This window comes from Salvelinus namaycush, chromosome 20, assembly GCF_016432855.1.
Source record: "Salvelinus namaycush isolate Seneca chromosome 20, SaNama_1.0, whole genome shotgun sequence".
In the NCBI taxonomy this organism is placed as follows: domain Eukaryota; kingdom Metazoa; phylum Chordata; class Actinopteri; order Salmoniformes; family Salmonidae; genus Salvelinus; species Salvelinus namaycush.
Genome location: NC_052326.1, coordinates 2,993,406 through 3,065,494, shown reverse-complemented (window position 1 = coordinate 3,065,494; position 72,089 = coordinate 2,993,406). Strand labels below are relative to the sequence as shown.

At 42.7% G+C, this 72,089-nt stretch overlaps 2 protein-coding genes across 3 annotated transcripts; one reads left to right on the top strand and one right to left on the bottom strand.

Moving 5' to 3' along the window:
* Positions 1-23,268: 23,268 nt before the first annotated feature.
* LOC120065641 (mitochondrial import receptor subunit TOM34-like) lies at positions 23,269-33,107 on the top strand. Of its 2 annotated transcripts, none has more exons than XM_039016705.1 (8): positions 23,269-23,352; positions 23,765-23,904; positions 30,457-30,556; positions 31,076-31,228; positions 31,366-31,520; positions 31,670-31,817; positions 31,994-32,120; positions 32,208-33,107. In XM_039016705.1, exons 2-8 carry the CDS (start codon positions 23,775-23,777, stop codon positions 32,307-32,309), a joined length of 915 nt encoding a protein of 304 aa, XP_038872633.1. In that variant the 5' UTR covers positions 23,269-23,352; positions 23,765-23,774; the 3' UTR covers positions 32,310-33,107. The 2 variants fall into 2 exon arrangements, with proteins under 2 accessions (XP_038872633.1, XP_038872634.1); XM_039016706.1 differs by lacking the exon at positions 23,269-23,352 and adding an exon at positions 23,383-23,509.
* A 6,780-nt stretch (positions 33,108-39,887) lies between these two features.
* LOC120064964 (14-3-3 protein beta/alpha-1-like) lies at positions 39,888-56,165 on the bottom strand. Its single transcript, XM_039015576.1, has 6 exons — positions 56,037-56,165; positions 43,378-43,678; positions 42,920-43,043; positions 42,425-42,588; positions 42,026-42,121; positions 39,888-41,895 (listed from the first exon to the last, which is right to left on the bottom strand). The coding sequence occupies exons 2-6, from the start codon at positions 43,669-43,671 to the stop codon at positions 41,839-41,841; spliced, it is 735 nt and encodes a 244-aa protein (XP_038871504.1). The 5' UTR covers positions 43,672-43,678; positions 56,037-56,165; the 3' UTR covers positions 39,888-41,838.
* Between the last annotated feature and the right edge of the window lie 15,924 nt (positions 56,166-72,089).

Below are 72,089 nucleotides of genomic sequence, written 5' to 3'. Positions count from 1 at the left end.
GACTGTCTTTCGGTTTGATTCGCTTGTGTTATTTTGTTTCGTGTAGTGTTCAGTTTATTGTTAATAAATCATGGACACTTTCCACTCTGCGTCTTGGTCCGATCCCTACACCTCCTCTTCAGACGAAGAGGAGGAAATCTGCCGTTACAGTCATTTAGGATCATAACCATTCATCATAATCATGAGAAGGATAATGCATATAAAAATCGATCAGTTATTCAATCTATAATCTCCCTTAGTCTGATATCAGAATTTCAGTTCAGCAAACAATAATTACATTTCATATTTGATCCTTTCAGTTTTGTCTTCATATGTACATGTCATTTCATTACATATTAAGGAGCGCCTTTAGCACCTCGGATTCAGTGACCGCCTGCAGGGAGAAACTTTGTACTGGGCAGGGGAAAAAGAGGGAGGAGCACCGGGGCTAGTCGCATTAGAAGGGGTGGGAGATGAGAACATGTTGGACGGGCAAGGAGGCATGGCTGAGTCAAATAGGAATCCTGACTTAATGAAGTGGTGGTTAAAGAGCTCAGCCATGTGCTTCTTGTTAGTAACAACAACATCATCAACATTAAGGGACACGGGCAGCTGTGAGGAGGAGGGTTTATTCTGTAGGTCTTTAACTGTTTTCGAGAACTTCTTGGGGTTAGACCCACAGAAAGTGAACTGCTCCTTAAAGTAACTAACTTTGGCCTTCCAGATAGCCTGAGTGCACTTATTCCTCATTTGCCTGAACGAGAGCCAGTCGGCCTGAGTATGCGAGTGCTGAGCCTTTCGCCAAATGCAATTCTTGATTTGGAGTAACTCTGCAAGATCATGGTCGAACCAGGGGCTGAACCTGTTTTTAATTCTCATTTCTTTATCGGGGCGTGTTTGTTTACAATACAACTGAAAATATCAAAAAAGAAGGTCCAAGCGTATTTAACAGAGGGGATCAAGCTGATTCTATACCAATTTACAGAGACCAGGTCATGAAGGAAGGGTTGCTCATGAAAGTTTTTTAGCAAGCACTATGACAAATCAGGACAGGTCGTTTCACTGAGCAGCCATTACGAACACAGGCTGTAAAACAGTGATCAATAAGGTCATTACGAAAACCCTGATACCTATCAGGATTTATTTGTGAGGATAACATCGAGGAGAGAAGCCTTTTCTGGGTGTTTGTGGGATTGGTAATTATCTGAGAAAGATTTAGGGAGTCCCATTGCTTTAGGACTTGATCAGGTGATTTAAGCATGTCCCAGTTTAGGTTACCTAGCAGGACAAATTCAGACATAGTGTAAGTGGCCAGGAGAGAGAGAGCTTAGGGTAGGGTACAGGTCGGTGCTGATGGAGGACGATAACACCCAGCAACAGTCAACAAAGAGCTATTTGAAAGTTTAATGCTTAAAAACAACAAATTAAATTGTTTGGGGACAGACAACCGAGCACTGAAGGTGATCCTTGGTTAAAGATTGCCGCTCCACCACCTTTGGAAAATCTGTCTTGCCCAAAAATGTTATAACCAGAAAGGTTACCATCAGTATTCAACACTCTTCCCGAAACACATCTCAGTAATGACCAACACATCTGGATTGGTGCTCTGAAACCACATTTTAGGTAATAAGCTTCTAGTGTTAATGTTTAGAAAACCCAGGCTTTTACGAGAGCAGAAATCAGTGAAGCAGATATCAGAGCACAAGTCAGAATTGGGGCTAGCAACAGTAGATGGGCCAGGGTGTACATGCACATTTCCAGATATCATCAGCAGTAATACAATCTGGAGGGAAGTTTATCCTGTGGAGGGTAGCATCCTGTAAATGTCCCTGTCAAAAGATCCAAGTTTATCTACCTTTTTATTTTTTTTAATTTAAAAATGTGAGAGCTCGCATGCAGCTGTGTGTCTCTCCCTCTAGTACTAATTATGGCAAATAATATATAGCAAATAGAAATCAAACTTGATGGACATCAGAAATAGATGGGAGGGTAGAGGAAGGACAGGACTAAAAACAAACAAAATAGTACTATTGCAAAATAGATTGTGTCTGTAAAATGTATATAGTGTGTATAAGCTGGATGTAGAAGCCTATGTGTTCTTGATCATTCGTTTACTCTAATTAGGGTAGGGGTGGTAAATGTTCCTCTAAATGGAGGAACATTTAAGGAAAATATATTATTTGTTTAACACAAATAAGTGTTAAACAAATCCAAATATATTTTATATTTGAGATTGTTCAAATAGCCACCCTTTGCCTTGATGACAGCGTTGTACATGCTTGGCATTCTCTCAACCAGCTTCATGAGGTAATCACCTGGAATGCATTTCAATTAACAGGTGTGTCTTGTTAAAAGTTAATTTGTGGAATTTCTTTCTTCCTTAATGTGTTTGAGCCAATCACATGTGTTGTGTTGTGACAAGGTAAGGGTGGTATACAGAAGATAGCCCTATTTGGTAAAAGACCAAGTCCATATTATGGCAAGAACAGCTCAAATAAGCAAAGACAAATGGCAGTCCATCATTACTTTAAGACATGAACGTCAGTAAATCCAGAAAATGTCTAGAACTTGAAGAAACAAAAAGTTTCTTCAAGTGCAGTCACAATAACCATCAAGTGCTATGATGAAACTGGCTCTCATGAGGACCGCCTGTAACGTATACGCTGGGAGTCAGGAAGTACAGGGAGTGCAAATTTGATAATAAATATAACATAGTACAAAACAAGAAACATGAAAAGCTTACAGACATGAAACAGTCAATAACACCTGGGGAAAGAACTAAGGGGAATGATAGATATAGGGGAGGTAATCAGGAAGGTGATGGAGTCCAGGTAAGTGTCATGAGGCGCAGGTGCGCGTAGCGATGGTGGCAGGTGTGCGTAATGATGAGACAACTGGTGACGTCGAGCGCCGGAGAGGGGGAGCTGCAGTAAACGTGACACCGCCACAGGAAAGGAGGACCCAGAGTTACCTTTGCTGCAGAGGATCAGTTAATTACAGTTACCAGCCTCAAAATTTGCAGCCCAAATAAATGCTTCACAGAGTTCAAGTAACAGACATATCTCAACATCAACTGTTCAGAGGAGACTTTGTGAATCAAGCCTTCATGGTCAAATTGCTGCAAATCAACCACTACTAAAGGACACCAATGAAAAGAAGAGTCTTGCTTGGGCCAAGAAACACAAGCAATGGATATTAGACCGGTGGAAATTTGTCCTTTGGTCTGGAGTCCAAATTTTAGATTTTTGGTTCCATCCGCTGTGTCTTTGTGAGACGCAGTGTGGGTGAACGGATGATCTCCGCATGTGTATTTCTCACCTTAAAGCATGGAGGTGTGATGGTGTGGGGGTGCTTTGCTGGTGACACTGTCGGTGCAAACATTTTAAAATAAAGAAAAACCCTTGAATGAGTAGGTGTGTCCAAACTTTTGACTGATACTTATATATATACACTGCTCAAAAAAATAAAGGGAACACTTAAACAACACAATGTAACTCCAAGTCAAACACTTCTGTGAAATCAAACTGTCCACTTAGGAAGCAACACTGATTGACAATAAATTTCACATGCTGTTGTGCAAATGGAATAGACAAAAGGTGGAAATTATAGGCAATTACCAAGACACCCCCAATAAAGGAGTGATTCTGCAGGTGGTGACCACAGACCACTTCTCAGTTCCTATGCTTCCTGGCTGATGTTTTGGTCACTTTTGAATGCTGGCGGTGCTCTCACTCTAGTGGTAGCATGAGACGGAGTCTACAACCCACACAAGTGGCTCAGGTAGTGCAGCTCATCCAGGATGGCACATCAATGCGAGCTGTGGTAAGAAGGTTTGCTGTGTCTGTCAGCGTAGTGTCCAGAGCATGGAGGCGCTACCAGGAGACAGGCCAGTACATCAGGAGACGTGGAGGAGGCCGTAGGAGGGCAACAACCCAGCAGCAGGACCGCTACCTCCGCCTTTGTGCAAGGAGTAGCACTGCCAGAGCCCTGCAAAATGACCTCCAGCAGGCCACAAATGTGCATGTGTCTGCTCAAACGGTCAGAAACAGACTCCATGAGGGTGGTATGAGGGCCCGACGTCCACAGGTGGGGGTTGTGCTTACAGAAAATGGTCACTCTGACGGGGCTCTACAGCTCTACAGATGGGAGAACCTTCCAGAAGTACAACCATCTCTAAAGCACTCCATCAATTAGGCCTTTATGATAGAGTGTCCAGACGGAGCCACTCCTCAGTAAAAAGGCACATGACAGCCCGCTTGGAGTTTGCCAAAGGCACCTAAAGGACTCTCAGACCATGAGAAACAAGATTCTCAGGTCTGATGAAACCAAGATTGAAGTATTTGGCCTGAATGCCAAGTGTCACGTTTGGAGGAAACCTGGCACCATCCTTACGGTGAAGCATGGTGCCAGCAGCATGCTGTGAGGATGTTTTTCAGTGGCAGGGACTGGGAGACGAAAGATGAACAGAGCAAAGTACAGAGCAATCCTTGATGAAAGCCTGCTCCGGAGCCATCAGGACCTCAGACTGGGTTGAAGATTAACCTTCCAACAGGACAATGACCCTAAGCACACAGCCAAGACAACACAGGAGTGGCTTCGGGACAAGTCTCAGCATGTCCTTGACTGGCCCAGCCAGAGCCCGGACTTTAACCTGATCGAACTAAATAGCTGTGCACCGATGGTCCCCATCCCACCTAACAGAGCTTGAGAGGATCTGCAGAGAAGAATGGGAGAAACTCCCAAAATACAGGTGTGCCAACCTTGTAGCGTCATACCCAAGAAGACTCTAGGCTGCAATCGCTTCCAAAGGTGCTTCAACAAAGTACTTAGTAAAGGTTTTCAATACTCATGTAAATGTGATATTTCCATTTAAAATTTTAACAAATTTGCAAAAATGTCTAAAAACCAGTTTCTGCTTTCTTATTATGGGATAATTGTGTGTAGATTGATAAAGGGGGAAAAGTATTTAATACATTTTAGGATAAGGCTGCACAGTATAAAAAATATATATATGGGGGATACATTGATGGAATCCACAATCTATCTGCAATGTTATACCCCCCCTCCAAAGTATTTTTGTTTTTTAAAAACAAATAATAAAAAAGGTTGCTGGAGCATTCTTCAAACCAAAAGGCATGACTTTGAAAGAGAACAAACCATCAGGGGTGACGAAGGCAGGCTTGTCCTGGCTGACGGGATCTATTGCCACCTGTCAATATCCGCTTTTCACATCCCGATTATTTAAGATGGTCGCTCCGACCAGAGATTCCAGTATATTATCGGTGTTTGGTAGAGGGTAGGCATCACTTTCTGTTATGGCATTCAGCTACCTGTAGTCCACACAGAATCGATATCCTCCATCTTTCTTTGGAATCAAGACAACCGGAAAAAGAAGGTTCCACAAAGCCATTAGCCAATATGCTCTCAAGCTTTTCATTGAGAATCGCCAGTTTGGAGGGGGACAGCCTGTAGAGATGTTGCTTAATGGGGACTTCATGCCGGCTGTAGATTTTGTGTTTGAAGACTGTTGTTCAGCCAGTTGTAAGAGTACAGACCTCACCGTTTATCTCCAGCATCTGGGAGCGCTGCCACCTCTCGTGGGTGGGGTATGGCTGTAATCAGTGTGATAGCCGGATTATCTGCCTTCATTGGTGAAACTTGTTTTAGTCTCTGCCTTTTCATTGTATTTTCTCTGTCTTTGTCGTCATCTTCATCTTTGTCTTGACTTTTCCAAGACTCTGGATAGGATAGCAGGCAGTGCATTTCCAGTTTGAAGTTGAGGTGGCCGGAAAGGGTCAGAGCACATCCAATAGGATGTTTCGGACAATGAGATGGTCAGTCTGCTGAAGAACATGATGTCCAAGCCAAGGACTACATCAAATGCAAGGCACAGATCTGCAAGAATAGTTACAGGAAGGGTAATCTCATCATGCAGCTTTATTTCCATATCCGTCCAGCCCAAGGGATTGGTCGGTTCTCTAAATACAATGGTCCTTCCTCCCAAGTTCAAAGCTCCTCATGTGGTAATGCCATCTTTTTCCAGAGGGGCTCCTTCCTCAGGGTGTAAGTTGCTCCTGTGTCCATTATGGCCTTCCATCTACAGTTCCTAACAGTCAGGGGAACCAACAGTGGTTGAGGGATATGAACAAGACAGCTAAGTGAGCTGTCTGAAGGCGTCATCGATGGCATTGAGGCCGACCTAACCAAATGCAAGCCACCACGCCTATCTATACCGCCTGTCTTCTGACCTTTTTCTGAATCCTGATGCTGGTCATAGAGAGGGCAGGAACCTGGAGGACGTTGGCCCTTACACCTCCAGCACATCATTGGACTTTTGTCCTGGTTCTTAGGCACAAACCGCTGAGACAATTTAGCCCCAGGAGAGTTGTTGGGATACCGGGATGAGAGAACAGGGGTTTGAGGTGGTGCTCCCAGTTTTTCTCAAACTGGGTCCCAAGATACACCGGATCCTCCACATTCTGCACACATTCGTGAAGTTGACTGGCAAGGCGGGGAACAATGTTCTTAAGAATGAGTTTGACTATCTCCTGTTCAGTAATATCAGCCTTCCATCTCCTAAATAGATAGGAGAAGGCAAAGTTCCGTATTGGTGCTGCTTCACGCTGGAGTCTGTTACGAACCCATTCCGCCAGTTCACCCTCATAGTCCTCCAAGAGAAATAGTTTCTGAAACTCCTCCCAAGTTGACACCTGTTCACGGGCCATCTCCCACCAGTCTCTTGCTGTACCATGGAGAACACTGCGGAGGGTGGCAAGAATCTCCAAGTCAGTGACAGTGCCGGAGAGAAAGGAAATCATTACACATAAATAGGAAAAGCAGAGGATCAACATCATCTTCTGGGCTGCCAAAAGTGGGAAAAAGGAGATTGATAGGGAGGGAGCTCTCTAGAGGAGGCATGACAGTGGCAGGAGGTCTTGGTGAAACTGGAGTTCATTGTTTAACTGCGTTTTTAGACGTTTTTTCCAGTGCTATCTGTTCCTATTCCTTTAATGGCAGAGGTAAACACTGAGAGAGGTGCAGAGGATTTGTCCAGAAGGGAAAAGCTCTGCATTACCTCCTGGTACAGCTCTTCCAGTTGACAGTCTATGGCCTTCTGTACTCTCATTAGAGAGTTCCCCTGTGAGAGAGTTCTTCATGTCCCCCATAATATGTTTCAGGTGAGCACACATTTCCTTCATAACAGAGGCTGTCTTGCTCAAGACAGGTCATGACTAGATGATGGTTAGTTTCTATGAGTGTTTTGAGACTTTGCATTTTCCCTTGAACATCCTGTTTTAGAGAATCTTGCAAATATTTCTGTGTTTGAACAGTTTGTTGTTTATTTTCCTCCTTTTGATGGGGGAGGTGAGCCAACCTCAGTGGCACATGTTTCTGATGGACCTCCACGCTTTCACTAAGTTTGCGAATGCCATTCACCTGCATTGTCAAACTATTGTTGGTGTGTCCGTTGTTGTTCCATTTGTCGTGTGAGCACAGAGACACCTCTCCTAGTCTGTCTGAGCAGAATAACAGGCAGAGGTTGAGGGGAGGGTAATGGTGGAGAGGTTATAGGCGAGCCAGAATCCTGTGGATAAGGTACAGTGCTCTCCAACTCCATTACACAATCAAGTCTTTCCACAATAAAATTATCCCGTCATAATTTCCTTTGGGCGTGTCTACATTGACACAGTGTAGGATTCCAATAAAATACACGATTCAACAACTGTGTGTGTGCTGTGTTCATGGGTGCTTTTCTCCACAGGTACCTAGGGAACAGCTGTTCGGGCGCCAGTTCGGTATTATTAGAGAGGGGTAAAGATAACAATTTTTGTTTGGGCGCCAGGCAGGTATTAAACCCTGCCAATGTGAGATGAGTAGGAGAGAGAGTACCGCTACCAGAGACACACACACACACACACCAGCAGAAGAGACTGCCGAGAGTGTATCCTGTTTACCAGTTAGCCAGTGGAGAAAAATGATAAGACACACCATATATCCACAAGTCACAGCACAGGGGTAAACCAACCAATAATACCTCATACAATAATAATGATTATTATTTTAATTTTATTTCACCTTTATTTAACAGGTAAGCTAGTTGAGAACAAGTTCTCATTTACAACTGCGACCTGGCCAAGATAAAGCAAAGCAGTGCGACAGAAACAACAACACAGAGTTACATGGAATAAACAAGCATACAGTCAATGGCGTACACAATAGAAAAAAAAGAAAGTCTATATACAGTATGTGCAAATGGCATGAGGAGGTATGGCAATAAATAGGCCATAGTAGCAAAGTAATTACAATTTAGCAGATTAACACTGGAGTGATAGATGAGCAGATGATGATGAGCAGATGATGGTGTGTAAGTAGTGATATTGGTGTGCAAAAGAGCAGCAATGTAACTAAAAACAATATGGCAATGAGGTAGGTAGATTGGGTGGGCTTTTTACAGATGGACTATGTACAGCTGCAGCGATCGGTTAGCTGCTCAGATAGCTGATGTTTAAAGTTAGTGAGGGAAATGTAAGTCTCCAGTTTCAGCAATTTTTGCAATTCGTTCCAGTCACTGGCAGCAGAGAACTGGAAGGAGAGGCGGCCAAAGTAGGTGTTGGCTTTGGGGATGACCAGTGAGATATACCTGCTGGAGCGAGTGCTACGGGTGGGTGTTGTTATTGTGACCAGTGAGCTGAGATAAGGCGGAGCTTTACCTAGCATAGACTTGTAGATGACCTGGAGCCAATGGGTCTGGCGACGAATATGTAGCGAGGGCCAGCCGACTAGAGCATACAAGTCGCAGTGGTGGGTGGTATAAGGTGCTTTGGTAACAAAACGGATGGCACTGTGATAGACTGCATCCAATTTGCTGAGTATTGGAAGCTATTTTGTAGATGACATCGCCGAAGTTGAGGATCGGTGGGATAGTCAGTTTTACTAGGGTAAGTTTGGCGGCGTGAATGAAGGAGGCTTTGTTTCGAAATAGAAAGATGAGTCTGGAAGGAGAGTTTACAGTCTAGCCAGACACCTAGGTACTTGTAATTGTCCACGTATTCTAGGTCAGAACCGTCCAGAGTAGTGATGCTAGTCGGGCGGGTGGGTGCGGGCAGCGAACGGTTGAAAAGCATACATTTGGTTTTGCTAGCGTTTAAGAGCAGTTGGAGGCCACAGAAGGACAGTTGTATGGCATTGAAGCTCATTTGGAGGTTAGTTAACACAGTGTCCAAAGAAGGGCCAGATGTATAGAGAATGGTGTCGTCTGCGTAGAGGTGGATCAGGGAATCACCAGCACCAAGAGCGACATCGTTGATATAAACAGAGAAAAGAGTCGGCCCGAGAATTTAACCCTGTGGTACCCCCATAGAGACTGCCAGAGGTCCGGACAACAGGCCCTCCGATTTTACACACTGAACTCTGTGTTGTTATGTGTTAATATCATTTAGACTAAATTACCCAGCAGGCTATGCGGGAGGCAGATGGTTGAAGAATGCCTTGGATGGCTAAACATGGAGTTTTCTAGCTGAAGTATATGTTCATTAAAAGTAGTTAAACCTACGCCCCCGGTTTGTCATTATATAAGGAACAAACATAACATGGTGTCAGATTGGTAGTCACTATGACGAGACAGAGAAAAGAAAGGAGTAACTCTGCAAATTTCCGCGACGAAAATTGAACATTCTACCACAAGTCAAGTGACGTGAGTAGTCGAAGATGCTAGCTTGCAAGAGCGAGGACAACGAGCCGCAGCAGCGAGAGTGACAGCAGCGAGAGCGAGGCTGCATTGGAATCTGTTGATGAGCAACATACTGAAGTAAGAGAAATTGACACTGTTCCTGTTCTCCGTCATGGATAGGCTTAGTCCTCCTACTCCTATGCAGTTAACAGGCAATTTAGCTGACAATTGGAAACGTTTCAAGCAGAGATTCAATATCTACCTAGCAGCCAGTGGTGCAGGGGGAGATGATGACAAATTGAAAGCTTCCATTTTTCTGCATGTTATTGGAGAGGATGCATTGGACATTTACAATAGCTTTCAGCAAGACGAGGCAAACTTGACATTGACTGTGCTAATGGCTAAATTTGAGGAGTACTTTGTACCAAGCCAGAACGTCACGTTTGAGAGATACAAGTTTTTCTCTCATGATCAGAAACAGGGAGTCAGTTTTGACCAGTATTTGGCTGAGCTGAACACTGAGCAAAACGTGTGAATTTGAAAATCTGAAAGACTCACTAGTGAAAGACAGGATAGTCTGTGGCATACTCGATAATGGACTCAAGGAGAGATTGCTGCGTGAGAAAGATTTAACTTTGGATAAAGCAGTGAATATGTGTCGAGCAGCTGAAACCACCAGAGCACAAGCTAAAGAGCTGTGCAGGGATGAGACGTCAGTGCATGCAATAAAAAAGAGAGGAGCAATACATACAACGCCTTACAAAACAAAAACAAGCAAAAGAGAGAAATCAAAACACTACATGTGGATTTATCCACAAACCCAAAAAATGCCCTGCATATGGAAAATCATGTAACAACTGTGGGAAAAATAATAATTTCTCAAAATGCTGCAAAGCTAAGGCTACAAAGAAAAAGGTTCACATAGGCGAGGAGATTGGAGAATTCTTTGTTGATTCTGTGGAAATATGCAATGCAGTAAAAGCTGAATGGATTGTGCCATTGACTGTGAATGAAACTATAATACCATTCAAGCTTGATACTGGAGCACAGGTAAACCTGTTGTTGCTGGATGACTACAAAACACTGACATTGAAGAGCAAAATACAACCGGTGAAAATTAAGGTTACTGGTTATACTGGGGAGAACGTACCAGTCAAAGGTAGCTGCATAGTAACTTTACAGCACAAAGGAAAACAGTTCAGAGCACAGCTGCTGATTGTGGAAAAGAGTGTACAGCCTATTCTAGGAATCAATGCATGTGAAAAGCTCAATTTGTTGAAAAGAGTGTATGTAGTGACATCACAGACTGAAAATGACCAAGAATCACTACTGGCTGAGTATGAGGATGTGTTTGAGGGTCTTGGATGTTTACCAGGAGAACACAAAATATGTACTGATGACAAACTTACTCCAGTTGTGCATGCATGCAGAAAAGTTCCATTTGCACTGAGGAAAAAGCTCAAAGAGGAACTCGGGCACATGGAAAAGATGGACGTCATCACAAAAATGGATGAACCTACAGACTGGGTAAGCTCACTGGTTATTGTGGTGAAAAAGAACGGCAATCTCAGGATATGTCTAGACCCGAGAGATCTCAACAAAGCAATCAAGATAGAGCACTTCAAGTTGCCAACCAGAGAAGAGATAATGTCGCAGTTTGCTGGAGCAAAGTGGTTCAGTAAGCTTGATGCCTCATCAGGATTCTGGCAAATGAAGCTAGATGATCCAAGCTCAAGGCTATGCACATTCAACACACCTGAGGGCAGGTACAGATTTCTTCGTCTACCATATGGGATTCTCTCAGCGCCAGAGGTCTGCCACAAGACAATCCACATGATCTTTGAGAACATTCCAGAAGTGTAGACCATGATGGATGACATCATCGTCTGGGGGTCCACAAAAGAAGAACACGATGCGAGAGTGAGACAAGTGCTGGACCTGACACGGAAAGTCAACCTAAAACTAAACAAGGACAAATGTGAGTTTGGTGTGAAAACACTTACCTTCGTGGGAGACGTACTTTCAGAGGACGGAGTCAAACCAGACCAGAGGAAAACATCAGCCATCAACAACATGGAGTGCCCGAAGAACAAGCACGATGTGAGACGCTTCATGGGCATGATCACCTACCTTGCAAAGTTCATACCTCAACTGTCAGCACAGTCCGCTCCACTCAGATGTCTTCTGGAACAGAAAAATGAATTAGAATGGTCCCATGAACAGGAAAACTGCTTCAAAAACCTAAAGAAGACCATCACAGAAGAGCCAGTGCTCAGGTTCTATGATCCAGAGAAAAGCACAAGGATTTCTGCAGACGCGTCACAGTTTGGCCTGGGAGCAGTTCTTCTGCAACAGCATGACGACACATGGCAACCCGTCGCTTATGCGTCCAGAGCCTTGATAGGCGCAGAGACAAGGTATGCACAAATAGAGAAAGAACTACTGGCAAGCACATACGCTTGCGAAAGGTTTCACCAATACGTCTACGGACGAGACTTCGAAGTAGAAACCGACCACAAACCATTGGTGTCAATCATGTCTAAGCCACTGAATGATTGTCCAATGAGAATCCAGAGAATGTTGATCAGACTGCAAAAGTATGATGTGAAGATGATCTATACCCCGGGAAAGTTCATGTTCGCCGCCGACACTCTTTCTCGAGCAGTCGACAAGAAGGAGAGCTTCGACACACAGAAAAACACTGAGATTCAGGCCTACGTCGACATGATCGTAGCATCACTTCCTGTGTCTTCTGAGAGAATGGAGCAGATCAAAAGAGAGACCGCAGCTGACCAAACAATGACAGAGTTGAAAGAAACAACACTGATAGGATGGCCTGCACAGAAAAACAACTGTCCAAATTGAATACAGGATTACTGGATGTGCAGAGCAGAGCTCACCGTTGTGGATGACATAGTGTTCAAAGGCAACAAGATTGTCATTCCCATGACACTACGCAAAGAAATGCTACAGAAAATACACAAGGGTGAGGAAAAATGCAAACGACGAGCACGAGAAGTAATGTACTGGCCAAGAATGAACCAGGAAATCAGCCAGACCACTGCTTCATGTGAACTGTGTTTGACCTACAGGCAAAAGCAGCAAGCAGAGCCACTAATGCCTCATCCAGTACCCAACAGACCCTACTACAAAATTGTCAAAGGTCTGATGAAAAAGGCACACGATGGAAAGGAGGATTTCCTAAAAAATCTGATGATCTACCGCAGCGCACCGCTGCAGAACGGACTTTCACCTGCACAAATGTTGATGGGACGTTGCATCAGAACCAACCTACCCATCCATGAGGACTTGCTAACACCCAGAGGTGCTCACAAAGTCAAACTCGCAAAGGAAATACAGAAAGACAAACAAAAACAGCGACACAACAAAAGTGCAAGACACTTACCTGAACTGAAACCTGGAGATCATGTACGACTCTGAGACATCACTACAGGAACCTGGATGCAGCAAGGGTGTGTGCAGAGAGAAGATGCACCGCGATCCTATGAGATCCAAACGGAGCATGGATCACAACTGAGACGAAACAGAGTGGATCTAAGGCTTCATCCATTCACTCAAGGGACTGAGGATCATCAGGAGGATACTGATGAAGCGTCAAATGCCTTTAGAAATGGACAATTCAGTCAGAACACCCTGACTGACAATGAACCCTGTCCAACTGTTTCAGGAAGCACTTCAGCAGAACGACCAAAAAGGACTGTCAGAGCCCCTGAAAGGCTTATTGAGAATTGTTATTAAAAAAAATACAAAAATACAAAAAAGGGGCACCTGGACTGAATGTTTTGTTAATGTGAAAAGAAATAGAGCCACAATAGAGTATTGTTGGACAGACTATATTTAGTTTAAAAAATATATTCTTTTTTTTAAGGAAAAACATTTGGGGAAAGAAATGTGTGTTATTGAAAATTGCATGTTATGCAGGTTGAGTAAACAAATGTGATGTGACGTGTAGTTACATAGAAAAGTAGTTTCCTTTTACAGGAAAGAAGATGTGTTGTTATGTGTTAATAACATTTAGACTACGTTACCCAGCAGGCTATGCGGGAGGCAAATGGTTGAAGAATGCCTTGCATGGCTAAACATGGAGTTTTCTAGCTGAAGTATATGTTCATTAAAAGTAGTTAAACCTACGCCCCGGTTTGTCATTATATAAGGAACAAACATAACAAACTCCATCTGCGAAGTAGTTGGTGAACCAGGCGAGGCAGTCATTTGAGAAACCAAGGCTATTGAGTCTGCCAATAAGAATACGGTGATTGACAGAGTCGAAAGCCTTGGCCAGGTCGATGAAGACGGCTACCCAGTACTGTCTTTTATCGATGGCTGTTATGATATCGTTTAGTAACTTGAGCGTGGCTGAGGTGCACCCATGACCAGCTCGGAAACCGGATTGCACAGCGGAGAAGGTACGGTGGGATTTGAAATGGTCAGTGATCTGTTTATTAACTTGGCTTTTAAAGACTTTAGAAAGGCAGGGCAGGATGGATATAGGTCTGTAAAAGTTTGGGTCTCGAGTGTCACCCCCTTTGAAGAGGGGGATGACCGCGGCAGCTTTCCAATCTTTAGGGATCTCGGACGAAATGAAAGAGAGGTTGAACAGACTGGTAATAGGGGTTGGAACAATGGCGGCGGATAATTTTAGAAAGAAAGGGTCCAGATTGTCTAGCCCAGCTGATGTGTACGGGTCCAGGTTTTGCAGCTCTTTCAGAACATCTGCGATCTGGATTTGGGTGAAGGAGAAGCTAAGGAGGCTCGGGCAAGTAGCTGCAAGGGGTGCGGAGCTGCTGGCCGGGGTTGAGGTAGCCAGGAGGAAAGCATGGCCAACCGTAGAGAAATGCTTATTGAAATTTTCGATTATCATGGATTTATCGGTGGTGACCATGTCGCCTAGCCTCAGTGCAGTGGGCAGCTGGGAGGAGGTGCTCTTGTTTTCCATGAACTTTACAGTGTCCCAAACAGTTTTGGAGTTAGAGCTACAGGATGCAAATTTCTGTTTGAAAAAGCTAGCCTTTGCTTTCCTGACTGACTGTGTGTATTGGTTCCTGACTTCCCTGAACAGTTGCATATCGCGGGGACTATTCGATGCTATTGCAGTCCGCCACAGGATGTTTTTGTGCTGGTCAAGGGCAGTCAGGTCTGGAGTGAACCAAGGGCTATATCTGTTCTTAGTTCTACATTTTTGAAAGGGGCATGCTTATTTAAGATGGTGAGGAAATTACTTTTAAAGAACGACTAGGCATCCTCGACTGACGGGATACCTGGGATACCTGGGCCAGGTCGATTAGAAAGGCCTGCTCGCAGAAGTGTTTTAGGGAGCGTTTGACAGTGATGAGGGGTGGTCGTTTGACCGCGGACCCATAGCGGATGCAGGCAATGAGGCAGGGATCGCTGAGATCCTGATTGAAAACAGAAGATGTGTATTTGGAGGGCAAGTTGGTCAGGATAATATCTATGAGGGTGCCCATGTTTACGGATTTTGGGTTGTACCTGGTGGTTTCCTTGATAATTTGTGTGAGATTGAGGGCATCTAGCTTAGATTGTAGGACTGCTGGGGTGTTAAGCATATCCCAGTTTAGGTCACATAACAGTACAAACTCTGAAGATAGATGGGGGGCAATCAATTCACATATGGTGTCCAGGGCACATCTGGGAGCTGAGGGGGGTCTATAACAGGCGGCAACAGTGAGAGACTTATTTCTGGAGAGATCAATTTTTTAAATTAGAAGCTCGAACTGTTTGGGCATAGACCTGGAAAGTATGACAGAACTTTGCAAGCCATCTCTGCAGTAGATTGCAACTCCTCCCCCTTTGGCAGTTCTATCTTGACGGAAAATGTTGTAGTTGGGTATGGAAATCTCAGAATTTTTGGTGGCGTTCCTAAGCCAGGATTCAGACACGGCAAGGACATCGGGGTTGGCGGAGTGTGCTTAAGCAGTGTGTAAAACAAACTTAGGGAGGAGGCTTCTGATGTTAACATGCATGAAACCAAGGCTTTTTCGATTACAGAAGTCAACAAATGAGAGTGCCTGGGGACACGCAGGGCCTGGGTTAGCCTCCACATCACCCGAGGAACAGAGGAGGAGTAGGATGAGGGTACGGCTAAAGGCTAGCAAAACTGGTCGTCTAGTGCGTTGGGGACAGAGAATAAAAGGAGCAGATTTCTGGGCATGGTAGAATAGATTCAGGGCATAATGTGCAGACAGGGGTATGGTGGGGTGTGGGTACAGTGGAGGTAAGCCCAGGCACTGAGTGATGATAAGAGAGGTTGCATCTATGGACATGCTGGTTATACTTGGTGAGGTCACCGCATGTGTGGGAGGTGGGACAAAGGAGGTATCTAAGGCATGTACAGTGGGACTAGGGGTTCCGCAGTAAACTAAAACAATGATAATTATCCTAAACAACAGTATACAAGGCATATTGACATTTGAGAGAGACATAAAGCGAGGCATAAAGCAATCACAGGTGTTGATTGGGAGAGCTAGCTTAGTCAACAACGGGTAAGACAACAACAGCTAATCAGCTAAGTCAACAACAACAGGTAAAATGGCGATGAATGGGCAGGGAGGGTCGGTTAACCACACACAGGGCCTGAGTTTGGGGCTAGGGCGACAGATAAACAAAGGTAAACAAAGTGGAGTACCGTGCCAAATGAACAGTCCAGCAGGCATCAGCTATGTAGCCAAGTGATCATAGGGTCCAGTGTAAAGCAATAGATGAAACAGGGAAAAAGCTAGGTAGTCATTACTATGCTAGCACGCGGGAGACACGGCGTTTAAAGTTAGCAGTCCGGGGTAAGTAGAAGCGTCTGCTCCGTCGTCCGGCAAAAGCCGGTTGAAGGCACAGCTGATGGAATTACGTCTGTGGACTTGTCGTGGTGGTACGGCGGGGCGCCGTGTCGACGAAGGGACAAGGCCAGATGGCGAAAGAGGTATTGTAGTTGTGGGAATTTCAGTTTGCTAGCCGGGAGATGCGCCTGGCCCAGGGCTAGCTTTGGGGCTGGGTCACTCAGTTGAAGATAGCTAGCTGTGATGATCAATGGTCCAGGGGTTTACGGCAGGAATCTGGCGTTGTAGTGGAGAAAAACAGTCCGAGGCTGGCAGGTATTATCCAGGCTAAAAAAACGGCTGGTGCCTGAGCAGAGGGTAAAGGCCACTAGCAGTGGCTAACAATGACTAAATGGCTAGTAACTTAGCTAATTAGCTGGCTACCTACTGATGAAAGTTTTGGCTATAGGGTCTAAAAAGAATTGCGGATCTGTGTCACATTTAGTGAGGCGGGTTACCGGAAGGTATATTTAATTTAAAAATGGAAAAAAAGATTGAAAAATAAATTGGAATATATACAAAAATTTCGAAAAATACAAAAAGTAAACGAGAGGACAACAAACCACGTCTGCACTGCTACGCCATCTTGGATATGTATGAGAGTAATCAGCTCGAGGATTCGATTAGAGGAACTCAGAGGCAACTTCATAGAGTCAACAGACAATAAAGAACCCAGCAATCAACAAAGGATTTGCAATAATCTGTATTCATTCCCAGATGGAGGAGTGACTGGGTCATGAATGTGTATTAGTGTGTGTGTGTGTATAGACAAAACAAAAAAGGCCTTCAAATGTCTAAGTTTCTTTGGCCAAATAACAAAAGTCCCACAAAAATCTATCCAGTTCAATCAATAATCCATAATAATAAACAATCTCAAATGCACACTCCGTTGAACACCACTGTCAATAATATGTCCTGAAAGAAATAATAGTCCAGCCGCACTGAACACACCAGTGCGTGCAGCTCAAAAAAAAGAAAGTTGAGCGAGAGGGGGCTATGGTCTTAGCTGTTAACTTTAGGCTTGCAGTTGCACTCGTCCGTCCGTCTAATAGGGGAAAGGGGGATACCTAGTCAGTTGTACAACTGAATACATTCAACTGAAATGTGTTTTCCGCATTTAACCCAACCCCTCAGAGAGGTGCGGGGGGCTGCCTTAATCGACATCCACGTCATCGGCGCCCAGGGAACAGTGGGTAAACTGCCTTGCTCAGAGGCAGAACGACAGATTTTTACCTTGTCAGCTCGAGGATTTGATCCAGTAAACGTTTTGCTACTAGCCCAACACTCCTACCCCCGTTGGTTTGGTTTGTTGGTTTGTTTGTCAAATCTACTCAACAATGTTACCAGTAATCTAGGAAATGCAGTTTGAAAGACGTTTTGGACACTACAGTGAAAATGGTTAACTTTGTTAAAGCAAGGCCCCTGAACTCTTGTGTATTTTCTGCATTATGCAATGATATGGGCAGCGACCATGTAACACTTTTACAACATACAGAAGAAGTGTGCTGGTTATCAAGCGGCAAAGTATTGACACGTTTTTAAATTGAGAGACGAGCTTAAAGTGTTCTTTACTGACCATAATTTTCACTTGTCTACCGCTTGCATGATAACGAGTTTCTCACATGACTGGCCTATCTGGGAGATGTTTTTTCTCGCCTGAATGATCTGAATCTAGGATTACAGGGACTCTCCGCGACTATATTCAATGTGCGGAACAAAATTGAGGCTATGATTAAGAAGTTGGGGCTCTTCTCTGTCTGCATTAACAAAGACAACACACTGGTCTTTCCATCATTGTATGATTTTTGGTGTGCAAATGAACTCAAGCTTACAGACAATGTCATCGAATTGCAACAAGCGATTCTGTAAAAAATATATTATTTTTATCTGACAGATTTCTGGATAGGGCTGCGCTCAGAGTATCCTGCCAGCAAATCGTGCTGCTAAAACACTTTAATTTTTTTTCTTTAACCTTTATTTACTAGGCAAGTCAGTTAAGAACAAATTCTTATTTACAATGATGGCCTACTTCGGCCAAACACCGATGCCCTTTGCAACAACGTACCTATGTGAGAGTGGATTCTTGGCATGAAAACTAAATACAGGCACAGACTCTCTTCAATACAACCCAAGATTGCAGAGTTATGTGCATCCTTTCAAGCACACCTTTCTCATTAACCTGTGTTAAGCTATCCACCATTTTTGATGAACAAATAAGGTTTATATGTAAGATGGCTAATTATATTATTATTTGTGCCCTGGCTCTTTGTCACTTCCCACGAGCTGGGTTGTGACAAAAACTCACACTGATTCTTATGTTTAATAAATGTACCGTATAGTGTGTGTGTGTGTGGCAGCATTTGAGAGTGTGCTGACCCTTGTGCTAGAAGGGGGTACGCAGCTGGAGGTTGAATGTATGAAGGGGTACGGGAATATAAAACGTTTGGGAACAACTGCCTTAACGGTTTTGATTGAGCTGTGTTCATTTCTTACCACGCAACTACTTACATTGAGCTACAATACCGCGAGAGTTTGGACTTCTGTTTTTAAGCAAAGAATGAGTCTGAATCCTATTTCAGTGTTAGTTTTACACAAATAATTATTTCTTTTCAGTTATAAAACTGATGATTGTTTATTTTTTTTAAAATTAAAAGTATAGATGATGGGTGTACTGTTGCTTCTAGTGTTGTATGCATGTGCTTTCTGTGACTGTCACCCTGATATTGGCTACTAGGTAGCAACTTCCTATGCCCGTTGCCTGACAGTAGTGCCACAGATAGAACAATGTGACAGATATTTCACCAGATTTATAAATATGAAGCATAAGCTTGGCGTTTCCACTCACTACCAAATATGGTTGTGAGAGGAAGCCTAGTAGCCTGCAAAGGGAGAAGATGAAACTGAAATTCTGTAAATTTTTTCAAGGTGAAATCTAGGTGGTTATCAATATTAGATATTTATTGTGTAGGTTGCTATCCTACTTTAAATAAACTGATGTGAGAGAAAAAAATGTCCACGTAGCTACTGCCAACGACACTACCATGATACCAAGCAGGACACACTTCAAGTGGGCAAGCATAACACGCGGGCACTGGTCGCAGATTTACTATGAGTAATGGTGCAGACCAATCAGCAACGCAAAACGGTCTTGTGTGGCAACAAATCTACCCAATTAGCTGATTCGCTTTCCATACACCCACTACTTTCATTTTTTAAATATTTTTTTTATAAAATAAAATAAACACCCACTACTTTCGACACACCCACTCGCCCATTCTCCGGTCGCCATATTGGGCTGTAGCTACCCATACTTCCCTGTCCAAAGAAAGGAAGAAACGAAAATGAAATCTAACACCATACAAGAGCAAGATAGCGTCCGATCTCCATCCGCCAGCAAGAATAAGCAAGAACTTGCAAAAAAAAGGCCGTGACCTCGGCGATTTTCCTTCACAATAAAAGTCCCACAATGAAGATGAAAAAAGAATACAAATGGTCGAAATTCATAATATTTTATGAGGAAATGTTAGCAGACTTTGTTTAACAATATGAACAATTAATAAATGTAATAGCCTTTATAGCACAAATAATATTATATAGCATTGACATTATTGTTAACAGCATTAAAAGTAATAATTACTAGATAATTATCATGGTAACAACAGTATTATAAATTACAAAACACTATTTAGAAAGCCATTATTACTAATAATAATAGTAATAACAATATTAATAATATTACTATATTATTATAGTTTCCAAGTCAAGAGAGTTTACATCCAGAGGATCGTCACTGCTCATTTTGCGGCCCTTATAGAGTGGCCCATCAACTTAAATCCAATAGTTTTTTCATATTGGACATATAATTATTTGATGTACTTTTCCAAGATGGATTTGAAATTACAATCATCTGTTGAATGCTATATGTTGCATGATTATCAGAAATTGTATTTTGTCTTTCAGGAACTGAAAGCCTGGGACCTTTGAGACATAATGTTCCTCGCCAAGGACATTTTCTGAAATCACAAAGAGAACAAAGTGGAAGTTGTGTTGATCTTCTTGTAAATATATTGTTTAAATTCAAAAGCATTACTTATTACATTTATATTAGCCAAAAGTTTGAAAGCATAGATTTTAGGCCAGTTATCAATGTATGACTTATTTTCTGTTTCATTTTGTTAATTTGTTTGTGCTTTTGTACTTGTCTAATGACTCGTCCTTGTATGGGTGTTTCCCAGCAGTTTGAGATTTGTTAGTATTTTGTATCAGGGATGGTGGCTTCATGTTCAATCCCCGTTCTACCACACCTAATTCTACTAATCAGCTCATTTGTAGAAACATGTATGGTAGAACTGGGCTTGAACAAAGTCTTGCACAACCTTAAGAGCAGGCACGAGCCCTGATTATTAAGTACTAGTTCCAAAGTCTGATTATTGTAGGTTTGGCTGTTAAATAGTTGTTTTTGTTGTAATAAGTCACTACTTTTTACATGTATTTGAAAGTATGTTTCCGTATAAATAGTTTAGTTATTGTTAATGATTTGTGTATTTCCATGAGCTTGCTCCATTGTCTTAAAAGCGATCAGGGGAGTTATTTTTCAGTTTCTCCAACATTGGCTTTAGTAGGTATCTGTTATTTCACTTCCCTCTTGAAAATAAGTATTTCAAAGTAGCAACAAATAAAAACTAGCATTGACCATATTTTTGTTTCCATTTGTCATTATTTTGTATTCGTATTCATCAGCAACTCACTTAAGGAGCATAACCAGCTCTATGCCTTGAATATCAGTTTTCTGTAACGTTTCCACAGATTAAAGGACACTATAATAGTATAAATTGCGTACAGTGCAATATGTATGTTCCAGAGGAGGCTGGTCAGAGAAGTTATAGGAGGACAGGCTCATTGTTATTGCTGGAATGGAATCAATGGAATGATACCCAGCCTCAGGAGGCTGAAGAAATTCGGCTTGGCCCCTAAGACCCTCACAAACCTTTACAGATGCACAATTGAGAGCATCCTGTTGGGCTGTATCACCGCCTGGTAAGGAAACTGCACCGCCCACCACCGCAGGGCTCTCCAGAGGGTGGTGCGATCTGCCCAATGCATCAACTGGGGCACACTGCCTTCCCTCCAGGACACCTACAGCACCCTATGCCACAGGAAGGCCAAAAAGATCATCAAGGACATCAACCAGGCGAGCTACGGCCTGTTCACCCCGCTACCATCCAGAAGGCAAGGTCAGTACAGGTGCATCAAAGCTGGGACCGAGAGACTGAAAAACAGCTTCTATCTCAAGGCCATCAGACTTAAATAGCCATCACTAGCTGGCTACCACCTGGTTACTCAACCCTGCACCTTAGAGGCTGCTGCCCTATATGGCACACTAGTCACTTTATTAATAATGTTTACTGCTTTACTTACTTCATATGTATATACTGTATTCTATTCTACTGTATTTTAGTCAATGCCACACCGACATTGCTCGTCCCAATATTTATATATTTCTTAATTACTTTCTTTTACTTTAGATTTGTGTGTATTGTTGTGAATTGTTAGATAGTACTGTATTGTTGGAGCTAGGAGCACAAGCATTTCGCTCTACCCACAATAACATTGCTAAATATGTGTGTGAATGTGACCAATAATATTTGATTTGACTTGAAACACACCAAACATATGGAAACAACGTGTTTAACCCCGTTCGATTGATTACATCCCAGCCATTAAAATGAGCTCCTGCCACCAGCCTCCTCTGATATGTTCAATGTAACACTGAACGCTACAAAAAAATGATATTTTCCGTCATTAGTCAGACTTTTAAAAGCACACTAGATGGGGTAGTTGTTCAAAGTGAAATGTTTTAATAAATATGTTTCTCTTTTATTAATCATGTTCATTTTCTTATATATCTTGTAAACTCTGTTTACTTGGAAACTACAGGTGCTCCTGAGTAAAATGGACCCCCTTTTGCTGCAACACAATGTACAGAAATGGTGCAAAATGTATGTCCGACATGAAATATGGCCTCAAAATGAGCAGCGAAACTACTGGGGGTGTAAACTCTGTGGATTTGGAAATTAAAAGTGCTCTTGAGTAGAATGGACCCTCCCTTTTACAACGGCACAAGGTATAGATAATTTTGTACAGTGCAATATGTATGTCCAATATGAAGATTTTTTTTTATTTAAGTTGATGGGCCACTCTATAAGGGCCGCTAAATGAGCAGCGACACTCCTCTGGGTGTAAACTCTACGGATTTGAAAACCTCAAGTGCTCCTGAGTAGAATGGACCCCCTTTTACTGTGACACAACGTACAGATAATCTTGTACAGTGCAATACGTATGTCCAATATGAAAAAAAACATTGGATTTAAGTTGATGGCCCACTCTATAAGGGCTGCCAAATGAGCAGAGATGCTCCTCTGGGTGTAAACTCTGTGGATTTGGACACTAGAAGTGCTCCTGAGTAGAATGGACCGCCCTTTTACTGCAACACAACATACAGATAATTTTGTATGGTGCAATAAGTGATAGAAGTACACACACACAAACATTGTTGACCATTTAGGCTTGGAAAAAATATACATAAAAAAATAAATTGCATAACATAATATGGAAATATTCTTAATTATTATTTGTATGATAATTAGTATAAATTATATATATGTCGATAGTTGTGCACATTTTCATTATTCATTTACAAAGTATACAGAACGGAACTTTTACTCTGAATGATTCCACAAATCCGTGACCCGGAAGTACTTATTTGTTCTTGCCTTTTTCGATCACAGCGGTCTTGCCAACAACAGAAGTTAACGTGATTCTGAAAACCCACTGATCGCTGCTCGTGATTAGCTAGTAAGCGAGACACGTATTACACCTCTATAGCTAACTTGTTTAAGATCTTGGCTTTACTAGCTAACATTATTGTCTAGAAGATTTGCGGACGAGTACAGTAGATTATAGCTAGTTACACAACCGGCTTGCCCGGATATCAATATTCATTCAGTCACTGGTAAATTGAGACCTAGCTGGATACACTAATACTATGCTAGTTAGCTACTGTATTTTTAAGGAATTAGCTAAAATTATGCTGGCCAGATTATTCAAGGGAAGTATGTAGAAGCTAACGTTAGTTGGCTTGCTAAATTTAGTAGCTATGAACAATAACTTTTGTTTGCTGTAAAAGTTAGCTTGCTTGCTAGCCAAACGTAAAGCTAACGTTAGCCAACTAACGATATCTTGCAACTGTTTTTGTCATGTGTTACAGCAAAACAAAGATGTCACAGAAGCGTCGTTCCCAGTCTTGGACAGAGTTGAAACAAGCAGGCAACGAATTCTTTAAAACTGGACAGTATGGGGAGGCTGCTTCTATTTACAGCCAGGCTATCAAAGAAGTGGAGAAGTCAGGTAGGCAGCTAGCTAACAAGTCAGTCACAACAATGTGACCAGGCTACATGGTAGGGGACTACATTCAACGTTGGTTCTGGTGTTATACTTTGTATTCCATGTTATAGAGAAGCTTCTCAGGAACACATAGCACTATTTCATGAGGATAGGATTTACCATTGCTGAAATCTTATTTTCAAGTTACCGGAAAAGGTCAAGAAGGCAGTGGACAGGTCAAAGTTAATCCCTAGTCAATAATGGCACCAAAATACCTGGATTCTTAAATTCAACAGATTTTGTCCAATCTTTCAAGATAGGTTGGTCATATTGTTATGCCATTTTATGGGCTGATTTAGAACACAGAGGATTCAGATTAAAGTGAAATGTATTCAATTGAAATGTTATATTATGCAAATGAGGCACTTAATATACAAATCACTAAGGATCTATCATGGTCCACACACACAATGGTCATGAAGAGGATAGAACTGGCTCTTCCCCATCAGGAGGATGAAAAGATTTGGTATGGGCCCTCAGATCCTCAAAAAGTTATCCAGCTGTGCCATTGAGAGCTTTTTTTTTAACAATGCAAAACATACAAATGACAACGACCTCACCTTCCCAGACCCACCTGCTCTCACCCCCGTCTCAAGATTTCATATCACTCTCCTTCACATGCACCATTTTGTTTCTCAGTCACTGATGCGAGTTCATACAATTCCAAGTCTGGAAGGTAAAAAAAAACACCCTCAGACGTGATGTAAAACTTTCCTTTTTATTCCGTTTTATTTGCCCATATAAAGTCTTATGACCAGAGTATACTTTCAGTATACTTTTTAAAAGAATATCTTGGTATTACTGAAAATTAATATAAAAACTTTGGGAGCCATGCCATTCTGAAGAGGTTTATTCTACCTGTAAGATTTATGGGAAGATTGTTCCATTTAATTAGATCTGCTTTCATATTTTTGAGTAATGGGATAAAGTTATCTTTATACACTGTGTACAAAACCTTGGAAACACCTTACTAATATTGAGTTGCACCCCCTTTTGCCCTCAGAACAGCCTCAATTCGTCAGGGCATGTGCTCTACAAGTTGTCAAAAGCTTTACATAGGGATGCTGGCCCATGTTCACTCCCAATGCTTCCCACAGTTGTGTCAAGTTGGCTGGATGTCCTTTGCATAGTGGGTCATTCTTGATACACATGGGAAACTGTTGAGCGTGAAAAATCCAGCAGCGTTGCAGTTCTTGATACGCTCAAACCGGTGTGCCTGGAACCTACTACCATACCTTGTCAAAAGTACTTAAATCTTTTGTCTTGCCCATTCATCCTCTGAATGGCACACACACAATCCATGTCTCAAGGTTTAAAAATCCTTCTTTAAACTGTCTCCTCCCCTTCATCTACACTGATTTGAAGTGGATTTAACAAGTGACATCAATAAGGGATCATAGCTTTCACCCGATTCACCTGGTCAGTCTGTCATGGAAAGAGCACTTGTTTAATGTTTTTTACACTCAGCGTATATTTGTTGTTTGTGGTCACTAATAAGCATCCTAAGTATTTGATATTGTTTGTGGTCAACTTAATAGATTGCTGTAGATCATTAGTCTTCCTATTGACATTATTTTGTTTTTCCTCCCGGTGAATTTTATTAGTATTTTGAAAATAATTTTAGCAAGGGGGGCATTGTTTTTCAATATTGGTTACGTATAGCAGGACATAATCTGCAAATGCGTTTAGTTTATATTAATGTTTGCCAATACTGATACTTGTTACGCTTGGGTCCTGTTCTTTCTTTCAATTCTTTCAGCAAGAGATTCAGTTGCCAGTGCAAACAGGAGGGAGAGAGAGAAGACATGCCTTTCTTTTGCCCCTTTCTTAAGCAATTTAATCAGATAATGTGTTATTTGTGTCTATTTTTGCATCAGCACATTTATTATTTCAGCTGGAATAGCCATTCCAAAAATATCAAAAATAGCAATTTTTGATGAATCTATACTCTATATACAGTGCATTTGGAAAGATTTCCAGACATTTTGTTAAGTTACAGGCGTATTCTAAAATTGATTAAATAGTTTCCCCCGCTCATCAATCTACACACAAGACCTCATAATGACAAAGCAAAAACAGGTTTTTAGAAATGTTTGCAAATGTATTAAAAATAAACTGATATCACATTTACCTAAGTATTCACACCCTATACTCAGTACTTTGTTGAAGCACGTTTGTCAGCGATTACAGCCTTGAGTCTTCTTGGGTATGATGCTACAAGCTTGGCACACCTGTATTTGGGGAGTTTATCCCATTCTTCTCTGCAGATCCTCTCAAGCTCTGTGAGGTTGGATGGGGAGTGTCGCGGCACAGCTATTTTTAGGTCTCTCCAGAGATGTTCAATCAGGTTCAAGTCCAGGCTCTGGCTGTGCCACTCAAGGACATTCAGAGACTTGTCCCAAAGCCACTCCTGCATTGTCTTGGCTGTGTGTTTAGGGTCCTTGTCCTGTTGTAAGGGGAACCTTCACCCCAGTCTGAGGTCCTGAGCACTCTGGAGCAGGTTTTCATCAAGGATCTCTCTGTACTTTGCTCCATTCATCTTTCCCTCGATCCTGACTAGTCTCCTAGTCCCTGCCGCTGGAAAACATCCCCACAGCATGATGCTACCACCACCATGCCTCAAAGTAGAAATGGTGCCAGGTTTCCTCCAGACGTGACGCTTGGCATTGAGGCCAAAGAGTTCAATATTGGTTTCATCAGACCCGAGAATCTTGTTTCTCATGGTCGGAGAGTCCTTTAGGTGCTTTTTGGTGAACCAAGCGGGCTGTCGTGCCTTTTACTGAAGAGTTGCTTCTGTCTGGCCACTCTACCATAATGGCATGATTGGTGGAGTGCTGCAGAGATGGTTGTCCTTCTGGAAGATCCTCCCATCTCCACAGAGGAACTCTGGAGCTCTGTCAGAGGGACCGTTGCGTTCTTGGTCACCTCCCTGACCAAGGCCTCCCCTGATTGCTCAGTTTGGCCGGGCGGCCAGCTCTAGGAAGAGTCTTGGTGGTTACCCTTCTCCAGATCTGTGCCTCGTCACAATCCTGACTCGGAGCTCTACTGACAATTCCTTTGACCTCATGGCTTGGTTTTTGCTCTGACATGCGCTGTGGGACCTTATATAGAGACGTGTGTGCCTTTCCAAATCATGTCCAATCAATTGAGTGTACCAGAGTGGCACCTGAGCTCAATTTCGAGTCTTAGCAAAGGCTCTTAATACTTATGTAAATAAGGTATTTCTGTTTTTTATTTGTAATAAATTTGCTAACATTTCTAACAACCTGTTTTTCGCTTTGTCATTATGGAGTATTGTGTGTAGATTGAGGATTTTTTTTTATTTAATCCATTTTAGAATAAGACTAACGTAACAAAATGTGGAAAAAGTCAGTCTGAATACTTTCCCAATGTACTGTATACAAAGTATGTGGACACCCCTTCAAATTAGTGGATTTGGCTAGTTCAGCCACACCCCTTGCTGACAGGTGTATAAAATCGAGCACACCGCCATGCAAGCTCACAGAACGGGATTGCTGAAGTGTATAGCGTTTTTTTTAAAGTCTGTCCTTGGGAAGCAACGTCAGCACAAGAACTGTTCGTCGGGAGCTTCATGAAATGGGTTTCCATGGCTGATCAGCCGCACACAAGCCTAAGATCACCATGCGCAATACCAAGCATCGGCTGGAGTGGTGTAAAGCTCGCCGCCATTGGACTCTGGAGTAGTGGAAACGCATTCTTCGCTTCACAAATCTGGGTTTGGCAGATGCCAGGAGAACGCTACCTCTTCCAACTGTGTTGGAAGAGCAATAATGGTCTGGGGCTGTTTTTCATGGTTTGAGCTAGGCCCCTTAGTTCCAGTGAAGGGGAATCTTAAACACATACAGTGACATTCTATACGATTCTGTGCTTCCAACTTTGTGGCATGCCCTTTCCTGTTTCAGAATGACAATGCCCTCGTGCACAAAGCAAGGTCCAGACAGAAATGGTTTGTTGAGATCGGTGTGGAATAACTTGACTGGCATGCAAAGCCCTGGCCTCAACCTATTGAACACCTTTGGGATAAATTGGAACGCTGACTGCGAGCCAGGCCTAATCGCCCAATATCAGTGCCCGGCCTCACTAATGCTCTTGTGGCTGAATGGAAGCAAGTCCACGCAGCAATGTTCCAACATCTAGTGGAAACGGGGAACCAACTCCATATTAATGCCCATGATTTTGGAATGCGATGTTCGATGAGCAGGTGATTAGGCTATTGTGGATTGTGGCTTGTGGAATCCCAGTCCACAATCCCAGTGTGAAGTTGCTGGATATTAGCGGGAACTGGAACACTTTGTCGATCCAGAGCATCCCAAACCTGCTCAATGGGTGACATATCTGATGAGTATGCAGGCCATGGAAGAACTGGGACATTTTCAGCTTCCGGGAATTGTGTACCGATCCTTGCGACATGGGGCCATGCATTATCATGCTGAAACAGGAAGTGATGGCGGCGGATGAATGGCACGACAATGGACATCATGATCTCGTCACGGTGTTTCAGCATTCAAATTGCCATCGATAAAATGCTACGGTGTTCGTTGTCCGTAGTTTATGCCTCCCAATACCATAACCCCACCGCCACCATGGAGCACTCTGTTTGCAACGTTGATATCAGCGAACCGCTCACCCACACGACGCCATACATGCTGTCTGCCATCTGCCCGGTACAGTTGAAACCGGGATTCACCCATGAAAAGCACACTTCTCCAGCGTGCCATTGGCCATCGAAGGTGAGCATTTTCCCACTGAAGTCGGTTACGACGGCGAGCTGCAGTAAGGTTAAGACCCTGGTGAGGACGAGGAGCACGCAGATGAGCTTCCCGGAGACGGTTTCTGACAGTTTGTGCAGAAAATCTTCGGTTTTGCAAACCCACAGCTGCCCGCGTGGCTGGTCTCAGATGATATCACATGTGATGAAGTCGGATGTGGAGGTCCTGGGCTGGAGTGGTTTTACGTGGTCTGCGGTTGTGAGGCCGGTTGGACGTACTACCATGGTAGAAATTAACATTCAATTATTTGGCAACAGCTCTGGTGGACATTCCTGCAGTCAGCATGCCAATTTGCACACTCCCTCAACTTGAGACATCTGTGGCATTGTGTTGTGTGACACAACTGCACATTTTAGTGGACTTTTATTTTTTTACTTTTATTTTTATTATTACATTTTACTTTTTTATTATTTATCTGCATTGTTGGGAAGCATTTCACTATTAGTCTACACCTGTTGTTTACTAAGCATGTGACAAATAACATTTGATTTGAAATTAAGCATTACGGAATACATAATTTAAGCCCAATAATTGAAGGTAACCTAGTCATATTATTAACAAGACTTTATGCAAAGCTGAGAGTTTAACAATTTATGAAATTAGAATAAAACTTTATGTACTATCTTATGCAAATTAGATATTTAATATGCTAATGAATCTGTAAGAAAAGAAAAGAGAACAAATAAAGCCCATTCGTCTTTGTATCTTTCAGTGCATCTAGCCAGTGTATGGATTGGGGGTAGAAACTGTTCAGTGTCCTGTTGGTTCCAGACTTGGTACATCGGTACCGCTTGCTGTGCAGTTGCAGAGAGAACAGTCTATGACTTGGGTGGCTGGAGCTAGCCAGCTGCACAGAACGATAGATGGGACACATGTTCAATTAACTGCTATTTAGCAATGTTTATATCGATTGTAGGGCTGTAGCCACTGATTTCTGGTAGTTTTTACTTGAAATAATAAAACCATCAATCACAAAATTCGCAGCTGGCAAAATACAGTCAATGCCTCGCAGTGCTGCCGCTCGCCCAGCTCGTTGCCTCAGCAAACAGGCACTACCACGAACTGCGTCAGACACTCGCACTCCCACAAAACACGTTCCATATCCCACAGCTAACAAGCTAGCGCTCATCATTGAAATGGGAATGGCGACACGTGAATTCGGACCAATCCCCGACGACCTATACATAAACATAGCAACGAAACTCTACTTTGTAACATGATGTTTTTTTCGTGTCTCTGAAAACATAAATGACAGAAGCGAAGGAAAAACATTTCACTATATATTTCAGACAAAAGACGTCTGAAGACAGTGAAACACCCCCTACTTTCCCCTATTGATCTTGCTCTGATGTGTTGAGGAATAGCCATCGCAAATATACATACACAGAATTCGTGGGTTTCACAAAAAGGTTCTTAGCACGGGACTTTACATTTGTGCTCATATCGCGTAAATATAATATCGCACAGTATTGGGATTTTTAGACATGGGTAACAACTGCCACATGAACGTTTTCAAGTTATTTATTTTGTATTTTGACGACCACATTATTGAACAGATGTGTTTATTGCGTTTCTTTTGGTACAATTCTCGCATAGCGTCCATTGTTTGTCGCGTCACCTAACACCATATACATGTGTTTTATATTGTGCGTAATTGAAGTCTTCTAAAACCAGAACAAGCTTTCCATGTTCTGATACATTGTTATCACTGTAAATTCATTTGCAGGAAAGAAGAATCCAGAGGATCTTAGTATCCTGTATTCTAACCGTGCAGCCAGTTATCTGAAGGATGGAAATTGTTGGGAGTGTGTGAAGGACTGTACAGTGTAAGTAGCCTACATTATGGACATATGTTTTGTGGTAGGCCATGAAGGCCTATTTCTTCGGCTCTACAGTTGGTTCATACTGCTGCAGTAACACTCCTACCTAAAACATATTGGAATGAAACTGGCCGCGCTTATAAACCCAGGGTCGTTACAATATCAACATAATCTTTTCCCAATATACTGTAGCTCATTACTTTGTCCGGTGTTGCTTAGATTGTCTTTCTTTGTCCATACTACTGCAATAACACTCCTACCCTAAAACTTATCAACATAACATTTTCCCAATTTACTGTAACTCATTACTTTGAAACTCATTACTTTGTCCAGTGTTGCTTAGGTTCTGTTCTGTCATTCCTTGTCCATACTACTGCAGAAACACTCATACCTAAAACATATCACGATAATCTTTTTCCAATATACTCGAGTAGCACATTACTTCGTCTGTTGTATAGGTTCTCCGGTTTTCTTTGTCCATACTACTGCAACAACACTGCTACCTAAAAATGTTTTATTTTATAGATCTCTTGACCTAGTTCCGTTTGGCATCAAGCCTCTCCTTCGCCGGGCTGCAGCGTATGAAGCATTGGAGAGATACAGATTAGCCTATGTGGACTACAAGACGGCCTTACAGATCGACTGTAACATACCTGCAGCCCATGATGGTACCAGCAGGTATAACATGTTGCACAAATCCATTTTCACTTACAAAAACCCTTTAAAGTCCTTTAACTTCTGAGAACTTCTGTCATATATAGGGGACATAATCAAGATAGTGGAATGTACAACTTGTTCACCCTCTTTCCTTCTAGAATGACGAAGTGTCTGACAGAGGTGGATGGACTCTCATGGCGAGAGAAGCTCCCACTTATTCCCACTGTTCCGATGGCCGTCAAAGAAAAATTGTCTCTGGCAACAAGCCAACAAACAACGCAACACAATGGCACCAGAGAAAATAAGAAATCTGGTTGGTCTTTCATAGGATTCAGTCTCTCAAATATGAGTAGAAACACAAAATGCTGTTAATAATTTGGCTATTACTATTGGATTCTCATCTTTGTACAACTTGGAACAGATGTACAGTCAATAATAAGATGTATCATTTATTTTTTTCAGTCCCAGGAGAGGTTTCCATTAAAAAAGCCCTAACCCTGAAAGAGGAAGGCAATGCGCAGGTGAAAAAAGGAGAGTACAAGAAAGCCATAGAGAAATACACTCAGAGCCTCAAACACAATTCCTCAGAAATCACAACCTACACAAATAGGTGAGACTAATAATGTCTATCTGGTGTGTAGACAAATGCCAACAAACCCTTGGGAGTGGTATTCCCAACTCTGCATTGTTATATAGTTCTGTGAAATGTTATTGCCCAGCTCCTGTTGTACAAGGGATGTGCATAATTCCTATATGGGACTAATTTGTGCCTTTTGTACTAAATAGGGCACTTTGCTACCTCTCTGTGAAGATGTACAAGGAGGCACTGCAAGATTGTGAAGAGGCCCTGCGACTCGACTCCGCTAATATCAAGGCACTGTACAGACGAGCACAGGCACACAAGGAGCTGAAAGTGAGAGCCTTGCTGATGAACAAAAAATTGTTAGTACATTGTATGGAGTTTTTGCATTTTGTTTGATGTGTTCATTTTGCCTTTCAGGACTACAAAGCTTGCATTGAAGATCTAAACAGCTTGCTGAAAGTTGAGCCAAAGAACACAGCCGGACAGAATTTACTGCTGGAAGTGCAAAAGAAGAAATGAGCTTGTGATTCGGATGGTTGCCTGTGGATGTGAAGGAGCCTACGCTGACCTGGTGTACATGCCTGAAGTGCCTGTATTCACTCACAGAAGCAGGTTTTCCAATCTATTTCCTGGCCTGTTTAACTTAAATCCACTCAAGATGGAGTATTGCTTTGACTACTACAGAGGAAGCACAGTCAATGCAGTGCATATTTAGCCTTCATATACATCATGCAATCACTGCATGAAATAGCATTCAACCATTGTTTCACAAGGACTATGCATTTGTATGTATTTCCACTAGCATAAGAGATTTTCACGATCAAATACTGTTGTAGTTGAAGATATAATTCACCCAAATTACAAAATTACATTGGTTTACTTACAGACTTACTCTGTAAGCATTCTATGGACGAGGTAGGACAGCAATTCATGCATTGTTTTTTGTTTACCTGGTCACTATTTCAAATGCTAACTTTTTAGCATTTATGGCACAAATCCAATGCAAGTCAATCGTACCTATATTAGCATTCTCGCACTTAATGTCCAAATCATTTTAAGTAACTTATTTGAGTTACACAATCAATATTTAGATACTTTAGGATGATTTGGACATAAAGCATGAAAATTCTAATATAAGCACCTATTTATATTATCTTTAATACATCTATAGGTAAACTATCCCTTTAAGATCGTAGTTATCTTGGGCTTCCGAGTGGCACAGAGGTCTAAGGCACTGCATCTAAGGCACTGCGTGATTGGGAGTCCCATAGGGCGGCGCACAATTGGCCCAGCGTCGTCCGGGTTTGGCCGGTGTAGGCCGTCATTGTAAGTAAGAATTTGTTCTTAACTGACTTGCCTAGTTTAAATAAAGGTTAAATAAAAAAAAATCTTAACATTTTATGGGTATTTTCATTGAGTCGAGGAAAGTAACACTATACCAGAGAAAGAGATAGTTACCGTATTATTGTGATTTTAAGACCATATTGAAACATCATTACCACCTGTATCACCGAACATGCTGACAATTCTATCAGTAATGCATAATCTTTAGATGTCATTTTTTTCGCTGATTAGGATTCAGGAAACAAACGGAACAAATCAAACTCTCATCCTCCCTGATGGGGGCTGAATTGGATGATACCAGTTGTGAAACTAGTTGTTTTCCATTGTCTAGTTGTTGCTTCAATTACGGAATGTTTGAACATCTTTTTCCAAATGCACGTATCCTACATGGTCAAAGTATGTGGACACCTGCTCGTCTAACATCTCTTTCCAAAATCATAAGCATTAATATGAATTTGGTCCCCCCTTTGCTTCTATAACAGCCATTCATCTTCTGGGAAGGCTTTCCACTAGATGTTGGAACATTGCTGCAGGGACTTGCTTCCATTCATCCACACAAGCATTAGTGAGGTCGGGTAGTGATGTTGGGCGATTAGGCCTGTCTCACTGTTGGTGTTGCAATCCATTCCAAAGGTGTTCGATGGGGTTGACATCAGTGCTCTGTGTAGGCCAGTCAAGGTCTTCCACACTGATCTTGACAAACCATTTCTGTGTGGACATCGCATTATACTCAGGGGCATTGTCATACTGAAACAGGAAAGAGCCTTCCCCAAACTGTCACAAAGTTGGAAGCACAGAATTGTCTTGAATGTCATTGTATGCTGTAGCGTTAAGATTCCCCTTCACTGGAATTAAGGGGGCTAGCCCGAACCATGAAAAACAGCCCCAGACCATTATTCCTCCTCCACCAAACTTTGCAGTTGGCACTATGCAGTCGGGCAGGTAGTGTTCTCCTGGCATCCACCGAACCCAGATTCTTTCATCCGACTACCAGATGGTGAAGCGTGATTAATCATTCCATAGAACGCGTTTCCACTTCTCCAGAGTCCAATGGTGGCGAGCTTTACACCACTCCAGCCGACGCTTGACATTGCGCATGGTGATCATAGGCTTGTGTGCGGCTGCTCGGCCATGGAAACCCATTTCATGAAGCTCCCGTTGAACAGTTCTTGTTCTTCTTGACGTTGCTTCCAGAGGCAGTTTGGAACTCTGTAGTGAGTGTTGCAACCGAGAACATATGATTTTTACGTGCTTTAGCATTCGGCTGTCCTGTTCTGTGAGTTTGTGAGGCCTACCACTTCGCGGCTGTGCCGTTGTTGCACCTAAATGTTTCCACTTTATAATAACAGCACTTACAGTTGACCAGGGCAGCTCTAGCAGGGTAGAAATTTGAGGAACTGACTTGTTTGAAAGGTGGCATCCTATGGCGGTGCCACGTTGGTCACAGAGTTCTTCAATACAGGCCATTCTACTACCAATGTGTCTTTTAATTTTTTTCATTTCACCTTTATTTAACCAGGTAGGCCAGTTGAGAACAAGTTCTCATTTACAACTGCGAACTGGCCAAGATAAAGCAAAGCAGTGCGACACAAACAACACAGAGTTACACATGGAATAAACAAACGTACAGTCAATAACACAATAGAAAAGTCTATATACAGTGTGTGCAAATGAAGTAAGATTAGGGAGGTAAGGCAATAAATAGGCCATAGTGGTGAAATAATTACAATTTAGCAATTAAACATGGGAGTGATGGATGAGCAGAAGATGAATGTGCAAGTAGAGATACTGGGGTGCAAAGGCGCAACAACAAAAATAATAACAATATGGGGATGAGGTAGTTGGGTGGGCTATTTACAAATGGGCTATGTACAGGTGCAATGATCTGTAAGCTGCTCTGACAGCTGATGCTTAAAGTTAGTGAGGGAGATATGAGTCTCCAGCTTCAGTGATTTTTGCAATTCGTTCCAGTCATTGGGAGCAGAGAATTGGAAGGAAAGGCTTTGGGAGTTGGCTTGGGGGGTGACCAGTGAAATATACCTGCTGGAGCGCGTGCTACGGGTGGGTGCTGCAATGGTGACCAGTGAGCTGAGATAAAACGGGGCTTTACCTAGCAATATGAGTCTCCAGCTTCAGTGATTTTTGCAATTTGTTCCAGTCATTGGCAGCAGAGAATTGGAAGGAAAGGCTTTGGGAGTTGGTTTTGGGGGTGACCAGTGAAATAAACCTGCTGGAGCGCGTGCTACGGGTGGGTGCTGCTATGGTGACCAGTGAGCTGAGATAAGACAGGGCTTTACTTAGCAAAGACTTATAGATGACCTGGAGCCAGTGGGTTTGGCGACGAATATGAAGCGAGGGCCAGCCAACGAGAGCATACAGGTCGCAGTGGTGGGTAGTATATGGGGCTTTGGTGACAAAATGGATGGCACTTTGATAGACTGCATCCAATTTGCTGAATAGAGTGTTGGAGGCTATTTTGTAAATGACATCGCCGAAGTCAAGGATCGGAGGGATAGTCAGTTTTACGAGGGTATGCTTGGCAGCATCAAATCAAATTTATTTATATAGCCCTTCTTACATCAGCTGATATCTCAAAGTGCTGTACAGAAACCCAGCCTAAAACCCCAAACAGCAAGCAATGCAGGTGTAGAAGCACGGTGGCTAGGAAAAACTCCCTAGAAAGGCCAAAACCTAGGAAGAAACCTAGAGAGGAACCAGGCTATGAGGGCTGGCCAGCCCTCTTCTGGCTGTGCCGGGTGGAGATTATAACAGAACATGGCCAAGATGTTCAAATGTTCATAAATGACCAGCATGGTCAAATAATAATAATCACAGTAGTTGTCGAGGGTGCAGCAAGTCAGCACCTCAGGAGTAAATGTCAGTTGGCTTTTCATAGCCGATCATTAAGAGTATCTCTACCGCTCCTGCTGTCTCTAGAGAGTTGAAAACAGCAGGTCTGGGACAGGTAGCACGTCCGGTGAACAGGTCAGGGTTCCATAGCCGCAGGCAGAACAGTTGAAACTGGAGCAGCAGCATGAGTGAAGGATGCTTTGTTGCGACATTGGAAGCCGATTCTAGATTTAATTTTGGATTGGAGATGCTTGATGTGAGTCTGGAAGGAGAGTTTGCAGTCTAACCAGACACCTGGGTGTTTGTAGTTGTCCACATATTCTAAGAAACGTCCAGAGTAGTGATGCTACTCGGGTGGGAGGATGCGGGAAGCAGTCGGTTGAAAAGCATGCACTTAGTTTTACTTGCATTTAAGAGCAGTTGGAGGCCACGGAAGTAGAGTTGTATGGCATTGAAGCTTGTCTGGAGGTTTGTTAACACAGTGTCCAAAGAAGGGCCAGAAGTATACAGAATGGTGTCGTCTGCGTAGAGGTGGATCAGAGAATCACCAGCAGCAAGAGCGACATCATTGATGTATACAGAGAAAAAAGTGGTCCCGAAAATTGAACCCTGGGGCACCCCCATAGAGACTGCCAGAGGTCCGGACAACAGGCCCTCCGATTTGACACACTGAACTCTCTGAACCAGGCGAGGCAGTCATTTGAGAAACCAAGGCTGTTGAGGCTGCCGATAAGAATGCGGTGATTGACAGAGTCGAAAGCCTTGGCCAGGTCGATGAAGACGGCTGCACAGTATTGTCTTTTGTCAATGGTGGTTATGATATTGTTTAGTACCTTGAGCTTGGTGGCCTTCCTAAGCCAGGATTCAGACACGGCTAGGACATCAGGGTTGGCGGACTTTGCTAAAGCAGTGAATAGAACAAACTTAGGGAGGAGGCTTCTGATGTTAACATGCAAGAAACCAAGGCTTTTACGGTTACAGAAGTCAACAAATGATAGCGCCTGGGGAGTAGGTGTAGTACTAGGGGCTACAGGGCCTGGGTTTACCTCTACATCACCAGAGGAACAGAGGAGTCGGATAAGGGTACGGCTAAAGGCTATAAGAACTGCTTGTCTAGTGCATTTGGAACAGAGAATTAAAGGAGCAGATTTCTGGGCATGGTAGAATAGATTCAAGGCATAATGTACTGTACAGGGGTATGGTAGGATGTGAGTACAGTGGAGGTAAACCTATGCGTTGGGTGACGATAAGAGAGGTTGTCTCTGGAGGCGTCAGTTAACCTAGGTGAGGTTTCCGCATGAGTGTGGGGTGGGACAAAAGAGCCATCTAAGGCATTTTGAGCGGGACTGAGGGCTCTACAGTGAAATAAAACAATGAAGATTGCATGGCTGTCTATGGAGATTGCATGGCTGTGTGCTCGATTTTATACACCTGTCAGCAACGGGTGTGGCTGAAATAGCTGAATCCACTAATTTGAAGGGGTGTCCACATACTTTTGTATATAGCTGAATCCACCAATTTGAAGGGGTGTCCACATACTTCTGTATATAGGGTGTATGTAGATGCTGGAGATAACTAATATAATGTTGAAAAGTTGTGGAGTTGCACTTTAAGGTTTAATCATAGGCTGGCTATGTCACCCAATTCCAGGTCACTAAGGGTATACGCCATAACATTTCTACATGCATGCTAATGTGAATAATGTATGAGATGTATCAAATAGGCTATGTAGTAGTAGGAATTAAATTGAGAGAAAATACATTATTTATTTGAAGCTATCCATTTGAAGTTGCTTGATAGTGTAACTGTCAAGAGTGGTCAGCCAAGCCACTTTATGCTGATTGGTTCTTGTTCTCAGAAGTTGAAAATCTATATAATAATACTGTAAGCCACTTAACTGTGGGGAAACTATGCAGATTTTCTTAATTTTAGGTTCGCTGACTAAATTATTTTCAGCTGTGTTTTTTATTTTTGTTTATTTTATCTTCAACTGCATATCTCATGACCCACTGCCCTGTTTTCCCCAACTAACCCCTCAAACCTTTAAAAAAAAAAAATGCTGTCAAATAATGCAAGGTACATACTATACTGGGTTCATGGTTGGCCTATCACAACATTTAATTTTAAAGAGAAAGCAAGTGCCATGATGATCCCATAGGAAATAAGCAGTGTTGGGGAGTTGAACGGTAAAACTCCCTAAATAGGAAAAATCCATGAGAGTAACCAGACTTCAAAGAGGGAGCCCCACAGAAATGACTCAATCTCAAGGGGAAGCCCATCCTCAGAACTGCTGGTCCATTCCTGGGGCTATTCAATCAATTTTGATATTTGGCAATCTTTTGTTGGTATAGCAAAATAACAATTTCCCCCATTTATCTTCATTGTGGTCAATGACTGCACTTCAGGATGTATCTAGTGCCCTGATGCTTCATTTCAATTTCTAGGTTGTGTGCAATACTATGTAGCCTAATTCAAGAGCCCATTATAGAAAGGACCAAATGAAAGTAGAACGCCTGAGGAATAGATTAAGTGCCCTATTCAATCAGATCCGCTTTCAGACATCAGCATAGCGGTTGTTTTCGCAGTGTCAAAGGTGAGCTGCGCTAGAGCTGTCAAATCCAAAAGCAGCTCCTGGCATTATACCTAAAGTGGACATTGCCATTGGCTGCACGGAGTCGCATTAAGAGCAATCCCATGCAGCCTTGTTCACAAGTTCGAACAGTGGAATGCGACTTGTAGGCCTAATCTACTCCTCAATTAGGTTGATAGAAATCCTCGTTCATCATTTCAAATTTAAGCGTCATTTCTACACTGCTCAAAAAAATACTTTTGAATGCTGGCGGTGCTTTCACTCTAGTGGTAGCATGAGACGGAGTCTACAACCCACACAAGTGGCTCAGGTAGTGCAGCTCATCCAGGATGGCACATCAATGCGAGCTGTGGCAAGGTTTGCTGTGTCTGTCAGCATAGTGTCCAGAGCATGGAGGCGCTACCAGGAGACAGGCCAGTACATCAGGAGACGTGGAGGAGGCCGTAGGAGGGCAACAACCCAGCAGCAGGACCGCTACCTCCGCCTTTGTGCAAGGAGAAGCACTGCCAGAGCCCTGCAAAATGACCTCCAGCAGGCCACAAATGTGCATCGTCGCCGCCATGCTACCACTAGAGTGAAAGCACCGCCAGCATTCAAAAGTGACCAAAACATCAGCCAGGAAGCATAGGAACTGAGAAGTGGTCTGTGGTCACCACCTGCAGAACCACTCCTTTATTGGGGTTGTCTTGCTAATTGCCTATAATTTCCACCTTTTGTCTATTCCATTTGCACAACAGCATGTGAAATTTATTGTCAATCAGTGTTGCTTCCTAAGTGGACAGTTTGATTTCACAGAAGTGTGATTGACTTGGAGTTATATTGTGTTGTTTAAGTGTTCCCTTTATTTTTTTGAGCAGTGTATATAGCCTACACTTTCTCATTCTGAACATCTAATGCGAGCAGGAAGGTGTGGCTTAATGACAAGGATCAAGAGCAGCTTCTCACCAATTTGACAGCTCCAATGCAGTTACACATTCGACACTGCCAAAACATCAGCTATGTGGGTGTTGGCTATCCGGTTAATGCTTGATCTGATTGAATCTTCTTTGGCTGCATTTACACAGGCAGCCCATTTGACATTTTTTACACTAATTGTTCTTTTGACCAATCAGTGAAAAAAATATCAGATTTGAGCTGTAAGTGCCAGTGAAAATGCAGCCTTTGAGGTGTCGTGCAATTTCTGTCAACTAAATAAGTAGCCTGTTTTAATTGAACATTAAATAATGCTTATCAGACTAAGTAAAAATGTATGCGGGAGTGTTTAACTCTGTCAGACAAACCACTCGTTACAAAAACAAAACAGGACAATTTGGAACTGATAAAACTTTTATTTCACTTTAAATTGTCTTTTACACTTTCCTGATAACATGTAGGGTGAAACTAGAACTGTTTTAAAAGACATACAAATCTAGTATTACGTCAATAACCAGGGGTTGTTTTTTTTGTGTATTTTTGTTTTAATGCTATTCAAAATTTTCACAACCACGTGCGTGCTAAGCAATATAAACCATCACAGAAGCAAACTTTAGGCAGAATACTGGTCAGTAAAAACAAAGCAATTGGAGATACCAGATATACAGACAGGCTCGGTTCCACATTCACTACTGCATTTTTTAAATTAAGCGTAGAATAACTGCCATTTATTCAGCTAACGGGGAGATTTTTCTTCAGTGCATGAAACATTGTCTTCAGCAAGACTGAACCAGATGAATTCAACACCTAAGTGGAATGTTATGGTGATGACAAAGTATTGTGACACTGAGTGAATTCAGCTACTTCTTCAAGTTCCTTGCACTACTCCAGAATCTAACCCATCCACTGACCGCATTCCACTACAATATGGTCTCCTCTGATAGACTCCAGACTTAAGTCTGGAGATACACGAAACTAAAGCATCAATGCCATCTCCGACTATGACACAACTTACATTAGGGGACTTGCTTACACACTCTTCGTGGGCAAGAGCATGAATTCTTAGATATCGTTTCCTTTATGAAATGATATCTAACTTTTGACTGGTCAGTTGGGACTGTCAGCATAAGGCCTTCAAGATAGGCTTTAATAACCAATATATAAAAGTTCAACGTAAAACAGCTTTAAGGTGTTTCTTTGCAAGCAGGTTAACAACACAATTTAAGAGATTTAAATGTACTTTAAAAGGGTTTACAATTTACAGTTTTGAACCAATGTGCGAGTCACTATTAGGCAAAGCAAAAAAGTAACATTTAAGAACAAAATAGTATCATTATACTAATGTCAAACAGCACCTTTATGTCAAATGTTCTAGTACATAACATTAGGAGAATGCTCCGGTTTGTTCAACAAAAATGTATAACATCTTGAAGGTAGACTCAGCGAAATGACATCGATGCAGAAAGTTAACAGCATAGTGGGTCTATTTCTGCAACTAAGAGCGCTGAAGTGGGAGCTCAACTTTTACTCTGTTTTGGTCTCGTACCTACCACACAAACAATGTGAAGCAAACCTGTGCGCATGCACAGATACTGTGTGACCGTGTAAGACCAAAGTCTTGCTCATCTCAATATCTGCAGTGCTGCGTGTGGCAACGTTATTTCGCTGAGTCTACCTTTAATGTTAGGTTCTAATGGAATGTTTTTTTTCCTTTTCAGCTGGACATACATTGAATGGCAAAACCTAGAGTCCCTTGTATTCATTTTAGTTCCAGATCCAAAATAAAATGTACAATACACAGCAATATGCATGTTAGTCAGTGTCACAATACAACCTCTTCTACCATTCTCTATGAGGCCACAGCAGAATTGCACTGCTACATACAGTACTGAATTTTAGCGACCAGAATTTGTGATTATGTGGAGAAAAACTAAGCATCACAGTGTTTGTTGAAAATAAACGGACAGTTTAATGACCTTTTTGAATAAAAACCAGCAATCGCCAGTACACTAGCAAAGCAAAAAAGGATACTATCAATGCATATCTTGCTAGGTGAAAGAACATATCTTTATGAAATGTTAGGAGAGAATCAAAGGGGGGGGGGGGGGGGGGGCGAATGGCCTTGCCACTCAACCAGGTAAATGTATTTTTCTTTTATCCTCACAAAACAATACTCTGCTTGTTAACAACTGAGCATATCTGAGAAAGGGCACAACTGGTAGGTCAGGTACAATTCATGCTGCTTGTCATACAGAAAGGGAGGGGGCTGGATGGAGCAGGGATGTATGAGCTGTATATGTGTAAAATAAAGAAAGAATAGTGTGGGTGGATTAACAGTGATGTGCAACGCCTTTAGTTCTCCCCTTCGCCGCCATCCCCCTCGTCACCCTGGTTTTCTGATGTCCACAGCTGCAGAGGGAAAAAAACAAAAAAAACATTGGATTCATACACTCGAGGCATTCAGTTCCAAGTCTATCGAACGATAATGCATTTGAATGGCATGACATTGGCAAGGCGCATATTGGCTGTAAGTACTTACAGTGAGATTGTCCCTTAGTAGCTGCATGATCAAGGTGCTGTCTTTGTAAGAGTCCTCGTTCAAGGTGTCAAGCTCGGCGATCGCTTCATCGAAAGCCTATAGGGAAAACAGGTATATGGAAGGGGGTAAAAAAAAACATGTTTTATAAGGCCCAGAATACCACAAAATAAAATGCCTCCAAAACACTTTACCAATTGACAAAGCTTGGTACTCCAGATGACACAGCACCATCACAATAGTCTATTTTTTCATTTAAATATTTGGCAAACGCCAACAGCACAAGCACCGGTGTTAAAGAGCAGGTTTGTGTAAAAAATCTGAGCAGGAGGGGCGTGTCTGTATCACGCAGGCACTGCAGTGTGATGGTGGAATGCGTGTGAGAGTATAACGGTGCCCCACCGCCTTCGCCAAACTGCAGGCCTGCTCGGGGGAGTTGAGGATCTCATAATAGAAGACGGAAAAGTTGAGAGCGAGGCCCAGCCTGATGGGGTGTGTCGGCTGCATGTCCTTCTTGCTGATGTCAAATGCCTCCTGGTAGGCCTGCTGGGAGTTCTCCACTGTGGCTGTGATGGTGAGAGAAGAAGCCCAATGAATTAACACCATTCACTCATCATGCTTTTGTTGAAGAGAATTAATGTTTCATTTCACAGAGCATCTCCTGTATAATGGATACTGATTGAACATTGTCTAGATATTATGTACTGTGGACATCAAATCAGGCCAGTGATGATACCACTTAAGCCTTAAAAAGCACTGCAAGCAGCAGATTATAAAAATATAGGTTTTGCTTATTTCCATGATAATCAGAGGCTGAGGAAAAGTGGCCAATTAACGATCATGGGTTCTTGGCAACAGTGTGACTCGGAAGCTTCCTCAGAACAGAGATCTACTTACTCTTCTTTGAGTCTCCAGATGCCACCTCAGACAGATATCTGTAGTAGTCACCTTTCATTTTAAGGTAGAACACCTTGCTTTCTGCCTGAGTCGCATTGGCAATGAGGTAATTGTCGAGGAGTGCCTAAAACCAAGAAAAGGGGTTGATTGGGTGTCAGTCAACTCCACTCTTTCAACACACAGGACCAAACAAAAGATTAACCAAAAATAGATGCTCTGCAACCTTGCTTTGGTGTCAAATTCATTCCAGCTCACATTCACGCTAAATGAAAAATGCTTGTTGTGTAAATAGGGCATTTTCCCTGTACAATTTCCACTTCCAACCACATTCCCAAATTGCCTGGACTCTAAATGAATCTAACTCTAGCCCCAGTGTCACATTATATCACCCCGTCCCCATAGCATCAAGGGACTCCTTTAAAAGCGATGGCCAAACTAGCAAGCTCTCGCTCTCTCACCAGCACATCCTTGCAGATGTCCTGCAGCTCGGCCTCAATCTTCTCGCGGTATTCACGGGCCATCTGCTGCTTCTTCTCGTTGCCCTCGGTCTTCTGCTCGATGCTGGAGATGACGCGCCAGGAGGAGCGACGCGCCCCCACCACATTCTTGTAGGCCACCGACAGCAGGTTGCGCTCCTCGTTGGAGAGCTCGCCGCCCTGCTCCGTCACCGCTTTCATCGCCGCCGCCATGTCGTCATAGCGTTCGGCCTGCTCGGCCAGCTTAGCCTTCTGTACCAGGTCGTTCTTGTCCATGTCGAGGCTGTGAAATGGCACAGAGTTATTGTGGTCATAGTCACACCAAGCAACAGTTATTAGTAGTGTTAGGAAGTATGAGGTTACCCATTCTACAATCCTAGTACTGTGGACCCAAGGGGATGAACATTTTTGATCTAGTCATATACTAACAGACCCGATTAGATGCATCTGGTGTGCTTGTGCTGGGCTAGAACATTAATGTGCACCTCTGTGGGTCCTGAAAAGTTTTTTAATGTTCTGATTTTATTAATCAGTTTTATCATGTAGCCTATTGAATACTCAGTAATTAGGCGTAATAAAATGTCTAACAAACCAATAGCCTATTAGCACAGATGTCTCTCTCAGCTAAGGGAGTGCCTCATTTCTGACTGATAATGATTAGGATTTTTAAATATGCATTAATATACAGATATAAAGAAAACCCGATAGCATGTCCAGAGATGTCTGTGTGTCCGGGTTGGGGTCAATTCCATTTCAATTCAGTTAATTCTGGAAGTAAACTGAAAAGCAAGCAAGACTGAATTTAAATGGAACTGACCCAAAACCTGCAAGTGTTCTTCAAATGGAAAATCACTGAGTATTCAATAGGCTACATGATCAAATTGATTAATAAGCATCATAAAACTTTTCAGATACCAGTCAGGAACTATTCCCTTACATGCAAACCACAGCGGCCACATTCCGTGCACGAGCGTTGCAAAATAAATGTACCAGTCAAAAGTTTGGACACCTACTCATTCGATGGTTTAACTTGATTTTTTGTTTGTACTTTTAACCCTTTTTCTCCCCAATTTCGTGGTGTCCAATTGGTAGTTACAGTCTTGTCTCATCGTTGCAACTCCCGTACGGACTTGGGAAAGGCGTAGGTCGAGACCAAACCAAGCCACACTGCTTCTTGATACAATGCCCGCTTAACCCGGAACCAGCCACACCAATGTGTGGTGCAGTGTGTGGTGCGATGCAGTGCCTTAGACCACTGCGCCACTCGGGAGGCCACATTTTTACTATTTTCTACAATTGTAGAATAATAGTGAAGACATCAAAACTATGAAATAACACATATGTAGTAACCAAAAAAGTGTTGAACAAATCCAAATATATTTTTTATTTAAGATTATTCAAAGTAGCCACCCTTTGTCTTGATGACAGCTTTGCACACACTTGGCATTCTCTCAACCAGCTTCATGAAGTAGTCACCTGGAATGCATTTCAATTAACAGGTGTGCCTTGTTAAGTCAATTTGTGGAATTTTTTTCTTCCTTAATACGTTTGAGCCAAGCATTTATGTTGTGACAAGGTAGGGGTGATATACAGAAGATAGCTCTATTTGGTAAAGGTCAGTTAATACGGAACATTTCTTCAAGTGCAGTCGCAAAAACCCATCTTCCATCAAGACCCAGAGTTACCTCTGCTGCAGAGGATAAGTTCATTAGAGTTACCAGCCTCAGAAATTGCAGCCCAAATAAATGCTTCACGGAGTTCAAGTAACAGACATCTCAACATCAACTGTTCAGAGGAGACTGCGTGAATCAGGCCTTCATGGTCGAATTGCTGCAAAGAAACCACTACTAAAGGACACCAATAATAAGAGAGCAAATGGACAATAGACAGGTGAAAATCTCCTTTGGCCTGATGTGTCCAAATTAGAGATTTTTGGTTCTAACCATCGTGTCTTTCTGAGACGCAGAGTAGGTGAACGGATGATCTCCACATGTGTGGTTTCCACCATGAAGCATTGAGGTGGTGGTGTGATGGTGCTTTGCTGGTGACAATATTCTTAATTTATTTAGAATTCAAGGCACACTTAACCAGCATGGCTACCACAGCATTCTGCAGTGATATGCCATCCCATCTAATTTGCGCTTCGTGGGACTATCATTTGTTTTCCAACAGGGCAATGACCGAACACACCTCCAGGCTGTATAAGGGATATTTGACCAAGAAAAAAAGTGATGGAGTGCTGCATCAGATGCATGCCCTGGCCTCCACAATCACCCGACCTCAACCCAATTGAGATGGTTTGGGATGAGTTGGACCGCAGAGTGAAGGAAAAGCAGCCAACAAGTGCTCAGCATATGTGGGAACTCCTTCAAGACTGTTGGAAAAGTATTCCAGGGGAAGCTGGTTGAGAGAATGCCAAGATTGTGCAAAACTGTCATCAAGGCAAAGGGTGGCTACTTTGAATTATCTAAAATATATTTGGATTTGTTGAACACTTTTTTGGTTACTACAGGATTTAATGTGTTATTTCATAGTTTTGATGTCTTCACTATTATTCTACAATGTAGAAAATAATAACAATTAAGAAAAACCCTTGAATGAGTATGTGTCCAAACTTTTGACTGGTAGTGTACATGTTATTCAACCATTTCACCCACACCGCTCACAGGCCTGAACGAGCGTATGCGTAGCCAAACGATAAAATACAACTTGTCTCTTTTTGAGACACTTGACACGCTGGACGTCCCACCTCCCCCATCTACTCATTGGTTTGCAGGAGCATACAACATCACGTGGGTATTTGAAAGATGACCGAGGAGAGACTAATCATAGACAACTAAACTCAGAGAGCATCATTTAGAGGTCATATGAATTTAAGATGTTAATTATTCTGCCATTTTCAAAGTCATGTCCCCCCATCCTTGACTTTTCTTTAATAAGTATATTCAAAACACTGTGGTTGTTAGAATTTCACTATCAAAGTTTGTTATAAGCAGTTTTGAGGACATGCAATTTTTCCCCCTTGCACTTGGCTGCCATCTGACAATGTCCCATGGCTCCCGAGTGGTACAGCGATCTAATGCACTGCATCTCATTGCTAGGCATCACTAGGTTCGATCCCGGACTGTATCACAACCGGACGTGATCAGGAGTCCCATAGCACAATTGGCCCAGTGTCGTCCGGGTTAGGCCATCATTGTAAAATAAGAATTTGTTCTTAACTGACTTGCCTAGTTAAATTAAAATAGATAGAAACTACGCCCTAACCAGTGGTCCAACAGTGGTCTTCGGCGCCCAGGGAACAGTGGGCTAACTGCCTTGCTCAGGGGCAGAATGACAGATTTTTACCTTGTCAGCTCAGGGACTGGCCCAAAGCTGTGAGAACAATATTTTTTGTGAACAAATGTTTCATTTTGGCGTTATAATAAGGTTGGTAGCAACTTGGAAAATCGCTTTTTGAAATCTGTTGAAGCTCAAGTCGACAACAAAATCCACAATGCAAATGCTCTCTCTATGGGCTGGCTGGCTAGGTAGCTATCAAACGTAACTACACAAAATAATACCAAAGACAATATCAGTTAGTGTAGTTTTAGGCAATTTTACAGCTATCAATTTAGGAGTCTACAATCTCACCATGTTCAACCAGCAGATCAATGTGCCTTACAGAGTGGTCTAACATTCACAATGGTAGATATACTTTTGAGGAGATGGGAAACGTTGCCCATGCTACGTCAACGGGCTGCGCAGTGCATTCTGGGAAATTCTGGGACAAGAAGCACTCTCCTTCAAGCAGTGAATGGGAATCTATTGGTTATTAGCTCAAAAACCCAACATTAGCACACATTTTGGCAACAAGAATACAAAATTACAAATCTTTACCGAGATATGAGAAAAGTACTCGCTATCTATAGTATCGTATAGCTTTGGAATGGTGACATTACGTACTTTTGAGGAAAATAGGCACGTTTCTCAACATATACACTGACTGACAAAGTGAACGCGATTGGTCGACAGTCTGCTGGGTGGGGCGTTACACGTTCCTTCATTCATTGGATTCCTATCTTCTTTCTATAATACACTGCTCAAAAAAATAAAGGGAACACTTAAACAACGCAATGTAACTCCAAGTCAATCACACTTCTGTGAAATCAAACTGTCCACTTAGGAAGCAACACTGATTGACAATAAATTTCACATGCTGTTGTGCAAATGGAATAGACAAAAGGTGGAAATTATAGACAATTAGCAAGACACCCCCAATAAAGGAGTGATTCTGCAGGTGGTGACCACAGACCACTTCTCAGTTCCTATGCTTCCTGGCTGATGTTTTGGTCACTTTTGAATGCTGGCGGTGCTTTCACTCTAGTGGTAGCATGAGACGGAGTCTACAACCCACACAAGTGGCTCAGGTAGTGCAGCTCATCCAGGATGGCACATCAATGCGAGCTGTGGCAAGAAGGTTTGCTGTGTCTGTCAGCGTAGTGTCCAGAGCATGGAGACGCTACCAGGAGACAGGCCAGTACATCAGGAGACGTGGAGGAGGCCGTAGGAGGGCAACAACCCAGCAGCAGGACCGCTACCTCCGCCTTTGTGCAAGGAGGAGCACTGCCAGAGCCCTGCAAAATGACCTCCAGCAGGCCACAAATGTGCATGTGTCTGCTCAAACGGTCAGAAACAGACTCCATGAGGGTGGTATGAGGGCCCGACGTCCACAGGTGGGGGTTGTGCTTACAGCCCAACACCGTGCAGGACATTTGGCATTTGCCAGAGAACACCAAGATTAGCAAATTCGCCACTGGCGACCTGTGCTCTTCACAGATGAAAGCAGGTTCACACTGAGCACATGTGACAGACGTGACAGAGTCTGGAGACGCCGTGGAGAACGTTCTGCTGCCTGCAACATCCTCCAGCATGACCGGTTTGGCGGTGGGTCAGTCATGGTGTGGGGTGGCATTTCTTTGTGGGGCCGCACAGCCCTCCATGTGCTCGCCAGAGGTAGCCTGACTGCCATTAGGTACCGAGATGAGATCCTCAGAGCCCTTGTGAGACCATATGCTGACACATGCACATTTGTGGCCTGCTGGAGGTCATTTTGCAGGGCTCTGGCAGTGCTCCTCCTTGCACAAAGGCGGAGGTAGCGGTCCTGCTGCTGGGTTGTTGCCCTCCTACGGCCTCCTCCACGTCTCCTGATGTACTGGCCTGTCTCCTGGTAGCGTCTCCATGCTCTGGACACTACGCTGACAGACACAGCAAACCTTCTTGCCACAGCTCGCATTGATGTGCCATCCTGGATGAGCTGCACTACCTGAGCCACTTGTGTGGGTTGTAGACTCCGTCTCATGCTACCACTAGAGTGAAAGCACCGCCAGCATTCAAAAGTGACCAAAACATCTGCCAGGAAGCATAGGAACTGAGAAGTGGTCTGTGGTCACCACCTGCAGAATCACTCCTTTATTGGGGGTGTCTTGCTAATTGCCTATAATTTCCACCTTTTGTCTATTCCATTTGCACAACAGCATGTGAAATTTATTGTCAATCAGTGTTGCTTCCTAAGTGGACAGTTTGATTTCACAGAAGTGTGATTGACTTGGAGTTACATTGTGTTGTTTAAGTGTTCCCTTTATTTTTTTGAGCAGTGGATATTAACTACAACCTAAAACCTCTTTTACCTTGGAATATTGAAGTCTCATGTTAAAAGGAACCACCAGCTTTCATATGTTCTCATGTTCTGAACAAGGAACTTAAATGTTAGCTTTTTTACATGGCACATATTGCACTTTTACTTTCTTCTCCAACACTTTGTTTTTGCATTATTTAAACCAAATTGAACATGTTTCATTATGTATTTGAGGCTAAATTGATTTTTATTGATGTATTATATTAAGTTAAAATAAGTGTTCATTCAGTATTGTCATTCAGTCCCCGCTGTTCCATAAGGTGTTTTTTTTTTTTAAATCAAATTTTACTGCTTGCGTCAGTTGCTTGATGTGGAATAGAGTTCCATGTAGTACTGGAACTCCCGGGTGGCGCAGTGGTCTAGGGCACTGCATCGCAGTGCTAGCTGCGCCACCAGAGTCTCTGGGTTCGCGCCCAGGCTCTGTCGCAGCCGGCCGCAACCGGGAGGTCCGTGGGGCGACGCACAATTGGCATAGCGTCGTCCGGGTTAGGGATGTTTTGGCCGGTAGGGATATCCTTGTCTCAGTATGTAAAATGTAATAAAATGTATGCACTCTACTGTAAGTCGCTCTGGATAAGAGCGTCTGCTAAATGACTAAAATGTAAAATGTAAATGTACTGTGTGCCTCCTATAGTCTGTTAAGGACTTGGGGACTGTGAAGAGACTCAAAGTCGACCGATTATGATTTTTCAACGTCGATACCGATTATTGGAGGACCAATTTTAACTTAATATAATCGTTTTAATCCTGTATTGAACACATATCATCCCGTCTTCAATTGTATCGATTATTAACGTTAAAAAATACCTAAAGTTGTATTACAAAAGTAGTTTGACATTTTTTGGCAAAGTTTACAGGTAACCTTTAAGATATTTTGTCGTCACGTTTGAGCAAGTTGGAACCGGTGTTTTTCTGGATCAAACGCGCCAAATAAATGGACATTTTGGATATATGTCGACGGAATTAATCGAACAAAAAGGACCATTTGTGAAGCTCGTCAAAGGTAAGGCATGAATTATAATTTTATTTCTGCGTTGTGTCGCGCCTGCTGGGTTGAAATGTTCTCTCTTTTGTTTACTATAATTGCTATGCTCAGATAATAGCATCGTATGCTTTCGCTGAAAAGCCTATTTGAATTCTGACATGTTGGCTGGATTCACAACCAGTGTAGCTTTAATTTGGTATCTTTCAAGTGTGATTTAATGAAAGTTTGATTTTATAGTAATTTTCATAGTAATTAATTTTAATTTGGCGCTCTGCATTTTCTCAGGCTTTTTGCCAAGTGATACAGTAGCGTCTTGCCTAAACTCAGATTTCTGGATATAAATATGAACTTTACCGAACAAAAAATACATGTATTGTGTAACATTAAGTCCTATGAGTGTCATCTGATGAAGATTATCAAAGGTTAGTGATAAAATTTATCTCAATTTCTGCATTTTGTTACTGCTCTCTTTAGCTGGAAAAATGGCTGTCTTTTTCTGTGACTTGGCTCATACTTAACATAATCGTTTGGTGTGCTTTTGTCGTAAAACCTTTTTGAAATCGGACAATTTGGCTGGATTTACAACAAGTGTAGCTTTAAAATGGTGTAAAATACTTGTATGCTTGAGGAATTTAAATTATGGGATTTCTGTTTTGAATTTGGCGCCCTGCAGTTTCACTGGCTGTTGACGAGGTGGGACGCTACCGTCCCACATACCCTAGAGAGGTTAAGGCAGAGCATCACTTTATTACAGACAGACTTCTCCCCATCTTAGCTACTACTGCAGCAATATGTTTTGACCATGACAGTTTACAATATAGTGTTACTCCAAGCAGTTTAGTCACCTCAATTTGCTAAATTTCCACATTAATTATTACAAGATTTAGTTGAGGTTTAGTTAACGATTTGACACAAATACAATGCTTTTAGTTTTAGAAATACCCACTCAAACTAACTGCAGCTCTTTGTTGAGTGTTGCAGTCATTTCAGTCGCTGTAGTAACTGACATGTATCATGTTGAGTCATCCGCATACATAGAAACTCTGGCTTTACTTCAAGTCAGTGGCATGTCGTAAGTAAAAATTGAAAAAACAAGGGGCCTAAACAGCTACCCTGAGGAATTCCTATTATATTTGATAGGCTTCCAATAAAGAACACCCTCTGTGTTCTGTTAGACAAGTAACTCTTTATCCACATTATAGCAGGGGGTGTAAAGCCATAACACATATGTTTTTCCGGCAGTAGACTATGATCAATAATGTCAAAATATGCACGGAGTCTAGCAAGACAGCCCCCACAATCATTTTATCATAAATTTCTCTCAGCCAATTCAGTCATTTGTGTAAGTGCTGTGCTTGTTGAGTGTCCTTCCCTATAAGCATGCTGTGTGCCCTTCCCTAAATTCTGTTGTTAATTTGTTTACTGTAAAATAGCATTATATCTGGTCAACAAAAAATATCCAGAGGTTTACTAAGGGTTGGTAACTGGCTGATTGGTTGGTTATTTGAGCCAGTAAAGGGGGCTTTACTATTCTAGGGTAGCGGAATGACTTTAGCTTCCCCCCAGGCCTGGGGGCACACACTCTCTAGTAAGCTTAAATTGAAGATGTGGCAAATAGGAGTGGCAATATCGTCAGTAATTTTCCATCTAGATTGTCAGACCCTGGTGGCTTGTCATTGTTGATAGACAAAAAAAAATTCACCTCTTCCACTCTGACTTTACGGAATTCAAAAGTGCAATTCTTGTCTTTCATAATATGGTCCGATATACTTGGATGTGTAGTGTCAGCGTTTGTTGCTGGCATGTCATCCCTAAGTTTGCTTATCTTGCCAACGAAAGTCATTAAAGTAGTTTGCAATATCAGTGGGCTTCGTGATGAGTGAGCCATCTGTTTCAATAAATGGAGCCACGTTGGCCTTTCCCCCCAAAATTTCATTTAAGGTGACCCAAAGCTTTTTACTATTATTTTTTATATAAATTTATCTTTGTTTCATACTTAATTGCCATACCTTTTGCCTCATCCCTCTCAACCATACAAATGTTTAATTCCTCATCAATCCACAGGGATTTAACAGTTTTAACAGTCATTTTCTTAATGGGTGCGTGCTTATTAGTAACTGGAATAAGTCGTTTCATAAATGCGTCAAGTGCAGTGTCTGGTTTCTCATTACACACCACAGACCAGCAAATATTCTTTACATCAACATATGAAACTACAAAACTAATTGTATGACCTCTTATACACTATATTAGGCCCAGCCTTTGGAACTTTGGTTTCCCTAGATATGGCTACTATATTGTGATCACTACATCCTATGGATTTGGATACTGCTTTAAAGCAAATATCTGCAGTGTTAGTAAAAATGTGATCAACACATGTTGATGATTTAATTTGTGCTGTTTGTAACTACCCTGGTAGGTTGACTTACTGATGCAAGTTGCAGGCACTGGTTACAGTTTTAAGTTTTTTCCTGAGTGGGCAGCTTGATGAGAGCCAGTCAATATTTAAAATCACCCAGAAAATACATTTCTCTGTTCATATCACAAACTCAGCAAAAAACCAAACGTCCCTTTTTCAGGACCCTGTCTTTCAAAGATAATTAGCAAAAATCCAAATATCTTCACAGATCTTCACTGTAAAGGTTTTAAACACTGTGCTTGTTCAATGAACCATAAACAATTCATGAATATGCACCTGTGGAATGGTCGTTAACCTGTCTAGGACTGGGGTTCCGCTACCGGAACAGGTCAGTAATCCAGAGCAGAGTCCGAAAGGTATAGAACGGCAGGCAGGCTCAGGGCAGGCAGAGGTCAGTAATCCAGGGTGGTGTGACAAGGCACAGAATGGTGTGGGGGTGCTTTGCTGGTGACACTGTCAGTGATTTATTTAGAATTCAAGGAACACTTAACCTGTCTGGGAACGGGGTTTCGCTAGAACGGGGACCTGTTGGATCGGAGGGTGAGGGCTAGGGCGATTCCCCCCAGAAATGTCCGGGAACATGCAGGTGCCTTGGTGAAAGAGTGGGGTAACATCTCACAGCAAGAACTGGCCAATCCATGAGGAGGAGATGCACTGCAGTATATAATGCAGCTGGTGGCCACACCAGATACTGACTGTTACTTTTGACCCCCCCTTTGTTCAGGGACACATTATTTCATTTCTGTTAATCACATATCTGTGGAACTTGTTCTGTTTATGTCGCAGTTGTTGAATCTTATGTTCATACAAATATTTACACATGTTTAGTTTGCTGAAAATAAACAGTTGACAGTGAGGACATTTCTTTTTTTGCTGAGTTTACATTATCACGCATTTCACATATTATCCAGATACTGACTGTTAGCACTTGGTGGTCTATAGCAGCTTCCCACAAGAATGGGCTTTAGGTGAGGCAGAGGAATTGTAGCCATATTACTTCAACAGTATTTAACATTAGATCCTCTAAGGTTTACAGGAATGTGGTTCTGAATATAGACAGCAACACCACCTCCGTTGGCATTTCTGTCTTTTTGGTAGATGTTACAACCATGTATTGCTACCACTGTATCATCAAATATATTATCTAAGTGAACAGAATATGAATGTCATCTGTTACAGATGAATTCTAAATAAATCACCAACAGTGTCACCAGCAAAGCACCCCCGCACCACCTCCTCCATGCTTCACGGTGGTAACCACACATGCGGAGATCATCCGTTCACCCACTCTGCGTCTCACAAAGCCACAGCAGTTGGAACCAAAATTCTCACATTTGGACTCAGATCAGACCAAAAGGACAGATTTCCACCGGTGTAATGTCCGTTACTCGTGTTTCTTGGCCCAAGCAAGTCTCTTCTTCTTATTGGTTTCCTTTAGTAGTGGTTTCTTCGCAGCAATTCGACCATTAAGGTCTGATTCACGCAGTCTCCTCTGAACAGTTGATGTTGAGATGTGTCTGTTACTTGAACCCTGAAGCATTTATTTGGGCTGCAATTTCTGAAGCTGGTAACTCCAATGAACTTATCCTCTGCAGCAGAAGTAACTCCGGGTCTTCTTTCGCTGTGGCGGTCCTCATGAAAGCCAGCTTAATCATATCGCTTGATGGTTCTTGCGATTGCACTTGAATAAACTTTCAAAGTTCTTGAAATGTTCTGTATTGACGACCTTCATGTCTTAAAGAAAGGAGAGAAAGAAGTGATCTCATCTTTGTGGTTGGGAGTGGCAAGGGGGAGGGCTTGGTGTATGTGTGTAAATGGGAAGGTGCACAGCACACAAGGAGCCAAGACACAAAACGACAACATGAGAACAAACGCTCATAAAAAAATAAAGTGATTCTTGTGATACAGACATTGATTGAATTAATTTGATATATTGCCTAGCCCTAATTTTAAGATTCTAGGAATGCCATACAGGCCATCATTGTAAATAAGAATTTGTTCTTAACTGACTTGCCTAGCTAAATAAAGGTAATTAAAAATAAAACAAAAACACAGTATAAATATACCTTTTAACACTTTCAGCATTTTTCTATGGTGAGAGGCAAGGAACCCCTTTCTCTGGGACAGTAACACAAATTCAATGTTATAAAGAAAATCTTGTCCACATCGGAACGGCTAAATAATGCTGACATAGGACAATATAAGATCAGCTTGGTAAATGTTAGGTATTATATTTGAGAAAATTGGCCATTATGATTGGCCACAACTAAACAAATTCCAATATTGTGGTTTTCTGATAATTTATCTTTTAAACACAACATTCTTAGAAATATCGATTTGTCCCCATTGGGGCTCTAGAAAGTTTAAGCCATAATCAGAAGACTTTCTTCTTCTAAACAACCATTATAGGAAATTAACCATATAACTTTTACGTGAAACCCAGCTCTAGACGCAAGGCATGTTTTCAAAGGACATACATCCCTAAAAAATAACGTGAAGTAGTGACAACGCAGCAGGTGATCTTAGCTTTATTGTTTAACCAATGTATTATTATTATGGCCATGTATAGTTATACGGCTCGTGGCCATGTTATCTCAAATCAATTTCGACTATGATAAAGTCAGATTTGCTCACAATGGCTGTGTCACTTGCGCCAGTTGAGATCAGTTTATTTTAAAAACATGGTATACTATGACAGTATGGTATCCTACATTACCAAGGCTATGTCTTAATTGTCACTGTGTTTTACTATGGATACAATTTCCTCCAACATAACCATCTTTCAACCGTTAGCAAATACTCGCTAACTAGTTATGATCACGGATGTCAAATTTAACGTCCATGGCGGAAATACTGCAGCATTGCGCTATAAAATCGGTAGCCAACCTAATCGCTAAAGCGTTAGCTTGCTAGATTCCAGTCCGGCATTGAAGATGGAGCTGGAGAGCTAGTAACGCCCTCTCTGTCGCATTCCCTTGCGGAATTTTAATATGAAAGCTGCCGTTAGCAAACCAGCTAACGTTATCTAGCAACAGTTATAGTAATTGAATGCTAGTTGGATATACGAAAATATCATTTAATTCGTAGCTATTAAACACCAGTGTCATCGCAAAAACCTGTACATTGCAGTACATTCACTTGTAAAATTAGCTGGAGATAGCGTCATGTTAGCATTAGCTGGCTAGCGCTGGTAAGGTAGCTACTGTAAGTCTTGATTTCACGACGACCAGGCAGGGAACATTAGCCTTGCAAAAAAATTATCATAGTCTAGTGTGGATATATACATCAGCATTACGGTACAATTTTGGATTTTGATTCATATTTCCTAGGGCAGATCTGAGATCTCCCCTACGTGGTTTACAATAACCTAATTCCTAGCTAGCTTGTGAGCTCTAGCTCGCTATTCAATCACACGTCTCGGCCTAAATCCTTGTACCCAGCCCCAAACCACCTTCCGCCACAGATAGCGATTGGAGACATTGTTGGGTTATTATGAACCCACAATTACCGCTCTTACCCAGGAGATAATAATATAATCAAACTTATGCAAGTGAACTCACATTTAGCTTGTATTTTGAATCCTGCTTTTTCTCTAAACGATGGGAGTACCAAGCTGTCCTCCGTTCGCTGCTCGGGATTTTCAGGGCAGTACCACTTCCGCCTGCGCTAACACTTCCGCTTCCTCTAAACTCCCCCCTCCCCCCGCCAGTATCTATGGTAACAGCACTCCGGGGTTTCCTAAGCATTTTGCAGGGTAGTTGACGTCATAAAGAGTATGCGAGCCACTATGCGATGACGTAAGTGGTCACCATAGTTACCGTCCCCAAGCAAATGCTTACAGTCCCATGTAAAGTGTAAATCATAGACCACAGATGTTGAGACAGGATAGTCTGGCTGTACCGTTTATATAAAGTTGCAGGAGCGTCACAATACTTTTGAGCTAATATTATTGTAACGACCCTGTGTTTATAAGCGCGGAAATGTAATGAAACAGGCAGGGAGCAGGTCTCGAACCCTCGACCTCCTAGCCCGAGGTCCGGCGCGCTATCGACTGTGCCGCAAAAGCATGCTCGAGCGGCAGAGTCGATTTCCGCGCTTATAAACACAGGGTCGTTACACTATATTAGAGGAACAGGAGCTCAAGCAGTAGAACATTTGCCAGTAATCAGCTCCTGTGAGCTCCTGTCCAAGTCAAGCACTGATCATGTCTTATGAAATGACTGCTTGCATGAATATGATTGCATGCATATGATTTAAAAAAAAATATTGCTACCATAATACTAACAACACTGCTCTTAGAAAAAACACTGCTCTTAAAAAAAGTTACTCCAGCAGAAGAACCCATTATGGGACTTGGTAGAATAACTCTTTCACCCACAAAAGAGTTCCATGTATACTGAACAAAAATATAAAGGCAATGTCTAAAGTGTTGGTCCCATGTTCCATGAGCTGAAATAAAAGATCCCAGAAATGTTCCACATGTACAAAAAGCCTATTTCTCTAAAATGTGTGCACAAATTTGTTTACATCCCTGTTAGTGAGCATTTCTCATTTTCCAAGTTAATCTTTCGACTTGACAGGTGTGGCATATCAAGAAGCTGATTAAACAGCATGATCATTACACAGGTGTAAGTTGTGCTGGGGACAATAAAAGGCCACTCTAAAATGTGCAGTTTTGTCACACAACACAATGGCACAGGTGTCTCATGTTTTGAGGGAGCGTGCAATTGGCATGCTGACTGCAGGAATGTCCACCATATCTGTTGCCAGAGAATTTAATGTTAATTTCTCTACCATAAGCTGCCTCCAACATCGTTTTATAGAATTTGGCAGTACGTCCAACCGGCCTTACAACCACAGACCATGTGTAACCACGCCAGCCCAGGACTTCCTCATCCGGCTTCTTCACCTGCGGGATCCGGCTTCTTCACCTGCGGGATTGTCTGAGACCAGCCAGCCGGACAGCTGATGAAACTGAGGAGTATTCTGTCTGCAATAAAACCCTTTCAAGGGGAAAAATTCCTAGCTCCCCAGTTTCGTTTTAGGTTACATACCAGCATAAAGCATACTCTTTCACTACTGCCTCTAGAAATTGTGTTTGACCAAGGCGTTATTACTGCTGAACTTTGGTCACTAACTGAAGAGTGCGTCTGCACTGCAGCTCAAGGCAGTACCACAAACGCCAAAAGAAAATCTCAGAAACAAGCTGAACCCCATCTTGAACTTTAACTAAGCACCCCTGAAGTGCTGTCACCAGATTGCATCATATTCAGGTTTGTTATTTAAGCAAGAAGACCAAATAAATTACTGTTGGTATTATCGAATTATGGAAAAATGTATGCATTTATGTAAAAAATAAAAAAAAATAAGAGAGAGACGGAGAAATAAAACAAAAGGAAATCTAGGCCTCTCTTAACCATTCACAGGAGTCAAGAATAGTACGTCTAGTACGTGTTTGCAATGTACTCGTATCCATGACCTATGAGGGGTTCCCACTACATGGCCAAGCTGCGAAGTCAAAATTGTCAAAATTTTTCCTATTTTGTTGCTTTACAAACTGGATTTTTTTGGGGGGGTTTGTATCATTTGATTTACACAACATGCCTATCACTTTGAAGATGCAAAATATGTTTTATTGTGAAACAAGAAATAACAAAAAAACTGAAACGTGCGTAATTATTCATCCCCCCAAAGTCAATACTTTGTAGAGCCACCTTTTGCAGCAAATACAGCTGCAAGTCTCTTTGGGTATGTCTCTATAAGCTTGGCACATCTAGCCACTGGGATTTTTGCTCATTCTTCAAGGCGAAAATGCTCCAGCTCCTTAAAGTTGGATGGGTTCCGCTGGTGTACAGCAATCTTTAACTCTTACCACAGATTCTCAATTGGATTGAGGCCTGGGCTTTGACTAGCAAATTCCAAGACATTTAAATGTTTCCTCTTAAACCACTCGAGTGTTACTTTAGCAGTATGCTTTGGGTCATTGTCCTGCTGGAAGGTGAATCTCCATCCCAATCTCAAATTTCTGGAAGAGTGAAAGGTTTCCCTCAAGAATTTCCCTGTATTTAGCGCCATCCATCATTCCTTCAATTTTGACCAGTTTCCCAGTCCCTGTCGATGAAAAACATCCCCACATCATGATGCTGCCACCACCATGCTTCACTGTGGGGATGGTGTTCTCGGGTGATGAAAGGTGTTGGATTTGCGCCAGACATAACGTTTTCTTTGATGGCCAAAAATATCAGTTTTGTCAGGGTTGTGTGCGGAGAATTTTCGGAGTCAAACGCAGGACACAGGTGTTGAGCGAAACCACAGTGATTTACTCAAAATTAATGCACAATTTCCACAAATGGAAATAAACAGATACATACACGTATCAACCACAACACCTAACGTACAAACAATCACGGACAAAACAGAAATGAAAGCCAGAGGGTTAAATAGGGAACATGATGGGGGAATTGAAACCAGGTGTGTATAATACAGACAAAACAAAACGAAACTGAAAAATGGATCGATGGTGACTAGAAAGCCGGTGACGTCGACCGCCGAACACCACCCGAACAAGGAGAAGGGCCGACTTCGGCGGAAGTCGTGACAGTACCCCTCCCCTGACGCGCGGCTCCAGCAGCGCGACGACACCGGCCTCGGGGACGACCCGGAGGGCGAGGTGCAGGGCGATCCGGGTGGAGACGGTGAAACTCTTGTAACATGGATGGATCTAGAATGTCCTCCACTGGTACCCACCTCCGGACCGTACCCCTCCCACTCCACGAGGTACTGAAGGCCCCTCGCCCGACGTCTAGAATCCATGATGGCCCTTACGATATACGCCGGGACCCCCTCGATGTCAAGAGGGGGCGGAGGGACCTCCCGCACCTCAGACTGCTGGAGCGGACCAGCCACCACCGGCCTGAGGAGAGACACATGGAACGAGGGATTAATACGGTAATCAGTTTGGAGTTGTAACCTATAACAAACCTCGTTCAGTCTCCTCAGGACTTTAAATGGCCCCACAAACCGCGGACCCAGCTTCCGGCAGGGCAGGTGAAGGGTAGGTTTCGGGTCGAGAGCCAGACCCGATCCCCTGGTGCATACACCGGGGCCTCACTGCGGTGGCGGTCGGCACTCGCCTTTTGTCTCCTGATGGCCCGTTGTAACCGCACATGGGCAGCGTTCCAAGTCTCCTCTGAGTGCCGAAACCATTCATCCACCGCAGGAGCCTCAATCTGGCTCTGATGCCATGGTGCCAGGACCGGCTGGTAACCTAGCACACACTGAAATGGGGATAGGTTGGTAGAGGAGTGGCGGAGGGAGTTTTGGGCCATCTCCGCCCAGGGGATGTAAGCCGCCCACTCCCCCGGCCGGTCCTGGCAATAGGACCTCAGAAACCTACCCACATCCTGGTTGACTCTTTCCACCTGCCCGTTGCTCTCGGGGTGGAAACCTGAGGTAAGGCTGACCGAGATCCCCAGGCGTTCCATAAACGCCCTCCAGACTCTAGACGTAAATTGGGGACCCTGATCAGACACTATATCCTCAGGCACCCCGTAGTGCCGGAATACGTGGGTGAACAGAGCCTCCGCAGTTTGTAGAGCCGTAGGGAGACCGGGCAAAGGAAGGAGACGGCAGGACTTAGAAAACCGATCCACAACGACCAGGATCGTGGTGTTGCCCTGTGACGGGGGAAGATCCGTCACAAAATCCACCGATAGGTGTGACCACGGTCGCTGTGGAACGGGAAGGGGTTGTAATTTCCCTCTGGGCAGATGTCTAGGTGCCTTGCACTGTGCACATACCGAACAGGAGGACACATAAACCCGCACGTCCTTAGCTAAAGTGGGCCACCAGTACTTCCCCGCAAGGCAGCGCACCGTCCGACCGATACCAGGATGACCAGAGGAGGGTGACGTATGAGCCCAACAGATCAAACGATCGCGGACATCAAACGGAACGTACATACGCCCAGCTGGACAGTCAGGTGGAATGGGCTCTGAACGTGACGCCCGTTCGATGTCCGCGTCCACCTCCCATACAACCGGTGCCACCAGGCGAGAGGCTGGAATGATGGGAGTGGGATCTGAGGACCTCTCCTCTGTATCATACAGCCGGGACAGTGCGTCTGCCTTAACGTTCTGGGAACCTGGTTTGTAGGAAAGGGTGAAATCAAAACGGGTGAAAAACATGGCCCACCTTGCCTGGCGAGGGTTCATTCTCCTCGCCGCCCGGATGTACTCCAGATTGCGGTGGTCAGTCCAAATGAGAAAAGGGTGTCTTGCCCCCTCAAGCCAATGTCTCCACGCTTTCAGAGCCATGACAACAGCCAGCAACTCCCAGTCCCCCACATCATAGTTTCGCTCCGCCGGGCTGAGCTTCTTCGAAAAGAATGCACAGGGGCGGAGTTTTAGTGGCGTACCCGAGCGCTGAGACAGCACAGCCCCTATCCCCGCCTCGGACGCGTCCACCTCAACTATGAATGCTAAGGAAGGATCAGGATGAGCCAGCACGGGAGCTGAGGTAAACAGAGCCTTCAGGTGACCAAACGCCCTGTCCGCCCCAACTGTCCACTGCAGTCGCACCGGTCCTCCCTTCAGCAGTGAGGTAATGGGAGCCGCTACCTGCCCAAAACCCCGGATAAATCTCCGGTAGTAGTTGGCAAACCCTAAAAACCGCTGCACCTCCTTTACCGTGGTTGGAGTCGGCCAATTACGCACGGCTGAAATGCGGTCATTCTCCATCTCTACCCCTGACGCTGAAAAGCGGTACCCTAGGAAGGAGATGGACTGTTGGAAGAACAGACATTTCTCAGCCTTGACGTACAGGTCATGCTCCAACAGTCGACCAAGCACCCTGCGCACTAGGGACACATGCTCGGCGCGTGTAGCGGAATATATTAGAATGTCATCTATATACACCACTACACCCTGACCGTGCAGGTCCCTAAAGATCTCATCCACAAAGGATTGGAAGACTGATGGAGCATTCATTAACCCGTACGGCATGACGAGGTACTCATAATGCCCAGAAGTGGTGCTAAATGCTGTCTTCCACTCATCTCCCCCCTTGATACGCACCAGGTTGTAAGCGCTCCTGAGGTCCAATTTTGTGAAGAAGCGCGCCCCGTGTAATGACTCGGTCATACTCGCTATAAGTGGTAGCGGGTAACTGTATTTTACCGTGATCTTATTCAATCCGCGATAATCAATACACGGGCGCAAACCTCCATCCTTCTTCTTCACGAAAAAGAAACTCGAGGAGACAGGTGAGATGGAAGGCCGAATGTATCCCTGTCCCAGAGATTCGGTGACATATGTCTCCATAGCCACCGTCTCCTCCTGTGACAGAGGATACACGTGACTCCTGGGAAGTGTAGCGTCTACCAAGAGATCTATCACACAATCCCCCGGTCGATGGGGTGGTAATTGAGTCGCCTTCTTCTTACAGAAGGCGAGTGCCAAATCGGCATATTCGGGAGGAATGTGCATGGTGGAAACCTGGTTTGGACTTTCCACCGTAGTGGCACCTAAGGAAACACCTACACACCTCCCTGAACACTGACAGGACCATCCCTTGAGAGCCCTCTGTTGCCACGAAATAATCGGATCATGAGAGGCCAACCAGGGAAGACCCAACACAACAGGAAACGCAGGAGAGTCGATCAGAAAGAGACTAATTCTCTCCTCGTGATCCCCCTGCGTTCTCATAGCGATGGGCGCTGTGACCTCCCCAACCAGCCCCGACCCCAAAGGACGACTATCTAAGGCATGTACAGGGAAGGGAACATCAACCGGAATAATAGGGATCCCTAAGCTATGAGCCAAAGAGCGGTCAATAAAGTTCCCAGCTGCGCCTGAATCTACTAGCGCCTTATGCTGGGAATGTGGGGAAAACTCAGGAAATTCTATAGATAACCACATGTGTGCAACAGAAGGCTCTGGGTGAGTTATGTGCCTACTCACCAGAGACGACCCACCAGTGCTCCGCCTGCTACCTCGACTTCCAGGAGAAACACCCCAGCACCGGACAGCAGTGTGCCCTCTGCGTCCACAGTTGGTACATGGAGTGGTTCCCCCTCCGGTCTCCCTCCTAGCAGCCCCTCCCAACTCCATAGGGGTTGGATCCAAGGAGCTGGGTAATGGAATGTGCGGACCCCGATCTAGACGCCCGCGGGAGGCCAACAGGTTATCCAGCCGGATAGATAAATCTACCAGCTGGTCCAGGTTGAGAGTGGTGTCCCTGCAGGCTAGCTCCCTACGAACGTCCTCTCGTAGACTACACCTGTAGTGGTCGATCAGGGCCCGCTCATTCCATCCCGCACCAGCGGCCAGAGTACGGAAGTCCAAGGCGAAATCTTGAGCGCTCCTCATCCCCTGCCTTAGATGGAACAATCGCTCTCCCGCCGCTCTCCCTTCAGGTGGATGATCAAAGACGGCCCGGAAGCGGCGAGAGAAGTCATCATAGTTATCTCGGGTAGATCCCTCTCCTCCCCAGATGGCGTTGGCCCACTCCAGGGCTTTACCAGTCAGACAGGAGATGAGGGCGCCCACCCTCTCGTGTCCTGAAGGGGACGGATGAACAGAGGCCAGGTATAGCTCCAGCTGTAGGAGGAAACCCTGACACCCGGCTGCTGTTCCATCATACGCTCCTGGGAGCGAGAGCCGAATTCCACTGGTTCCAACCGGTGGAGGGATGGATGGTGGTGTAGGTGGAGGTGCGGGTGTTGGTGCTGGGGTATGATTTACTGGGAGACCTCCTCTCTCCCATCTGTCCATAGTTTGCAGCACGCGATCCATGGCTGTCCCTAAACTATGCAACATGGTCGCGTGCTGTTGAACCTGCTCCTCTACTTGGAGAGAAGGGCTGGCTGCGCCTGCTGACTCCATTTGAAGTAATGTCCATGATTCTGTCAGGGTTGTGTGCGGAGAATTTTCGGAGTCAAACGCAGGACACAGGTGTTGAGCGAAACCACAGTGATTTACTCAAAATTAATGCACAATTTCCACAAATGGAAATAAACAGATACATACACGTATCAACCACAACACCTAACGTACAAACAATCACGGACAAAACAGAAATGAAAGCCAGAGGGTTAAATAGGGAACATGATGGGGGAATTGAAACCAGGTGTGTATAATACAGACAAAACAAAACGAAACTGAAAAATGGATCGATGGTGACTAGAAAGCCGGTGACGTCGACCGCCGAACACCACCCGAACAAGGAGAAGGGCCGACTTCGGCGGAAGTCGTGACAAGTTTTAGTCTCATCTGACCAGAGTACCTTCTTCTATATGTTTGGGGAGTCTCCCACATGCCTTTTGGCGAACACCAAACGTGTTTGCTTATTTCTGTCTTTTAAACCTCTCTAGGATAGGGTCTAGTTTCCTGATTTTCCGCCTGACTGACGTGCCTAAAGTAAACTGCCTGTTACTCAGGCCCAGAAGCCAGGATATGCATATAATTGGGAAACATTGGATAGAAAACACTTTGAAGTTTCTAAAACTGTTAAAATTATGTTTGAGACTATAACAGAAATGATATGGCAGGCGAAAATCCAAAGAAAATCCAACCAGAATGTTTTTGTTTTTTTAGCTCCCAGGCTCTTATTATGGAAACCTATTGTTTCTATGTAAATCCGTCTCCCAGATTGCAATTCTTATGGCTTCCACTAGATCTCAGTCTTTATTCAAGGTTTCAGGCTTCTTTTTTGAAAAACATACAATTATTTGGAGTTTTTGTTAGGAGACCACCTGAAGAAAATCAGTCTTTCGGCGCCCGAGGGAGAGGTCGCGCACTTACGAATTTTCCTTTCCTATTGAACATACTACTTTCCATATGAAATATTATAGTTTATTTACATTTTCGAGTACCTGAGGATTAAATAGAAACATCGTTTGACTTGTTTGGACAAAGTTTAGCGGTAGCTTTTTGGACTCCTTTGTCTGCATGTTGAACGAGTGGATTACTGAAATCGATGGCGCCAACTAAACTGACTTTTTGGGATAAAAATAAGGATTTTATCAAACAAAACGACCAATCATGTTGTAGCTGGGACCCTTGGGATTGCTAACAGAAGTAGATCTTCAAAAGTAAGTGATTTATTTAATCACGATTTGTGATTTTGTGAAGCCTGTGCTGGTTGAAAAATAGGTGTGGGGCGCCATCCTCAGACAATCGTATGGTATGCTTTCACCATAGAGCCTTTTTGAAATCGGACAATGCAGTTAGATTAACAAGAAGTTAAGCTTTTAAATGATATAAGACACTTGTATGTTCATGAATGTTTAATATTAGGAATATTTATTTGAATTAGGCGCCCTCCAATTTCACCGGATGTTGTCGGCTTGTGTCCTCACCTATCCCCAATTAAGCAATAACTTTTTTATGACCACTCTTCCGTAAAGCCCAACTCTGTGGAGTGTACGGATAAAAGTGGTCCTATGGACAGATACTCCAATCTCCGCTGTGGAGCATTGCAGCTCATTCAGGGTTATCTTTGGTCTCATTGTTGCCTCTCTAATTAATGCCCTCCTTGCTGGTCCGTGAGTTTTGGTGGGCGGCCCTCTCTTGGCAGGTTTGTTGTGGTGCCATATTCTTTCCATTCTTTTATAATGGATTTAATGTTGCTCCGTGGAATGTTCAAAGATTCCTTCTTTTTTTTATACAACCCAACCCTGATCTGTACTTCTCCACAACTTTGTCCTTGACCTGTTTGGAGAGCTCCTTGGTCTTCATTGCTTGGTGGTGCCCTTTGCTTAGTGATGTTGCAGAATCTGGGGCCGTTCGGAACAGGTGTATATATACTGAGATATATATATATCACCAATTTGGCCTATTTTGTGTATGTCCATTAAATGAAATCCAAATAAAAGTCCATTTAAATTACAGGTTGTAATGCAACATAATAGGAAAAAGCCAAGGGGGATGAATACTTTTGCATGGCACTGTATATCGTAAAAAAAAAAAAAATGCTTTTTCCTCTTCATTTAAGGTTAGGGTTAGACACAAGGTTAGCAGTGTGGTTAATGTTAGGGTTAAGATGACCCCTATAAGGCTAGTCCTCAGAGGTATTTTATAAGGGTGCACATGACTGTGGTGAAGTGATGCTTTGAAGCAGCCAGCAGGGTGTAGTGGAGACTATGCTATTGGATGGATAGTCCTACATATGTTTTTTTTTCATGATTAACTTTGGCCTGCCTTACAAAATGCTGCTAATAGGATCATTTTTCAAGACGATAACTTTCACATTTTGATATTGTTCAAAAAATAAAACCAACCTTATAATGAGGGTATCAGTATCACTGATATAGAATTGGGGGCATTATGAGCACAATGTCAACTGTTATTATATGCTAAATGAAGAGTTATAAATCAAATACCATATTGATCTGTTCTATGGTTTGCATTTAATCGACATCTTCAATAATCGATTGAAAGAGTGATTAGTCTTTACCATTCTTTCAATAAGTAATCAGTACATAATGTAATAACTCAGTCTTTACAGTCGCCTAACATTTTTACTATTGGCAATCAATTGAGTGTCCTTCACAATATTGTAATTTGGCAGAGCGGTTTGACAGACATAGGTTTGACTGGGGTCAGCCCTAACTAATGCCAGTCAAGACAGGACAGTCTAAACAAAAAACACAACAAATTGTCTCTATAGACCTATATATTGAGTTTTATGTTTTTTAATATTTAATTATCTTCAACTTTTTTCTTCAGTCATCTGCTTCTGTTACTGAGGAGAAGCAGTTGCCAGCATGGAGGCATTCAAAGAATCTTGGCCTTGGCCATGGACAGCAGGCTGTTGCAGGGGGGATTATGGCACGGCAGTCATATGATATGGTGTGTTGTGTACACTGCCTGTGTACTTGCACTGCAAGGCTGAGGAGAAGATATTCACAATTTTTTTTATTTCACCTTTATTAAAAATGTGATTACAGCCCATCATCACTAACGCATTTTTCCAACTACAGTTTAAGGTAAATGTTATGGGATCATTAATGTTTTGGGGGCTGCATCATCAGATATACCCACTCATCCGTTGAGACAAAGACTAAGTCCTTGCTGCGGCCGACCTCTGTCATCATCATTATTGCACTCGTGATTGTTCCAAAACAGGAAAACTCCTTGCGAAGATGGTCATCTTCCCAGTGATCATCCAGATTTTTCACTTATAGATCGATGCCCTGGTATATGGTCATGTTGTCCTGCTTCGTCTGCTCAAACTTGTGTATCGGCTCCGTCTGGCGCTCTCCTTCTGGGCTAGGCCCACATTACATTCAGATCCTTCCCATTCATTTCATCCACAGCCTGAGGAGGTCAGATACACTCCATTGAAACACTGGACTCATATACACTGAACTCTATTCCATATCTAGACAGTGAGAATACTATAGGGCATCACTCACCTTCTATGCCTCTGTAAAGTCATTGGATCATCTGATTAATTTTGCATCGATGCAATTTCATCTTTATTGACTCATAGTGGAGTAACCACCACAGAAGCTTCATTTAAGTTACCCCCTCCCACTGCATAGCAAAAATGTATCTCTGCTAAGATTGGTGCTTCAACCCTGGAGACAGGGCAAATAAGCTACCACTTGTGCCACAGATGTCCAGACTTCTTGGCAGGGGGTTTCATCTTACACTATGTTCAAAGAATGTTGCATTGATCCTATCCTGCAATTGGAACAGTGTTTTAGTTCTTCCTCTGTTTGGCAACACATATACATTTTTCAAGCATGACAAAATAGGGATTATTATATTTCCGCTTTATTTTGGATGCTACTTTTAGGACTTGGTGTAATGTAGCAGTGCACGTATGTCACGTTCTGACCTTTATTTCCTTTGTTTTGTCTTTATTTAGTATGGTCAGGGCGTGAGTTGGGGTGGGCAGTCTATGTTTGTATTTCTATGTTTTCCTATTTCTGTGTTTGGCCTGATATGGTTCTCAATCAGAGGCAGGTGTTTTGTGTTGTCTCTGATTGGGAACCATATTTAGGTAGCCTGTTTTGTGTTGGGTTTTGTGGGTGGTTGTCTTCAGTCTTTGTGTGTCTGCACCAGATAGAACTGTTTAGGTTTTCACGTTTGTTATTTTGGAAGTGTTCAGTTTATTGTCTTTTATTAAACATGATCACTAATCACGCTGCGCTTTGGTCCTCTCCTTCTTCCACAGAAGAAAACCGTTACAACGTAGCAGTGTTTCTAAGGTGATTATCGCTATTCTGTGATACACTGTTATGCATGACTCAATGCACAATGGGTTTAGGTCATTTTGACACATCAAGACATCCGAAAGAAGGTGGATGTCGATGTGCTCCGGAAAGGAGAGGAATATAATAATTCTAAAGAAGGAGTATGGAAAGAAGACAAATTTACAAATGCAAGAGACAGCCATATAAAAGCTGAAGTGCTGGTCATACATCAACAATGCTTTATCACTGAAAAGGTATGCATGAGCATTTTGATTCCATATTCTGTATCAAGGCAGCACAAAAAATTATTGATACTGCATTGACACTAACCTGTAAGCTGATTTCAGATTTCAGTTGTTGCAGTCTTCATTTAACAAAGTAATTTGCTTCTTGGTCTTACTGATCTACAGAAGAGGCTTGACCTGTCTAGCCCCTCCGTTCCGCTAGCGGAACTCCTCCCACATTCCACTGAAAAGGCAGAGCACGAAATTCAAAAAATATTTTTTAGAAATATTTAACTTTCACACATTAACAAGTCCAATACGGCAAATGAAAGATACACATCTTGTGAATCCAGTCAACATGTCCGATTTTTAAAATGTTTTACAGCGAAAACAGCACGTATATTTATGTTAACTCACCACCAAATACAAAGAAGGACAGACATTTTTCACAGCACAGGTAGCATGCACAAAGCCAACCTAACTAACCAAGAACCAACCAAACTAACCAAGAAACAACTTAATAAGATGACAGTCTTATAACATGTTACACAATAAATCTATGTTTTGTTCGAAAAATGTGCATATTTGAGGTATAAATCAGTTTTACATTGCAGCTACCATCAGAGCTACCGTCAAAAATAGCACCGAAGCAGCCAGAGCAATTATAGAGACCAACGTGTATTACCTAATTACTCATCATAAAACATTTCTTAAAAATACACAGCGTACAGCAATTGAAAGACACAGATCTTGTGAATCCAGACAATATTTCAGATGTTCTAAGTGTTTTACAGCGAAAACACAATATAACGTTATATTAGCTTAGCACAATAGCAAACATCACAATAGCTCACAATAGCATTGATTCAAGCCAAACATAGCCATTACGTATAAACCACCAAAAGATATTAATTTTTTCACTAACCTTCTCAGAATTCTTCAGATGACAGTCCTATAACATCATATTACACAACGCATATAGAGTTTGTTCGAAAATGTGCATATTTAGCGGCACAAATCGTACTTAGACAATGAAAACAGTGTCCATAACGTCAAGCAATATGTCCGGCGCCATCTTGGAAAGACACCTATTCTTATCGAAAACTATTCCAAAACTTGACTAAAAAATAAAGGTTGGACAGCAATTGAAAGACAAATTAGTTCTTAATGCAATCGCCGAATTACATTTTTAAAATTAACCTTACTGCGTAATACAGGCTGCGATAACGCTAGGCTACACTGCAGGAAATGGCATTTCATGCATTTGACATTTTTCAACAGAACAATGAATTATCAGCATAAAGACTGCTTACTATTAGCTGAGCTTCCATCAGAATCTTGGGCAAGGTGTCATTTCTTCAAAACAATCGTCTTTGGGTTGAAAGATGTCCTCTTGTCCGGTCGAATTAGCCGCTAAACGTTAGCCGCCAACTGGAGAAGTGTCCAACTCGTGAAGCGCATGGCAAAGAAATCCCAGAAAATCGCAATAAACTGCTATAAACTGCTATAAGTCGGTTTAAATTAACTACCTTATGATGTCTTTGACACCTATAACGAATAAAAACATGACTGGACATATAGAAATACTAAAACGAAAGCGTTTGCAGGACGCCATTCTGATGTCTTCATGCGCCAAGCGCACTGTTGAAAAGAACGGTACTTCCGGTTCCACGTCTAATATAAGTTCCCAGATTGCGCAATCGACTCCATTCAAAGTCTCACCGCTTACTGACATCTAGAGGAAGGCGTATGCAGTGCATGTACCCTCATAGCTTGCATGGGGACTTATAAACTGATCTCAGAACAGGGACATGGATTTATGAAATCTCACTCCCTGACAGGAAAAGTGCTGCAAAAGGAGTTCTGTTTCACTCAGAGAAATAATTCAAACGGTTTTAGAAACTAGAGAGTGTTTTCTATCCAATAGTAATAATAATATGCATATTGTACGAGCAAGAATTGAGTATGAGGCCGTTTAAATTGTGAACGTTTTTCCCCCAAAGTGTAAATAGCGCCCCCTATCATCAACAGGTTTTAACATAGAAGTTAATTAAGGCTCTTTAGCTTTCATGAAAGCACCGTTAGATTTCATGGAAGCACTGTCAAGAGTGTGGGAATGACAACAATTCTAAACTGTCATCTATCAGCAGAAAACAATTCCCTCAAATCCTATCGAGCAACATTTCGAGAAAGGATGTTGAACAACAATCGCTCCATTTTGTTTGTCTCTTTTGATATTGTATACTTTATTGATGAAAAAGTTATTAATCTTGCACTCGAGACACACAGAAGTCATTATCCCCTGGGAAGGGTTAGTAATCACTGTACAATCACTGTACAATGGGCCGCCTGGGAAATTTATGGGGAAATGGTTTGACAAAGTGTTAAGGCACTATTTTGTTTACTCAGCATTAAAGGAGAGTGTCTTTGCGGGAACTAAGCATTGCTTAGTTTCACCATTTCTTTCTTTCTGGTCCTGACAAAAGAAAAAAAACTGTCGGGGTAGGTTCTCTTCAGCACTATTGAACTAATCCAGTAATTGTGGAGGAGGAGTTAAGATGGAGTGTCGCCTTGTTAATGTCGAAAAGAGGAAGTCGTGTCACAGGCTCTTTTTCCATTTCTCCTGAAAACCGGATGCATCCAGTTCCTTTCAACCCCACTGAGGGTTTTAAAACGGCAACATAATCTACAGATGGCACAACAATTCACAATTAAAAGGGCAAGAAACGTAATATCTATGTTACCTGCAGTTATGGCAAATGTCTCCATTTGCTTAGGAGGTTGTATAAATGCATTTTAAGAATTCATTTTATTTGGCATTGCAGAGTGCATTAGCCTTTGTCAATTTCAGGGGAGTGGGAAAAAAAGTCCTCAAACTAATGCAAAAAAAAAAAAATGGAGGGGATAGGAATGTAGGAATATCAAGACAAGAATCAGGGTCAAAACTTTAGTGTAAAGTTAATTATATGGCTAATTAGGTGTCGGCATGTAAAATGACCATGTGTATCACTGTACCTAAACTAAAGTTCCTCCAAACTGAAATTTGCAGGTGTGTTTTTGAGAGGAAAATGTTGCTTTCAGCGTTAGTATTTGGTCACCTTAACAACGTAAGGAAGCCCTCTAACAAACCCACCACAGATTAATGTGGACTGAAGATGGCGGTGCAGAATGCCTTGTGAAAGAACATAAAAATAAATGTCCTTAAAACTAACCAAATAATAGTACTTTTACGCTGATCTGCTCACTCGTGGGCAACAACATTGGATAATAACTCAAAACAACTTGTAAGGCTAGATAATTTTATAGACAAACACTAGCAACACAGTCAAAACAAAAACATAGCAGAGAGTAAACACGGAAAGAATGGAGAACCACACTCTAAAACAAAAGTAAGATACTCTTCGACTGACACGGATGAACTATTTTCACCTCCCTGTACGGTAAGCGTGGAAACCGAACTGCTAACATCTATAAATGATACATTAGGCATGCTTGAGATGAAGGCGAGCCTTGAAATGAATTTTGAGAAAGCTGCAACACTGGAAAAATAAACTAAAAAGCTGAAGGGTACAGTCAATGTTATTGAATCTGACGTTAAATGAACTTAAAAGAGAGAAGAAATTGTTAAGAGAATCCCTACTTGATATACAGACGAGATAAAATATTGGTTAAAATCCTGGGCAAAAGACTTGTATGCTTTAAAATAGGCATGAACGATCAGTTCCCAAAGGAAATTGCAGAACAATACAAAGTACTGTATCCACTCTTCAAAGACCATAGACTAAAAAGTAGACGTGTAGCTCTCGTAGTCGACAAGCTATATATTGATCACCAACTGTTCCGAGACACCAAGACCACTCCATAGCTATTCTAAATAGAATGGAACATCCAACACTATTAATGGTAGGCATTGTGATAATAATAAAAAAGAAATAATAAAATACATCAATTAATAAAGAAACTTTAAATAGTTAGGGAATGTTGTAAAATAATTTGTATTCTATTTTCTATGTATAGTATATATAAATAGATAAAATAATGAAATAATACATTCCTAAATACTAGGGGGAAAAAAGAAAAAAAATTAGGCCCGAAATTAGGTAGGAATCAACAAGGTAGAAATAAAAACACGGCAAACAGACGACATAAAAGACAGTATGTGTTTATGTACAGGTGTATATCTGAGG

Excerpts from the sequence above, each read along its gene's own strand:
- LOC120065641 (XM_039016705.1), top strand. The coding sequence starts at position 23,775 with ATGTCACAGAAGCGTCGTTCCCAGTCTTGGACAGAGTTGAAACAAGCA. Across the intron at positions 23,905-30,456 it reads CAAAGAAGTGGAGAAGTCAG|GAAAGAAGAATCCAGAGGAT; the intron begins GTAGGCAGCTAG and ends ATTCATTTGCAG. Across the intron at positions 31,229-31,365 it reads GCCCATGATGGTACCAGCAG|AATGACGAAGTGTCTGACAG; the intron begins GTATAACATGTT and ends CTTTCCTTCTAG.
- LOC120064964 (XM_039015576.1), bottom strand. The coding sequence starts at position 43,671 with ATGGACAAGAACGACCTGGTACAGAAGGCTAAGCTGGCCGAGCAGGCC. Across the intron at positions 43,044-43,377 it reads ACATCTGCAAGGATGTGCTG|GCACTCCTCGACAATTACCT; the intron begins GTGAGAGAGCGA and ends TCTTGGTTTTAG. Across the intron at positions 42,589-42,919 it reads ATCTGGAGACTCAAAGAAGA|CCACAGTGGAGAACTCCCAG; the intron begins GTAAGTAGATCT and ends TCACCATCACAG.